Source organism: Magnolia sinica, chromosome 15 (assembly GCF_029962835.1).
Source record: "Magnolia sinica isolate HGM2019 chromosome 15, MsV1, whole genome shotgun sequence".
Classification (NCBI taxonomy): Eukaryota; Viridiplantae; Streptophyta; class Magnoliopsida; order Magnoliales; family Magnoliaceae; genus Magnolia; species Magnolia sinica.
This window is the reverse complement of record NC_080587.1, coordinates 36,904,163-36,976,251: the sequence shown is the minus strand read 5'-3', so window position 1 is coordinate 36,976,251 and position 72,089 is coordinate 36,904,163. Positions and strand designations below refer to the sequence as shown.

General features: G+C 39.8%; 1 long non-coding RNA gene across 1 annotated transcript; it reads left to right on the top strand.

Moving 5' to 3' along the window:
* Positions 1 to 22,208: 22,208 nt before the first annotated feature.
* LOC131227535 (uncharacterized) lies at positions 22,209 to 23,108 on the top strand. Its single transcript, XR_009162342.1, has 3 exons — positions 22,209 to 22,369; positions 22,473 to 22,540; positions 23,086 to 23,108. It is a non-coding gene; the product is annotated as an uncharacterized LOC131227535 (long non-coding RNA).
* The last annotated feature ends 48,981 nt before the right edge of the window (positions 23,109 to 72,089 follow it).

The following is a 72,089-nucleotide window of genomic DNA, read 5'->3' as shown; positions in this document are numbered from 1 at the left end:
AATGTATTATTGTCATTATTACTATTAGGATTATTAAAATTAATAATATTAGCCAATTAGTAGGATATTCATGTTAGAACTAGTTAGTATAAACAAGATTTCAACTATCGTATAATTGTTCTAATTATCGCTATTAAAATATTATCATTAATGGTAGGTTAAAATATTTACTATTATCATAACGGTTATTATTATCATACCTAACATTGATAGTGGTTTTTCATTTCTCAATATTACTAACGTCGCGGTTAACCATACAACAATTAGTGCTCAATCCTATGATCCAAGTCTAGGACTGAACACTAGGGTGAAAACCTAGATCTACATCAAATGCATTGTGCACTAACATTAGCTATTATAAACAAATTACTATTAACGATATTAGTGTAGTATCCATCACCTAAAGATATTATCATAAAGACAAAATAGATTGCACTATTACATTGTGATGCTTAAGATTACCATGGTCACAAATATTGGTTACATAACTAAAAATTATAACCAACCATATCATGACATGGTGTTTGAGCTACACACATGTCCTAGTCCAACTCTTAGAACTAAACTCTAGGATAAAACCCTAATTCCACATTAAAACCCTAAAAGATGACCCTGGGCTATGATCTTCAACCCTAGGTAGTAATTAGAACTGAGGCCTCATTGTACAAGTTCATGATTTGTGGTAGGATACAATTCTAAAGGCGCAAGCTCTTAGTGACACTAGAAGGCGATTCAACGCATAAGGTGATGATTCTTCCCCTTGAGCTTTCCATCTTCTCGTTAGCTTAAGTTATAGTTTTTATTTAAATTCATAATTGATATCTCCCTTTATAATCACATGTGTTAGCTGGTGAAAATTGAATTGTTGTATTATATGCTTTATGATTATCCTGTATAACTGTTCATGCTTGTGGATTGCTTATGGAACTTAAACTGGTACATTAGTGGAAAATTCCCACATATAAATGCACACCCATACTTGGGATGTAACTTGACTAGTTGTGATCGTCATGGACCTTCGACTTGGTGATTATTGAGTGGTGGTCTAGATGGATCATTGATGTGGGCCTACCATCTAGGGTTGTTATGCCCAATGGTTTTTAAGGATGGTCTTTATCGTATGGTTTTGATATCGGCCCTATGTGGCATATTTTGATACTCGCCCTACGTGGTTTTGTTTTGGTATTTACTCTAGATGGGTTCGATGTTTTACATTGTCCAACCATGCGATGGTAAGCCCCATATATTGTAATATGATTGGCCACTAGTCGACGGGGTACCATTAAACATCCTAAGGTGGTAGTCTCATGGGGCGGGGATGGTAGTCATGGGATACTATGCCCGAGCTGTCGACCTACGCTGGGCCATGTGCTCCCCGTAGTGACCTTTGAGCTTACCTAAATTGGCTGATTATAAATGGACTAATAATGACTTGGCTAATCATGCATACATGACATATTTCGATGACTTGGATCACTCTGCCCTGTGATTATGCTGAATGTTGTGCTTATGACCAGTCATTCGATGATGATATTGACTCGGATTATCATGCCCTGCGATTACGCTGAATGTTGCGCTAATGACCAGTCTTATCCCTGGGTGACGACCCCAATGTCCATCCGGATGTTTTTCCAGGGACATTGCCCGTCCGGATGTTTTATCCGGGGCACAGACCGTCTGGATGTTTTACCCAGGTCGATCATACATTCATACATCTATGCATGTAATAAGACTGCATTTACTCTGTTTTTGTTGTCTGTATGTTTTATACTATTTCTTATCTAATGCGGCGATATGTAATCTTGAGGGAAATTTATACTGAGTTGGCCACTCATCCATCAAATATAAAACCGTACAGGTAGTACAGGTGGCTTAAGTGATTTGCATGTTCAGACTTGATAAGGAGCAGGGTACGATCACCAGGAATGCATGACTGCATTTTCCTGGAGGAGTTGTGTGATCTTGTGGCTTATATTTATATGCTTTCTGTTATTCTTCATGTATTAAATTCTTGTAATCTTGTACTTGTTAAATTTAGAGATATTGGTTTGTATAAGTCATTATGGGCAGCACTTGTATATTCTAAATGAAATTTGAAATTTTCCTTTATGCTTGCTTGTCCATTCTGCGCTTATCTGCTTACTCTGACTCTGATAAAAGAAAAATATTATATCTAACCATCCTTTAAAGTTAACACTCGGATTTTTGGGACATGGTTCATATACTCGGGTCCTAAAAAGTCGGGGCGTTACAAAAGTACGGGGTGTTACAAAGTGGGAATGTAAAGACTCAGAATGTTAGACTCCCTAGAGAATTGTTTAGATAATCTTAGAACCTAAGAATGAACTTATGCCCCTTTAAGCATTTTAGGTTTAGTCGTTTAAACTTAGAAACAAGAACTTTAGTTCCCTTGTAAACTACAACATAGTTGTCTGAACTTAGAAATTAACTATGCAAATACCCATTATGATGTACGTAAGGCTACATAAGGACATTCCTTATACTTGACTTCCAGATGAAATTTTTTTCTAAAAATCTAGAAGATGAACTCCCCTAAAAGTTTATAGTTAGGAATAACATTGTCACTTAGACTTCGTAGGAAATTCCTTACCTACCACATCGTACATTATATCGAACATGAACACTCTTTGAACTTTGAGAATCATACTATGAACGTAATTTGAACTCCCTAATGCATCTCTTTACTTATAAATAGTATTTCCTACAAATTTTAGCACGTAAAATTTATTAAAAGTGAAGTTATAGAATTTTGGTAAGTTTCCAACCCTAGATTGAGTGTATCAGGATTAGATTGGGATCCTAGATGGATTTAATAAATTTTCAAGCTTGGATTTCATGTAAGAAATCTTGGCCTGAAATCTTGGGTAGTGCACTAGATAATTAGAGTGTGCAGTGAGAGTGTAATGGGCCACATAGACTTATCATTTACGAGGATATAAGATTACATGATATTCTCCAAGAGTCCAAAATAATCGGGATCATGAGTTGATGGAACCATATTTAAGCGAAGTTTACATGGTTTGGCTCAAGTTCTAAGTCCTAGCAAATCTCAACGATCTCAATGCCTTAATCAAGCAAAGGATCGAGATTTAATAGAGTTATGAATTGATACTAAAATCCTCTGTTCTGCGCAAGCAGATGATCGATGTATCGAGCTCAAACCCACTACGACCATCTATTCGTGTCACCTAGAACATTGAAAGTAGGAAATTGTATTGTACTTTGGACAATAGGGAACTATCATTAGAAGTAAAGGAAGATAAAGAGAAAGATACAATATTACTGTTAGTTTCCACGTAGATGAACTTGTAATCTTAGTGAATACTATAGGAAATCCTATTGTTGGTAGGAATTTAAATAATTTTCTAGATTGGGTTAATATTGGAATGATTTCCAACCCTTAGTGTAACTTAAATACCTTAGTTGGTTTGCTAGACTAAAGACTTAAGAGTTTTGACAAAATTTAGATATAACCTGTCAGAAACCAAGTTGTGATGGCACACTTGGATATATTCGAGATAGAAAATATCAATATGATAATATTTTTTTAATATTAATAAGTTAGATGTACATTATGGAATCTTGCGGGCGAGATTCTTCTTTAAGGGGGGTAGATTGTCAGAACCCCAGTCCTAGTAGTTGGTTGTGGACACCTATGCATACAAATATTCTTCATGGCAAAAGTAGTGAATCCTTAGATGCATGGAAAAATGGATTGTAGGAAATGGATGTTGAATTTCAGGGGCGAAATTCTCTTTAAGGGGGGTAGATTGTAACACCTCGTACTTTTTAGTACTCAAGTGTTACCGTGTCACCCAACTTAGTATGAATACTAACCTAGCTTACTTGAACATTTACCCTTGTTCTAAGCTAAATCCAGCTATCGAAAGCAATCCCCATCCATGTGTCAAACTATCCATTTGATTAGTTCTTAGAAATGTCCATCACGACTTTAGAGACACCTACTTTAGGACTTCAATCACTCAGACAGGTCAATCAAACCGTTCATTTTAATATCGGGGCTTGTATCATCCTATCCACCGTCCATCATTCTCACAACATCCCTAAAGCAATCTGCCACTTGATCGCACTAATCAAACAACCAAAGTGTTAAATCAAATGTCAAAGTCCACCTGAATGGCTCACAGGACTGCTAAGACTGTCGATAAGTGATTTTGAATTAATTCGATCACCGATTTACAGAAAGAAACGTCATAGTTTAAGCGTATAAATGTATTTGCTCGAAATAACATAATCTAATGGTTGAATGGAGTTATACACCCTAGTTTATGAACTGAGTGACTTAAGAATCACGTGGGATCGTTCATATTAACGTCTGAAGCGGATCTGACCGTTAAGTTGCTAGTAAACGTCAATAAAACCCCTAAAAATCAAATAGCGAGGCCCACCTAAGTTTTAGATTAGCCCTGTCCTTGGGCCCACGGCCAAAGTGAGAGAACTAAGGGAATGGACGGAGTGGATCTCCTAATACAGTCTTATGGGCCCAAATTTGGGCAGTGCATGTGCAAAGTTCACATGCACTCTCTGTGCACCAATCCGGGGAGCCCGGTCAAAAGCGGGCTGACATGCAATTTCTCTAAAAAGATCTCTCTCTCTCTCTCTCTCTCTCTGATTTTTGACAGCGGACGAATGGACATCCGTTCCATTGATCATGGCCCACCTACACTGGCCATCTAAACAATCCAAACCATCCATGTGACTTAGGCAGTGGGCTCGACTAAAACCCAACTGTTATATCAGGTTTTTTGGTACGTGTGGACACACGATTCTCGACACAAGGAGAGCCTACAAATACACCATTTTTGAAAACGGAAACTGTTTTAATGCTAGCTTGGAAATCCGTGTGCCCTCCTCACCCTCGATCTCGGTCGTTTAATCCCGAGAAATCTCAACCATTTATACCTTGTCATTAGGGCTTTGCAAAGGATAGCTTAAAAAAAGATCCAAAATCAGCCACCACCTTCAACATCCGAACCCACCACCTAAACCTGCTCCAAGCTTCTTTCCTCCCATCCTCCGAGCTTCCCTGGGCCTACCCACACCATCCACAACGATCGGATCAGAAGAAGATGCAATAGGTGTGAATTTGCCATTGACACCACTTCATCTTCCTCGACGAAATCGAACCCAACTGTGGCCCTTTTGCTAGTTGTTTTTGGGTATGCCTGGGATGTAAGGAATGGAGGAGAAGCATGGAAAAAGAAAGAGAAACTAGAGAGAAAGAAGAAGCAAAGGTGTCATTGCAACAAATTAGACTTTTTGCAATGATTTTTTTAGCGACGAGTCTAATTTCATTGGGAAATGCAATTTTTTTCAACGACATTTCAAGTCGTTGCAAAAAATAGATTATTTACAATGAAGTTTAAATCGTCGCTAATAGTTAACCGTTTTGCAACGAGCTTCAATTATCGTCGCAAAACTTGTCGCAAAAAGTTTTTGTATGAATTTTTTACAATGATCTTAACCAGTCCTCACTAATAGCCACTTTTTGTAACAATTTAGGTGTCTTCATAAAAAATAAATAAATTTACGACGATACAAAAGTTGTCGCAAATAGTAGCTTTTGCAACGACTAGTTCAACTCATTGCGAAAAATACTGAATTATACTTTTTGTGATGAATGTAATTTCATTACGAAACGTTAAATTATTTGCAATAACATTGTAAATCATCGCAAATAGTCAACGTTTTTCTGACGAGCTATAATTATTGTCGCTAAAACGTTCCCACCAATTTCTTCCGGAAAAATTACATGGTGGGAAAGACATTTCGCCACGTGTTTCTATCATCATCGCTAATGTCCACTTTATGCGATGAATTAAGTGTCGTGGCAAAATATTATTTTTCGCAACGACACGAAAGTCGCTACGAATAGTCTGTTTTAGCGACGACTAGGTTAACTCATTGCGACAAATACAAACTGAAACTTTTTACAACGAATGTGGTTTCATTGCAAAATATTAGAGTATTTGCAACAACATTATAAATCATCGCAAATTTTCAATATTTTTGTGATGAGCTATAATTATCGTCGCTAAAACGTTTTCCACTAATTTCTCTCGAGAAAATTACATGGTGGGAAAGACGTTTCGCCCCGCGTTTATATCGTCATCGCTAATGTCTATTTTATGCGACAAATTGAGTATCGTGGCAAAATATTATTTATTACAACGATACAAAAGTCGCGACAAATAGTTTGTTTTAGCCACGGCTAGGTTAACTCGTTGTGACAAATACCAACTGAAATTTTTTGTGACGAATGTAGTTTCATGGCGAAATACTAGAGTATTTGTAACAACATTGTAAATCATTGCAAATAGTGAATGTTTTTGCGATGAGCTATAATTATCATCGCTAAAACGTTTCCTACTAATTTCTCCCGGGAAAATTACATAGCGGGAAAACGTTTCGCCATGCGTTTCTATAGTCATCGCTAATGTCCACTTTATGCGACGAATTGAGTGTTGTGATAAAATATTAGTTTTTGCAACGACACGAAAGTGACTCTAAATAGTCTATTTTAGCGACGACTAGGTTAACTCGTTACGACAAATACCAACTGAAACTTTTTGCGATGAATGTAGTTTCTTAGCGAAATATTAGAGTATTTGTAATAACATTGTAAATCATCGCAAATAGTCAATATTTTTGCGACGAGCTATAATTATCATCCCTAAAATGTTTTCTACCAATTTCTCCCAGAAAAATTACATGGCGGGAAAGACGTTTCGCCACGCGTTTCCATAGTCATTGCTAACGTCCACTTTATGCGACGAATTGAGTGTCGTGGCAAAACATTATTTTTTGCCACAACACGAAAGTCACTGCAAATAGTCTGTTTTAGCGACGACCAGGTTAACTCGTTGCGATAAATACAAACTGAAACTTTTTACAACGAAAGTAATTTTATTGTAAAATATTAGAGTATTTGCAACAACATTGTAAATTATAGTAAATAGTTGACGTTTTTGCAACGATCTATAATTATTGTAGCTAAAACGTTTCCCAACCAATTTCTCCCGAAAAAATTACATAGCGGGAAAGACATTCGCCATGCGTTTCTATGGTCATCGCTAATGTCCACTTTATGCGATGAATTGAGTGTCGTGGCAAAATATTATTTTTTACCACGACATGAAAGTCGCTACAAATAGTCTATTTTAGTGACGACCGGGTTAACTCGTTGCGACAAATACAAACTGAAACTTTATGCGACGAACGCAGTTTTATTGTAAAATGTTAGAGTATTTGCAACAACATTATAAATCATCGCAAATAGTCAACGTTTTTGCAATGCGCTATAATTATCGTCGCTAAAACGTTTCCCACCAATTTCTCCCGAAAAAATTACATGGTGGGAAAGATGTTTCGCCACGCGTTTCATTACGAAAGGGTAGAGTATTTGCAATAACATCATAAATTATCTGCCTGTGTACTCTTATGAATAGTTTTCCCCCATTTATCTTTATGCTCATTAAATAAATAGTGGAAACCAATGTGTATTGCCTCATTAGAGTATTTGCAACAATATTTTAAATCATCTCAAATAGTCGACGTTTTTACGACGAGATAACGTTTTCCACAAATTTCTCCCGAGGAAATTGTAGTGGGAAAGACATTTCGCCATGAGTTTCTATCGTCGTTGCTAATGTCCACTTTGAGCGACGAATTGAGTGGCATGATAAAACATTATTTTTTACAACGACACAAAAGTCGCTGCAAATAGTTTATTTTAATGACGACCAGGTTAACTCGTTGCAACAAATACCAACTAAATATTTTTACGACGAATGTAGTTTCATTGCGAAAGGGTAGAGTATTTGCAATAACATCTTAAATTATCTGCATGTATACCTTTATGAATATTTTTCTTCATCTATCTGTGTGCTCATCAATTAAACAGTGGAAACCAACGTATATTGCCTCATTAAGTTCCTGATCGATGATCGAACAGTGTACATTATTGATGATCGGTCGATCGACTTCCTAATCAACAAATCGGATGACATGAAGTGTTGTTGAACATCTGATGAACCTCCAATTAATGATTGAATGGTACAAACCAACATAAATCTTGTTATCAATTTTCCTATTGATGATAGAATGGTGCACATCGACAATCGCTTGATCGACCTCCAATCAACAATCGAACGATATATAGAAAGTATTGTTGACCATCCGATCAACCTCCAATCCTTTATCGGATGGTGGAAATAATCGTGCATCACTTCATTAAGTCTCCAATCAACAATCGAATGTTGCACATCACACAAGATCAACCTCCCAATCAATGATCGTATAATACAAAGTGCTTTTAACCATTAAATCAACCTCCAATTATCAATTGAAATGGTCGGATGTTGGATGGATGGATGTTTGGATGACTGGATATAAAGATGGATGGAATGGTTTGATAGATGGATTTGATGATTTTATGAGATGAATGGATGGTTTAATGGGGGATGCAATGGTTGGATGGGGGATGAGATGAATGAGGCTCCGATGGGCCACTAAGGGGCCAACAAGATGTATGAATTCTATCCGCACTGCCTGTCTTTGCACGACACGTATCTATACACTAGCTGCAGGCTACAACTTACAGCCCGTAAGCTGTGCAAATCGGATTGCTTACTGAGTTACTCAGTAGTCAGTACGCTCTCATCGTACTGAGTAAGCTCATTTGGAACCACCTTGAATGTATGTAGTCTATCCATGGCGTCCATCTGTTTTTCCATCTAATTTAAAGGGTTGATCCCAAAAATGAAGCATATCCAATGATCAAGTGGATCATACCACTTGAAACAGTGGAGATAATGATTTCCACCGTTGAAACCTTTTTAGGGGCCTGAGACTTATACCCTAGCGACCGCACCGTCGCCGCGGTTCCGACGCTGCGTATTACGTGCCAAGACGATACTCGAGGCAGGAGATGTGGGCCTGCGTTCAGTGCGAGGGAAACGCCGCGCGTTGCAATCCCAAGAGAATGTCCCATCAATCGCATCAAGTGTCAAGTACTCCATCCCATCATGTCAAGTACAAACACCCATCCCCAAGCAACCCCTAAAGTCAACACACACTCTCTCTCCACCCATCAAGTACACCTATCCATCACTCACATCTCTCACCTATCACCTCTCTCTCTCTTCCTCATTTCTCTCTCTCATTTTCTCCCAAGCTCCATGAGAGCAACTCACGTTCAAGCTTTCCTCTATTTTTCCACCCACTATGAAGCTTTATACCCCATCATCCAACCTCTAAAATCCAATCTCAACCATTGATTCTTTCTCCTTGGAGCTAGATTGCCCTAGTGCGGAAGAAGGAGGAGTAGTTTTGAAGGTGGGTGCTTTTATTTATTGATTTTTATGATTTGAGGCCCACATTTGATGGGACCCATTTGATGAATACATTGTGAGAAAGGGAGGGCCCATAGTAGTGGCGTCCCTCCCCTCCATCATGTTTCTCCCTCTCTCTTTCTATCTCCCTTTCATTCATATGGTATTGATGGGGTGCGTGGCCCACCTAATGGGTCCAACTGAAATCCAGGCCATCCAGATGTTTTTAAGGCATCCAATTGGTAGAGCCCACCTCACTGTCCTATGATGGGCAGGTCTGGACGAAGGAACTATGGAAATCAGCTTTACCCAAAGCTTGTGGGTTCCACATGTGTGGACCCAACTTGATGTACGTGTGATATCCACGCCGTCAATCCATCTTGCTGTCCAGATGGTGGGAACCCACTGTGATATACTTTTTATTCATGCGCACTGTGCATCCAGGGAGCCAATGTGATGTATATATTTTATACATTCACACTGTCCACACACACATAGATCCGACTTTGATGTATGTACCTGATCCACACCGCCCACCCTTTTTCCCAGCTCTTTTTAGCGTTGAGCCGAAAAATGAAGCCAATCCAAAGCTTTGGTGGGCCATACTATAGAAAATAGCGGTTTTAGTTGATTTATACGGTTAAGGCCCGCTGTGATGTTTCTATACGTCAAAAAAATACTGTATATGGGACTCGTTAGATTTACTACGAGCCGGGGGGACCAATGGTTGGCGTGGATTTTACTGATGTGGGCCCCACCGATGAAATATTCCTGGTAAAAAAAAAACGAAAGAGGAAAGCAAGATGCTGTTGCTGTCAGCGTCCTGGCAGAGTGAGACGGTGGGCCCCACCATAGGCCCCACTGTAATGCATGTTGAACATCTACACTGTGCGTTTGATGGGTCCCCTTTAATCAGCTAGTCATCCAAGAAAAAAATCATCCGTTCACGGCACTTAGGTGGCCCACATCATCTTAAATCATGTGAAGACATGCTTAGCATATGAACGCACTTGCTGTGAGGGCCACTGTGATGTTTGGGTCTTATCCACACCGTCCAGATGGCTGGACGGTGGGACCCAGCATTGATGTATTTATTTTATATCCACGCTGTCTATCAGGTGGACCATTGTAGAAATCAGTGGAGATTGAACGTCCACCATTAAAGCCATTTTTTTTTGGGGCACAGAAGTTGGGGACCATATGAAATTTGTTTTTCCTTTTAGTTCAGGTCTCCCTGACCATCTGTACAGAAGTGATGGAAAATAAACCTTATGGTGGGCCCCACGTGGGACCCACCTGTTAAATGGAAACTGATTGGCTGGTGTACGCTTGAACCCCCCTTTCAAAAAAAAACAAAGATATAAATAATATAATATAATACATAATACATGATATAAATGCTATATACGAGGATATATAATATATGATATATATATCTAGTGGGCCCATGTGGGACCCACCTGCTGAGTGAAACGGGCTGGCTGGTTTTCCACGCACCAGCCACCTAGCTGTGTATTGACGCAGCAGCTCCATGGGACCCACCTCTGATGTATTTGTCCCTCCCCACCGTCCGTCTGGTGTGGGTCCCACGCAGCAGGTAGCTGCCGCTGGCGTCCGTAGACTCCACTCACTGCACGTGTGCAGTGTCCAAACCGTCCATTTGCTAGGCCCGTCTGCCGTGCTGCTGTAGTTACATCAGCAAGATTCGGTGGGACCCACCTTAATGTATGTATTATGTAGCCGTTATCCATCTGGACGGGCTGTGTGGCTCCCCAACCGTGATGTATCTATTTGTTTACATTCACACTGCCCGTCCATCTGGACCATCGATCACACCATGATATATACGTTTCATATGAGCCGTCCATACGGTGGGACCCACCTTACGTATGGGATGTACATCTGGTCCGTTCATTAAATGGGCGCCCCCTGTGACTACCATGATTTATGCATTTTATCCCTACACCCTATCCACGTGGGATTCCCTGATGTATGTGTCTTTCTGTACATGGGCTAGGACGTGGGGCCCATATGATGTATATTTGTACCATCCATCCCCAATAAATGGGACCCACCTTAGTGTATATATTCTGTATCCACCGTCCGTCCAGATTGCTGGACGGTGGACTCCACTTTGATGTATATGTTTTATACTATCCGTCCATCTGCCCCAGGACAGTAGCAACCCACTTCATGTATATTCACGCCGTCCATCTGTTTTCTGAGGTGGAACCCCTCTTAATGAATGTATTGTATTTTAGCATCGTCTATCTGGACGTGTTGTGGGGCCAACTGCGATGTATATGTTTGACCTGCACCATCCAGCTTGCTGGACGGTGGGCCCACCTACTGTGTATTTGAAGGGCCCACCATGTTGTATGTATTTCATATATGTCGTCCACTTATGTGGCCCACCTTGATGTGTATAGGAGGCACACTGTCCATTTGTTGGGGCCCATTTGATATGTGCAAGGCCCACCTTGATGTGTTGTATATGAGGTTCGTTGGCACGGCCCATTGATGTGGCCCACTTGATGTATTTAAGGCCCATGTGCAGGGCCCGCCTATTGTGTATTTATGGCCCATTTAGCGAGGCCCATTGTGATATAATTCCGGCGCATATGATGAGGCCCATTGTGATGTATTTTCGACCCAGATGGCGAGGCTCGATGAGAGGTGTGAGAGGCTCATGCGATGTGGCCACTTGATGTGTATATGGCCCTTATGTGAGGCCACGAGCCCACTATATGTTTGGCTCTATGTGGGCCACCCCTTGAGAGCGATGATGGTTAAATGTCCACATTGTGACCTTCCCTATAGGCCGATCCCGATTGTCAAGGCCGATCCCGATTTGTATAGGCTGATTCCGATCGTCGAGGTCGAGTATCAAGGCCGATTCTGATTTGTCGAAGCCGATTGTATAGACCGATTCTGATTGCCGTGACCGATTGCCGAGTCCGATTGGCATGATCGATTTGTCGATTCTGATTATCGATCGATCTCGATTGACGTGACCGATTTGCCGATTTTGATTATCGATCGATCCTGATTGACGTGACCGATTTGCCGATTTTGATTATCGATCGATTCCGATTGTCGTGACCGATTGCTGATTCTGATTATCGATTGATTTTGATTGTTGTGACTGATTGTCGATTTCGCTTGACGTGACCGATTTATCAATTCTAATTATCGGTCGATTCTAATTATCGATCGATCCAGATTGATGTGACCGATTTGCCGATTCTAATTATCGATCGATTCCGATTGACGTGACCGATTTGCCAATTCTGATTATCAATCGATCCCGATTGTCGATGTCGATTATTGACACCGATTATGAGTATGTGACAGCATGACATCATGATATATGCCCATACACATCATCTGCATGTATGTTATGAGATGTGATCGACCATTGCATATGTCATTGGACAGGTTGTTATGAGACTCCCAGATAGGCGGAGGTTATCTCATATGAGTGCATGGTATGCGTAGGAGTGATGCATGATTGGATTGTATGACTCATGCATCTTTCATTGTGATCATTGTACGCCCTAGCAACATCAGGGTCGTAGCCTCCACAGGTATTTCGTGGATGGCCAGATGGGACACCGGAAATCTATTCTACATGGGGTGCTATAGATATCCCTGGGTGAAAGTCCCTAAACCCTCTTGGTTCCAGAGGTTGCTCCAACGTCTAGACCGAGTGGATGCATGAGCGCATGAGGGCCGTATACCATTAGGCCGCGTCCCCACTGTGTCGTGGTGGTTGGAAGGGGTACGGCCTTACGCCCGAGAGGAGGGGGCATTGCTGGGCTGAGTCCAGCTCGAGGAATGGGTCCCTATCGATGAGGTCCTGGCCAGCAGATAGTGAGGTCTCTTCCACTCACCGTGTTGCGCGCGTGGCGGCAAACTGGTTTGGAGTGTAATAGACTTCAGTGATGGAGTAATCGTATCGATATGTGGACTTATTGAACAGAATTGTATATTCATTCATTCATTCATTCACTATCCACTGTGGTTTGTGCGAACTATTTGTTATGTGTACCTTCACATAGCAAGGATTTCGGTTGGCGCGCGAACCTGAGACCAGGAGTTTACCACATTGAGTCTGACTATCTAAATTTAGGTATGGGACTGGTTTGGATAGAAGTCCCTTGTGGTGGACCCCGTAGCCTGCGATACTATGTACTATCATCCCGACTTCACAATCCAGCATGGTCATTTCATTCGCACCGCATATCACATTGCATCCGCAGTACTTAGCATTTTGGGTTACTATGTTTTTACATTTATATGGCCTAGACGGACTTAGCAGGATTTACATATTGCATTGTACTCTCGACATCTGATATTTGGCTCTCTTTGACTCTCATTTGCATAGTTAATTCGTATTGCGTATTCTAATATTGTATGACGTATGGACTTGTCAGTATTTCCACTTACTTTATTATCTTATGATTCCTGATCTTGTCAGTATTTCTGTTTATTCTGATAATTCCTGATCTTATCAATATTTCTGCTTATCCCGACATTGTACGATTTATGGATTACCAGTATTTTCGGTGTTGTATGACTATGGCATTGTATTGAATACTTGGCACTTACCTTGTGCACACACTTACACCATCCTCTAAGCTTTCTATAAGCTTATGCACGATAGATGCGGCAGGTGATGTTGGATTGCAAGGTGTTGAGCTTGGAGCGCGGTGGTCTTCTCGGTGCTTTGATTTCGATTTATGTATTTCCCTTTCAATATTGTACTCAATGATTATATTAGTGGATATGTGATGATGATGTTACCTTTGTGAATTAGGTAATCTTGTGGTTATGCTTATTACGAGTGAAATCGAATTGCACACTGAGTTACTTGGAATGCTTTTATTGTACTAAGTAAACTCTACTGGACCTACTGTGGATGTATGTAGTCTATCCATGGCGTCCATCTGTTTTTCCATCTAATTTAAAGGGTTGATCCCAAAAATGAAGCATATCCAATGATCAAGTGGATCATACCACTTGAAACAGTGGAGATAATGATTTCCACCGTTGAAACCTTTTTAGGCCCACAGTGATGTTTATTTGTCATCCAACCTGTTCATAACATCATAAATACATGGATGAAGAGAAAACACAAATATAAGCTTGATCTAAAACTTCTGTGGCCCTTAAGAATTTTTCAACGGTAGATGTTCAATTCAACTGTTTACTATGGTGTGATCCATTTGAATATTGGATATCTCTAATTTTTGGGCTCAAGACCTGAAATTATTTTGTAAAATGAATGAACAAAGTGAATAAAATACATAAATCATAGTGGACCCTACAAACTTCACTTCGTACACATAAGTGTAGCGAGTTGCTCACTATGCAATCCGCTTCCAAGCTGCTGACCTATGTTGACGACTTGACGTGCACATCACAAAATTTCTCAGTGGGCTCTTATCGTACTGAGTAAACTCTGTTAGGGCCCACCATGAATGCATGTGGTTTATCCACGCTGTCCATTTGTTTTTCCAGATCATTTTAGTGGTTGAACCCAAAATTAATGCATATCCAAAGCTCAAGTGGACTATACCACAGGAAAAAGTGGCAGTATTGATTTTTACCACTGATAAATTTATAAGGCCCCAATGATGTTTATTTTTCATCCAACATGTTCATAAGATAAATATATTTGATAAATATTCATAAGAATAACTCCGGATTAGATCGGATCGATCCAGATCGGATCCATTCAGTTCAGATCGGTCTGGATTAACCACGATCCGAACTCGATTCGATGAACGGTTGGATCTGACTGATCCAACTTGAACAACACCGATCTAGGCTTTCGGATCGGTTCAGATCGGGTCGGATCCGCTGGATCAGGTCGGTTTGTGCCCGGCTTTAATTAACATGTCAAATGTACCAATGCATGTCCTACGCTACATGGCATTTCTTGTTCCAATATGTCACATGTGTCATCATCCATCTTTATTAGTTCCGAATATGTTACATGTGCTAATGATGCTAATGAGCATAAGTACTACATCTAACTTTAAGTGCTCAAATGTTAAATTTGCGATGCATATCTTACTCGGCATGTGCCACCATAAAACTTCAAGCAACTTACACGTAAAATGTAGGTAGCAATTTGGCTTCATGTACCCACACATGACACTATGACATGTCCGCTATTATTCATTTCCAAGCATTTTACATTAGATGAACAAAAAAATTTATAACGGATACGATTATAAGATGGACATCCAAAAAAAAACCATTCAAGATATCCGATTTCAAATGTTGCTAATTTGATGATCTGATTGACCTGATGTACTTTATAAGCTTATAACTATGATGAAGTACACATAAGTTGGATGGTTAGATGTTATATACATTCTATGTGGCCTAACCAGTCTTGAACTTCACTACTTTTTAAATAAAAAATAAAGGTAAAATAAAGATTCCTCGGAAATTTATGGTAAAAAATCCTTCATTTTCAGGGCTTTATTTGATTCTAGATCTTGCTTGAATAATCTGACTTAAATTAGACTGACTAAATTATGGAGCCCAATTTACTAAGTTATAGAACAATTCGAGCCTCTAATCCACAACCACTTGTTTGGTGAAACAAGACCGTTGGATATTTTTTCATTTTTAGCAGTCTAATCAATAATGTCCACCTATCTAACAATCAATAATTAACCATGAGTAGTGTTTTTTTCTTCTTCTTTGAGTACACCTAAGCTTGTACCCCAAATCTAGACAGTTTAATTTGAATTATTTTTATGACATTACAAAGAGAATGAGATGGATCTAAATTTCAAGTGGACCCACTATAGAAAACCATGGGAGCCGTCACACCCACCGTTGAAACATTTATAAGGCCCACAGTTATGTATTTTTAAGATCCATCATATTCATAAGTTAACATAAAGATAGATGAAGTGAAAACAAAAATATCAACTTTATCGGAAACTACTGTGGCCCTCATTCTCTTTGTGATTTCATAAATAAATCTTTAAAAATGGTTGGACGGTATGGATACAACACATGCATCATGATAAGGTCCAAGTGCTTGGTGATGTCACTTCAGTAGCGAGTTGGCTACTAACCTAGTCAGTATCCAATCCGTGCTCATATATATGATAGAGAGGGGAAACGGATTGGCTACTCCCCCTTGCCACTGGCCAATGGCTGGCGGTCGGTACTCCGTGAGCTCATTATGATGTACTTGTTTCATTCATACCGTCCATCGATTTTTCCAGATAATTTTATACCATAAGACCAAAAATGAGGTATATCCCAATCTCAACTGGAGCACATTAAAGGAAATAGAGTTGAATGAGCGTGGACCATTAAAAACCTTCTGCGGGCCATAAAAGTTTTGGACCAAGCCGATCTTTGGTTTTTCCCCTCACCTGGTCCTCTATGACCTAATCAACATATTGGATGTCAAATAAACAGTACAGTGGGCCTTAGGAGGATTTTAATGGTGGATATCTAATCACCATTGTTTTCCCGTGGTGTGGTCCACCTGAGATTTATATCCCTCTAATTTTTTGTATAAAATTTTAAAATAATCTATAAAAATGGATGAAACACGTGCATCATAAAAATATTTTCATGTTGTGTGGTCTTCTTACAGCTTCAATCGGACTCATTTTTTGGAATCAACCCTTAAAATAATATTTAAAGTTATTGGACGGAACGGATAAATAACATACATCACGGTGGGCCCCACGATCTTAAAACCCACGGTCTTAAAGGGCCGTCCGTCACACGCCCCTCCCCCAAATTGAAAATTCAGTCCGCCTTTTCTCCCGCCCGCGTCGACCTTTCCTTTGCTTTCTCTCCATCTCCCAGGCTCCCTCACCCTCTCTCTCTCTCTCTCGCACTCAACCTCTCCCTTTCCCTCGCCCTCTCTCGATCTCCCGCTCTCCCTAACCCTCTCCCTGTCTCTTGGCCGCATTCCTCTCTCTCTGTTTCCCAACTTCCTTCTCTCTCTCTCTCTCTCTCTCTCTCTCTCTCTCTCTCTCTCGCTAGCGTTTTCATAACCCCCTTTGGCCGCAAGAAGGAGAAGAAGAAGGAGAAGGAGGAGGAGAAGAAGAACAGTTAGTCTCTCTCTCTCTCTCTCTCTCTCTCTCTCTCTCTCTCTCTCTCTCTCTTTCTGAAATCTGTTGCGTTTGGATGCGCCATTGAATCGCAGTTTCCTCATTGTATTCACTGGATTTGTGTTAGATTAGTCTTTTACCATATGTATTTTATGTTGAATCGCTGGCATTTGGGGGTTAGCATCATTAATCGATTTTTTGGAATCATCAAAAACCAGAAATAATCCTGATTTTATAAGAATATGAATGGAAACTGATCATGACGCTAGTGTAGGGTGTTTCAGAAGATCTCTGACCTATGCGATCAGAAGGTCTATGGGTATCCACATAAGTCCTACCTCAAGCCATATTTGAAAGCAGATTGATGATTCAGATTATGAGACCATGCAGCAACAGGGACCTGGGTCTTGGTTGGGTCAATCTAATGATTCAAGTGACGACCCGAGAGACGTGAAGGCTAGGCTCAAGGTATGGGCACAAGCGGTGGCACTCGCTTCAGCCAATCGCCTCAATACCTGATTAGTTTTGTATTGCAAATGTTTCGGGTTTTGAATTTTCGTGGGGGACTGAATCCTCTTCAACCCTGTTTAAAACATCTAAGTCGTAGGGCCCACAATGTTGTATATGTAAAATCCACGCTGCATCGGTTTCTATCCTCAATGTTGGGCGTTAATGCTACAAATCATCTAGATCCCCAGCTCATGAGGGCCACACCACATTGAATGATGTAGATGGGATGCTAACCATAGGTTTGTCTGTGAGGTCACCATGTTGTATACCTTTCTACCCATTATCAAATGTAAGGAGCCAGGATAAAGAGAAGATACAAAGTCAGCCTGTTAAAAAAAAAAAAAAAAAACTCAGTGAGGCTGCAGTGTGTGAACTTAGCGGTTTTGGGAGCAATTTTACATTGTTCCCGGTGGTGTGGCCCATATGAGATTTTTATGGGCTTATCTTCTATATGTGTACAGTCCAAATAATGGTGGTTTTCACCTTATGAATGGACTGGATTTTTGCATAGACAACATGATGGACGCCAAAGAGTGAAAACAGGTGTTCTAGACAATTCCAGTTCTTTTCTTGGTCTCAAAAACATGAATTTTGAGATTGGATCAAGAAATCTACCTTGTTATTTCCTACCTGTAAATAGCATATGCTAGATGAAAAATATGAAAGAGGAGATTTCACTTTTACCACGACTTCCAAATATGAAGGGTGAAAGTAGGCCAGGACGGATTTGGCCTGGCCTGTGTTCTGCCAGGTTCGGGCTGGATTTGAGATATGGCCAAAGGCCCATTTACTAGGCTTCGGCATCTCCTTAAAGGGACCATCCATCTCAACACCTGGAGAATAAGCTATCCACTAAATGCAACATTGCTTGTTAGAATCAGAGCCGAGCCTCTGATCCACTTATCTTTAATATGCCATGGCCCACCATTAAAATTTTTACTATGAATATTGATTAAAGGGCTTCTAACAAAGCCCTTGAATAAGTAGCCCTTCCACAATGTAAAAATTAGGGCACCACCAATGCATTAACGTGCCAAAGAGCTTAACCCGTCCTCTGACACTCCTCATTTGCAGCTTTTCCATTCTGAGACAGCAATACCAAAGAATCATTGGTTGTTAAGTTCTCAACAATTAGCATAAGAGCTGTTATTATAATAAAAAACGCCTTACCTGAGTTCAACTGCCAAAAGAAATGTTAAACCTGGAATGACATTACTTGGAGCACTGGTGAACATAGCAATTGAAAGAACAACATGCAAGACCTCTCCTACAATCAAGGAAGCTATCCTACAATTCTACACATTCATATCTGATGGAATGGAGGTCTGGTACCTAGCTGCAGAAACCTTGTAGTTGGGCACAAGTCCTTTTTCGTAAGCATTTACACTTGCTAGCATTTACAAACAGACACCTATCGTCCTAGATACTGTTTTCTGTTGCTCCTGTATCTAGTTGCATGAATTCTATTCAGAGAATCCATAGGGCCTCATGTATGAGCCAGGTTTGATATAAACAGTTTTCTGGGCCCTATTAGTTTTCATTTAGCTAAGGGCCTCGTGTATAAGATTTCTCCAGTAACAGTAATAACATTTGATGTTGTATGTTGTTTTGTGTGTGTGTTTATTTATTTTATAACAATTTTCAATGATGATTAGTAATTGAGAAGTTGAAATTGTTATAGCTTTATTAACCTCTATGGTTAGTTGTTCTGAGGCAGATATATGACTTCTTCACTGCAGGTTTAAAAGTAGGGTTGATTCAAGTGAGAGGCTTGCAGATATTTGCATCTGATAGCTTTCTTGAACTGACAGAGTATACTCGGGAAGAAATTCTTGGAAGAAACTGCCGGTACAGATTTTTTGCATGTCTTTGGTTTCTCTTTACAACAGTATCTGACTCCCAGCCCCAGTAAAACTGTCTTGAATAATTTTTTACCAATAGTAGAAATTATAGGGTCTATTCCTCTTTTTATCCCCAAACTAAATCCCGAGCATTGATAAGACCATATAGTTTTATTAGTAGTTATGTAAAGATAATCATGTGTAAGGTTTATAGGGAAGCTTATTATTGTCTGATCATATTGCTGGTCTTATGAAATTAGAATTAACCTCCTACTGCCTGAGTTTAATGATTCGAGGGAAGGGGTTTGCATAGTTGGGGCTTCTTTGCATTTTTTTAGAGGCAAGGATTTGAATCCTTTTAGGTTTCTGACATGGTCTATGATGTGGGCCCAAGGATCTATGTCACATTAGGTCCCCTTTCTTGTGTGAAGGGGCACAGCTTGCTCCCTGCAAAAATGAAGTGCATTTTGGAACCTAAAGGATTTAAATCCTTTTGAATCTCCAACTCCGGATGCTCCAGTCCACGTGCAAAAACCGTAAAATGGCATTGTTGAAAGATTAAAACAAATGTAGTTAGAATGGTTTCCCTCAATTTCAGATGATTTTGTACTGATCCCACAGAATGGATAAAAAGGTTCAACTGATGCATAACATCTGAATTTACAATCTACCATTTTCATTGCTGCTGTTTATAGAGAGGCCCAAAAGGAAGCATATAGACCATGAAATCCTCCACTTTTTATCTTCCATGAGTCGCTTACTTTATATGGTTTCAAGATTTTGAGGATGGTGAGAAGATATGGTTTTCACAAGCTTACAACTTCAACCAACTGTTCTCAACAATGTAAGGTACCCTTTAGATGCTCAACAGCCCTATAATAAAAACCATCGTTCAGAGGGACTTCGTTATATCTTCGTGTCAAGCTGAACGTAGGCACGAAGAAGCCTGATGCTTGTCAGGATCATTGCAAGGGTTCAAAATAGTTAGCCACTTCACTACATCTACAACCAGTGCACCCAACATGCATTTGAATGTGACTCTGAGCAATTCATTGAAATATTTTTATCAGTTTGGAATGAGCAATGGCCATGATAAAATTATGCATCAGTAACCATAACAGTCATTCAATGAGGTTCGCCCATCGCCCAATTGTCCTGCATGAATTCAATGTGATTGGTCACATATATTAAACAAGCGCATAGTCATCAAAATCCTACTATTTACTATTTAGGATTTGAGTTGAATCTTAAGCAAACTATTTGAATCTCACCTTGAATCCCTTTTTATATGAATGTTGTGATTCTATAATTTAAATCTTAGAATTTACAATTCAAATTATACTTATTCTTTTCTATTTTAAGCTTCACTTGGCGTTCATTTTATGTTTTTAAATTACTGGGGGCATTTTAAGAATCATTTAGAAAAGGTAAATTACTTTATTTTGTTCATAATAAAAGATTAAACAGTATATACTCTCTTTAACATTAAATCATGAACCTTTTTTTTTTCAACTTCTTAACTATTGACCTATATTTAATCATGGAATGAATGAATGATGGTTAGAAATCAAAGTATCTTTTCTTGTTGTTGTCAGTCCATAGAATCAAATGCCACTTTTCCAACATGATTCGTAATTCAATTAAAGGTATAAAGAACATAAATTATTAACTGATTCGCATAAGTTTTTCTTGGGGAGTTTCGTGAAAGACAAAAATAAAGGAAAGGTAAGAATCCTTTAACACTATCATTTGGAAAGAGAAAAGGATATACGCCAAGGGATTGATTTAGCCACAACACTAGAGTGCATTGAAATTTTTTTGGTGATAACAGATCCTAGACTTACTGATAACCCCATAGTTAGACATTCACTTCCATAATGTGGATTGCATCTTGACGTGTGGCAGACCATATTTTAGCTTTCTATTCCTCATGTTCTCCTTCATGATTCTTGAATCATTCTTTATAGTAAGCAAAATTTTGTTTCCTCTCTGGGGCTGCTACAGCTACATCCCAAATAATTAACTGTTCTTTCCTTTGGCTGTTTCAACATTCCGTTTAGGAAAAAGGAAAAGTTTTAAAGAGAAATATCTGGGAACTCACTCTTTTCCCAAAACAGAGGGTTTCAATTGTTTGTAAGCCTCGCATTTCGTTGGCTTTCTAACCTTAGAGCAACTAAATGGAATAAAAGTGGCTGGAGATTAATTTTAAAAAAATCTAGAAAAATTGTGTTGAAACAGTCTAGCTGAATTGGAATGAAACGGACAAACCAAGCTGAAACTGGCAGTAGTACGGTTCAAGTTATGGAGAGGTGTAGTTTTAGTCTAAAAATACTCGAGCTTTCATTGAAACAAAAAAGAAGGAATTATACTTAATTTGATGTTTCATTTCTTGGCATATAGCTCAAAGAGGACTGCTGTGATAAGGGCATCTGATGATTTTTGGCTGAGAGTCCCAGCGTCACATACAATCCATATTGCATCTGTTGCCTACAACACCTTATTCCTTGGAGAATTCATGCAGCCTGATTGGGATATGTTTCATGTAAGCTACCATAATCCTGTTTCCTGATAGCTTTATCTTTCAACATTTGTTGAGTTTTTGGGAAATCATGATTGGTTATTTGGTGATTGATGTCATTCATCAGAGCATTCACCCGATGGCTGAATACCATGGAGCAGCTCGTGCGGTCGGAGGATGTGCCATTTATGTTAGGTATTAATTTCACTGCATTAAACTGTATAGCTTAGCTACCTCAAGCAAACAGAATAGCTTAGCCACTTCATGGCACTCGATTGAATCTAATTGCAAATTTCTACAATAATTCAATTCAATGAAGTGAAAATGTCCCAAGTGCAGCAAGCCCTGCTCTGTTAACAATATGGGCGAATGAAACCCAATCTTAGTCTCAAGACTCAGATGAGTCCCATATGACTCGTCCGAGTCGACTCAGACCCCCATCTCAAGCGAGTCACTACTCAAACTCAAGACCATACCAGTCGGTATAAGTCGCTGAGTCCTTTAACCATACCCCAAAACTGAAATCATGACCGTTTAAGGTTCCACATGAAGAAACACATGAAATTGCATTTGCGGATTGGTCATCATCATGACTGATGCTGATCCCACATTTTTATTGGGTAACATCTGTCATATGTAATGATCAATTCAAATTTGATTGAGAATCCAAATACACCCTTCTTGCATATGCTTTTCCAGCCACTGAAACATTCGCTCATGTTAAAAGCCATTCCATGCAGTGACAAACCCGGAGACCATGACAACATTTTTGTACTCTGTATAAAAGAATTTAGAAGCAGTCCTAAGACTAACTCTCAAGCTCATTGTAAAATGCAAGCCATTGGTTGTATCTAATTGTGGTGCTTAAAGTCTAACTTCGTGAACAAAACATGCAAATTATAACCTGTGATTTTAGCATTGCAGGTTGCTGGTAATGAGAATGGCGTCACTGCATTTCAGATGGACATAAAGGTCAAGACAGATCAAATCAACAGAACTTAGTTTCTTTAGGAGATGCTTTGTTTCTTGTGCATTGGAAAGACAAGTTTTTGAATGTTAAGTTTTTTGTCATGTTGATTCAGGTTTTTTGTCATGTTGATTCAAGTTTTTATTTTTATTTTGTTGTTGAAGCATGTATGTTTCTGGATCTGTTCAAATATTTGTACATTTAGTTTTCCTAGCTTGATTCTATTGATGTATATGTTGTATATCCATGCTGTTCATCTGTTTTGCCACACAAGTAGGGATTGAATTCCCACCATAAAAAACTTCTTGGGGTCCATGAAAGTTTGGATCAAGCTGCTATTTGTGTTTTCCCTTCGTCCTAGTCTGTGTGAACTTATCAACAAGTTGGATGGCAAATAAACATTACTGTGGATCTAGGAAGTTTTTAATGGTGGGTGTTCAATCACCACTGTTTTTCTGTTGTGTGGTCCACCTGGGATTTGTATCTGCCTCAATTTTTGGACCATGCTCTACAAAGAGATGGTGAAACAGATGTATGACGTGGATATACACCACATACATCAAGGTGGGCCCCACGGTCAAGGCCTCACCAACGAAGCTGTTACCCCAACCTCACCTAATCCATGTCCATGTCACATGTGCAGTAATGACATGGGACATGGTACCTCCCATGCATCCAATGGCACTGGATCTGGTCCCTTTCTAGTTACTTTGAGTGTGTATTTCACACAATTTTGCTTTGTGCACTATATCTTGACTCATGTGTTTATTGTCTCATTTGAAATTTCTGTTATCTGCAGAGTTTTTCAATGGTAGTGGGTCCGAATGGAAGTGGTAAAAGCAACGTCATAAATGCAATGCTCTTTGTATTTGGGAAACGAGCTAAGCAGGTAAGCTCCATTTATATGTGGGAATATAATTAGGGTCGACATTGTTGGTTCATCTAGTGCTTAGAAACCTGTCGAATGGACTGGTTTGACGAGTTTTAGAATCTGATAAGACTTCACATTGTTGACTTGGTTTGAGTCAAGGAGGTAACTTGATATTTTACTTTGACACAGGTCAGTTATCATCCAATGATTGTTGGATGCTACTGTGAAGGTAGAGGATGGAAATTTTTGGGAGACAGTAATTTGAAAAGAAAATTTTGGGTTGTTCAATCCTAGCTTGATCCTGATGGTCTTCTAACTCTCGAGTTTGATTGAATGAAGGATTGTAATTAATTCATTATTGAATGAATGAATGAATGAATGAATGATTTTATTATTATTATTTTTAAATGTAGGCAATAACTACGGATATTGACCGTAGTTGGTAATCTAACAACCGTATGGCTACGGATCCAGCACTACTTTTAGCTACAAATACTATCCGTAGCCATAGGTGCGTTTGGCTCTAGAAATTATTGCTACGAATTATATCTGTAGCTATTATAATATATAGCTACGGATTAAATCCGTAGCCATAGGTTTTAGACCTATGACTATGGCACCTACGACTACGGTCGTGCTACAGATTAAAATTGTAGCCATGGGTCTTTAGCTACGGCTTTTATCCGTAGCCTTTGCTTAGTTTTTTGGTAATGTCTTTATTCGCAACCACTTTTATATATAGCAACGTTTTATGATATGCAATGGCGACGTGTAAACTCGTTACAAAAAGCTTTATTTAACAAAACTGTATTACGTCGTCACAAATAATTATTATTTGCAATAAAATTGGCGACAAGCAACACTCATCGCAAAAAACTTTTCGTAACAAATTTGGGTTTGTTAGTGACGACAAGGACTCGTTGGAACACGTCTTTATTCGCAACGAGTCTCATATTTAGCGAGGTTTTATGATATGTAATGGCGATATGTAAACTCGTTGCAAATAAGCTTTATTTAGCGGCAATGTATTTAGTCGTTGCAAATAATTATTATTTGCAACAAAATTGGCGACAAGCAACACTCGCTATAAAAATTTTTTTGTGACAAATTTGGGTTTGTTAGCGATGACGAAGACTCGTTGCAACATGTCTTTATTCGCGATAAGTATTATATTTAGCGACGTTTTACGATATGCAATGGCGACGTGTCAACTCATTGCTAATAAGCTTTATTTAGCAACGATGTATTAAGTTGTCACAAATAGTTATTATTTGCAACAAAATTGGTAATAAGCAACACTCGCTGTAAAAATTTTTTTGTTGTAAATTTGAGTTTATTAGCGACGATGAGGGCTCGTTGCAACACGTCTTTATTTGTGACGAGTCTTATATTTAGTGACATTTTACCATATGCAATGACGATGTGTCAACTCATCGCTAATTAACTATATTTTGCGACAAGTTATTAGGTCGTCGCAAATAGTTGAGTTATTGGTGACGAGTTACCGTTTTCGTCGCTAAATAGAATTAGTGACGTTGTATTTGCATCAAATGTGGCGACGAGCAACACTCGTCGCTAAAAGTTTTTAGCGACGAGTTGACTTGTCGCGAAAATATTGAATTGTTGTAGTGTGTGAAGCTATTGCACCGCACCATCACGACCTGACTTGTCCGAGCTATGGGTTGGGCTTGGCAAGTCGGGGCTGAGTCCAAGCTCGCTCCAGCCATCTTAAAAAGGAGAAAAAGAGAGGAAGTTAGAGAAGGAGAGAGGGAGTGCTAGCGTAGGTTGCATTGCACTGCTATCGGGACGACTGGACTCGATACGCTGAGTCCGAGTCAGGTCTAAGTGGGTTTAACGATCCTTGCTGGTGTGCTGGTTCGAGTGTTGGTGGGCATTCCAGCGTAATAGGAGAAGAAGAGAGAAAGAGAGATATGAAGAGAAGAAGAGAGAAGAGAGAGAGGGGTTGTTTCTGTCGAGTTGGGAAGACTCGACCCATTGAGTCCGAGTTGGGTTTGGTATGGCTGTTGCTGGACATTTCCAGCGGAGAAGGAAGGAAGAAAAAAAAGGGGTAGAAGAAGAAGATGAAAGAGCATTGATGACTGTCGTGTTGAGCTGAGTCAACTTAGATGGCGAGCTGAGTTGAACGCCGTGGGCCTTGTTAGGTTTATGATTGAGTGGCTATAGTTCAACGACCTTGTTGAACTAAGCAAGAGAGAGAAGACAAGTAACAGGAAGAAAGAGAGAAGGAAAAAAAAAGAATGAAAAAAAAGGAAGGAGAAAGTGAGATTTAGGGGTGATTGCTGAGTCGAATCGGCAAACCAACCGGGTCACTGATCAGGACTGATTCGGTCCAACAGACCAACAAATGACCATGGAGATCCAAAGCCACCTGGGTGACTTGCTAAGTTGGGTTCGAGTTGGGATCGAATATGGCTTTTAGTCGAATTGAGTCAACAAAGGTGAGAATTTTCATTTCTTTTCATCAATCAGATTCATCATTAGTTACTTTTGTTATTAATAATATTGTTATTATTTCCTACATGTTGTAACGATTAATGTTATTTTAATGCTATTGACTAGAAATTTTAATCAATATTACAATGTATTAATTCGTGTTATTGTTATGATTATCATCAATTAAAATTCTACCATTAATTATCATCATAATGATTATTATTACTAAATTCTACTATTAATTATCATCATAATGATTATTATTACTATGTTAGCCAATATAAATTTATAACACTAATACTAATAGTTATCTTGTAATTATTAAGTTTACATTGTAATTAATGGTACACTAAGTAGAACTCAAATCCTAGAATCTAATTTTAGGACTAAAATTAAGGATGAAACCCTAATCATACGTCAAACCCTAAGAATAATTAATTCAAACCCTAGGTTAAGACCTTAACCCAAAATAATGTGTAAACTTGGATCTAACCGTACAACTTTACGATTTATGATAGGATTTGATTCTAAGGGAACGCACCTCCTTGCAATGACGTAGGCGGTTCAAAACATAAGGTGATGATTTCTTCCCCTTAAGCTTTCCATTTCCAAATTAGTTTAAGTTGTAGTCTTTATTAAGAATCAAAATTGTTATCTCATAGGATGTGGCCTCTTACACTAGTATGGATTCTTAAGACATGATTTATACCTGATTTATGGTTGATAATTGTGAACCATAATTGCATATGATAGTTACTTACATGATAACTCTCATTTTAATTGATAGTTTGCATCATGACCTATTGTGATTATTATGCGTAACTTATGACTGTCATGCCATAACTGTATGCTTTCTCATGGATTGTTGTGAGTTGCTTATGAATCCCTATTCACTACACTTACTAGTGGGTAATCCCTCTTGTGTATGTGAACCCATACTTAGGATGTAACAAGATGGAGCGTGGTAAATGGACCCTCGATTTAGAGGTTATATGGAACATGGAACATTAATGTGAGATTCACCATCTGTAGGTCATATGGCTTGAGTGGCTTAGTAATGATCTCTTTAACCGCTTTGATTTAACCTTACCCGACCCTTCGCAGTCTCGATTTAATGTTCCGAGCATTCTTTTACTGCTGTAATTTAATATCTGTCCTAGATTTTAATAATTGCCTTGTGAGCCTTCGATGTCCTATACCCATGCAATGGAAATCCCTACTTATTGAATTTTATTGGTGTTGAGGGTCAAATATTGCATATTGGACCCCGTCTATTACTTGGTTTTATGAACATGATAATGTTTAATGTTCTATTTTAATCATGTTTGTGTTGCAAGGTGAATTCAATAGCTTGGATTGAGAAGGATGTTAAAAGCATAAATTTAACACTCAAGAATCACCAAAGCCAAGATTGGATCTGATGAAACCAAGAATGAAGAATACATATACTGAAGATCCAAGAAAATTAAGTCAAGAATGAAGAAAATCGGAGTTTTGAAGTGAAATTTGGCCATCTTCGATTAGTCCTAGCTCCGGCTCGACCAGTCCTGCGTACGCTCGACTAGTCCTGGCCTCGGCTCGACCAGTCTTGACTATGCACAACCAGTCTTGGACTTTGCTCAATCGGTCGAAGGTGTCTTAACTTGAACTCCATCGAGTAAAACCTCAAAATTCCCGTCCTGCTCGACCGGTCGAGGACGGCCCACGACCAGTCGAGGGTTACACAAAACTTGCGTGGACTGCATAAGTTTGAGACGGTTTTCAGAAATTTTCACTCGTGTGAAAGTCTAAGGCCTAAAACTATAAATAGGGGTCCCTAGGGCATCGCTAGGCATCATTCGGGGTTTGTGGAGTGGAGCAAAAGCGTGGAGAAGCCATCGCCAAGAGTTTTTCTTTCCTTATTTGTTTTTATGCTTTTCTTAAGAGTTTCTAGTTTAATCATGTCTATGGTTGGTTAAATCTCTTAGCTAGGGCTAAGAGGTGAAGCTTGTAGTGTGATTGAGATGTTTTCTTTGTTTTAATTCATGTTTTATTGAACTCTCTTGGATTCTTGTTTGATTATGAAGGAATACTTTCCATTTTTAATGGTTTGTTGTGACTCAAATTACAATGAATCTATGATAGCTTTAAGTATGTTCTTTTCATGCATTGAGATTGTGAATTTAGGAAATCCTATTGTTCACCATTGTCCCTTGGGCATGGTCGGATGATGGAATCCTCCCTAACTTTCACAAATCTCTCATATTGGTTTTGGGATTGGTAAATCCTGTTGTTTGCCTTGTCTCCTGGGCATGGTTTTGTGCCGGAATCACTTCCAGTTCTCGCACCTCTCATCCATTGAGAACTAGGTTAAAGGAAGTTCAGATTTGATTTTACTGAGATATCTTCTAATTGGATAGGATGAGACTCTGATTCCAATCGTGTGACTTGAATCAAGTATAGATCTCCCTGATCACAACAAGTGGATCCCTGGAAACCCTAGTTTCTCACCTTTGAATTTCTTAAGTTTTTCATTAAATTTCTTACAATTACTCTCAAATATTCCAGATTTAGGTTTCCATCTTTTTCTAGTTTTCTTCTAGTTGCTTTCAGAAAACACACGAGATTAGTCCCTGTGGATTCGACCGTGGTCTCACCGCAATTATTACTACATCGCAATCCTACACTTGGGGTTGTGAACAAGTTTTTGGCGTCATTGCCGGAGATTAACGGTTGCGTTTTTCTGAGATTAGATAGTTTTAGAATTAGGTTAAGATTAGGGTTTTTCTATTTTCTATTTTTTAGATTAGGGTTTGTTTTCTGTTTTTAAAAACTTTCTAATTCTAGAATTTTTTTTATTTTTAAAAACTAACTTACTTTCTAATTCTAAGTTTAGAACTTTCCTAATCAGTTTTTGGAAATTTTCTATTTTCTGTTTTTAGAAACTTTCCTTTTTCATTTTTAGAAACTAGTTTACTTTCTATTTTTATTTTTAGGAACTTTCTAATTTTAAAAATTGACTTGTTTTGTTTTGTTTTACAGGATTTTAATTAGGAACTTCTAATTTGGTAACTTCTTTCCAATTTCTCTCTCTTTCTATTTCTAGACTTCTATTTTCTTTATTTCTTTTAGGTTTAGGTTAGAATTAACACTCGACGTCTTTTGAGTGAAGGAGGATTGGTTGATGGGTTATCTATCCATCACAGGATTAGACACCACTCAAGATTCTCAGAGTTAATTGAGGTTATGGCTGTAAATCAACCTGTCAATCAACTGGGAAGACAGTCTCAACCTCGGGTTGAGGAAGTCCAGGATGAGAATGAGGTGTATCAAGCACCCCCGCCTCGTACTTTGTGAGATTATTTACAACCGGCAGGGGTGAGCACACCCTCATGCATGGTTTTTCCAGAAAATACGGGACATATGGATATCAAGCCAGGGGTAATCCAACTCCTTCCAAAATTCCATGGACTAGAATTTGAAAGTCCATATTTGCACTTGAAAGAGTTTGATGAGATCATAGGCACTTTATATTTTCCAAACGTGTTTGAGGACATGGTCAGACTGAAACTCTTTCCCTTTTTTTTTGAAAGAGAAAGCTAAGACATGGTTGCATTCACTACGTTCTAAATCTATTGGTACATGGAATGACATGATAAGGGAGTTTATAAAGAAATTTTTTTTCCACATCATAAAACGAACATCCTTAGTCAATCATGAACTTTACACAAAAGGAGGATGAAACATTCTTCCGATGTTGGGAGTGGTTCAAGGATCTTATCAGTTCATGCCCACAATATGGTTTCGAAACATGGCGCATTACACACTTTTTCTATAATGGACTGACATCTTCCATGCACCAATTGGTTGAGACAATGTGCAATGGGAAATTCATGAATAAAAATGTCAATGATGTGTGAGACTACTTGGATAGACTTGTTGAAAACGCACAATCATGGGATACTTACCCAAAATCAAGCACCACTTCTAGGCCCACTCAATCAAAGGAGAGGGGCGGATTATACCTTTTGAAAGAGGATGATGATATTAATGCTAAAGTGTCTAATCTCATAAGGAAATTTGAGGTCATGGAACTAAAGAAGGATAAGGTTAAGAAAATTGTTTGCGGTATTTGTGCTTGAAACGTTTACACAACTGAAAATTGTCTAACAATACCTGCCTTTCAAGGGATGTTGAATGAGCAATCCAATGCCATGAATAATTACTAAAGACCTTTCAATGGACCTACCTCCAATACATATAATCCTAATCGGAGAAATCATCCAAACTTCAGTTGGAGGAATGGACAAACTACTATCCCTCAAGGTTTCTTTAATCAAATTCCAAATCAAGTGAAACCTCAAGAGGATCCGGTTCACAAAAATATTCAAGACCAAGAACTACTCAACCAGGATATCGGATTAGAATTGGGAACGCTTGCGTCATCTATTTAAAGGATAGAGTCACACTTAACAATTAGAGGAAAGGGGATACTTCATGCTCAACCTCTCCCCAATCCCAAACCGCAATATGAGATAAGTGATCCAATCTCTTCAAATCAGATGGAGCAAGCTAAATCTATCACTACTCTTAGGAGTGGGAAGATCATTGACAAAACTATTCTGGTTAAGGGCTGAAAAGCCTAAGGACCCGGAAGAGGACAACAATGATAGACCTAGCATTGCTCCACAAGAAATAGAACTGAAACTTCAAGGCAAGCGGGTTGCCTCATTCCCTCAACAGTTGGTTGCACCAAAATCTCTCTCTAACTCTCAGAACATTCTAGAAGTGTTGAAACAAGTGAAGGTCAATATTCCTTTACTAGATGCGGTTAAACAAATACCTTCATATGCCAAATTTCTAAAAGACTTGTGTACGACCAAAAGACGGCAAAATATTTAAAAGAAAATCTTTTTAACTAAAAAAGTGAGTGTCATCCTAAAGCAAGATGTGCCACCGAAATACAAACCGTCGCTTATATAATTGGGAACTACTGGATTGAGCATGCACTTTTTGACCTAGGGGCGAGTGTAAATCTAATTCCTTACTCGATCTACAAACAACTAGGTTTGGGTGAATTGAAACCCACCCGAACTACATTACAACTTGCTGATCGCTCAGTTCGTGTACCGAGAGGGATAATCGAGGATGTGTTGGTACAGGTTGACAGATTCTATTACCCGGTAGATTTTATCATCCTGGATACTTAACCCATCATGGACATGAGCACTTAAATTCCCGTCATTCTTGGTTGTCCATTCCTTGCCACTTTAAACACAATCATTAATTGCAGGAATGAAATCATGAGTATGTCATTCGGGAATATGATATTGGAATTGAATATTTTTTGCAATATAGGCAAACAGTTAGAGGATGAAGATGATTTCCAAGATATTAACTTGATTGATTCTTTCGTGGAAGATAGAACACTTCTGACCTTATCCTCTGACCCTCTAGAGACATGCTTGGCCCACTCCCATGATTTATATGATGATATTATTAGGGAGATGGGTGTCATGCTTGATGATGTGCTGGTAATTGAAGTTAACCAGTGGAGGCCACAATTTGAAAAATTGCCCCAAACTGACACAATGCCTCTATCGTCTGACTTTAAGGCACCGAAGCTTAACCTAAAACCTTTGCCCTCTGATTTGAAATATGTCTATTTAGGTCAAGATGAGACATACCTGGTGGTGATTTCTTCCCACCTTGAGCAAGAATAGGAGAGCATGCTCATCTCTACTCTCATTAAGCACAAAGGAGCCCTTGGATAGTCGATTGCGGACCTCAAGAGAATTGACGTTTTGATTTGTACTCACCATATTCATCTAGAGGATAATGTGAAGACCTCACAACAACCACAATGTAGACTAAATCCAAACATGAAGGAAGTGGTTAAGGCTGAGGTTCTTACACCATTGGATGTGGGTATCATATACCCTATATCCGATAGTCAATGGGTGAGTCCAACTCAGGTGGTTCCTAAGAAGTCTGGAATCACCATCGTAGCCAATGCCAATAATAAACTCATGCCAACTAGAGTTACTATTGGTTGGAGAATGTGGATAGACTACTAAAAGTTGAATACCGTCACAAGGAAGGACCACTTTTCTTTGCCCTTCATTGATCAAATTTTGAAAAGGTTAGCTGCTCATTCCTATTACTGTTTCCTTGACGGATATTCGGGATATAATCAGATTGAGATGACCCTTGAAGATCAAGAAAAGACCACGTTCACATGCCCTTTTGGCACCTTTGCTTATCGAAGGATGCCATTTGGACTGTGTAATGCCCCCTCCACTTTTCAGTGATGTATAATGAGAATTTTTTCTGACATGGTGGGGCAATATCTAGAGGTCTTCATAGACGACTTCTCTGTCTTTTGTCCATCTTTTAGTGATTGCTTAAAGAATCTTAAATGTGTGCTGAAAAGATGTGAAGAAAAGAATTTGGTACTTAATTGGGAGAAGTGTCATTTCATGGTTCGTAAGGAAATTGTCAAGAATTTGGTACTCAATTGGGAGAAGTGTCATTTCATGGTTCGTTAAGGGAATTGTCCTTAGACATATCATCTCGTCCAAGGGAATTGAAGTAGATAAGATAAAAATTGATCTTATTTCTAACCTACCTCCACCCAAGAACATACGAGACGTGCGATCCTTCCTAGCACATGCCGATTTTTATAGGGGATTTATAAAGGACTTTAGTCATCTCTCTCGTCCTTTATATAATCTACTTCAAAAGGATGCACCATTTGAGTGGACTGAGTAATGCTAGGAAGCTTTTACGAAGCTCAAAGGCATGTTAACCACTGCACCTATCATGCAACCACCCGATTGGAGCCTTCCTTTTGAACTTATGTGTGACGCGTCTGACTATGCTCTTGGGGCGGTCCTAGGCCAGAGAAAAGACAAGAAGCCCTATGTTATACACTACGCAAGTAAAACCTTAAATCCTGCCTAAAGGAATTATTCAATTACGGAGAAGGAACTCTTAGCCGTAGTGTTCGCTTTGGACAAATAAAAGGGAGTAGAGAGTTCGATTTGGAAATAAAAGATTAAAAGGGAGTAGAAAACGTAGTGGTTGAGCATCTTTCCCACCTTGATCTCTCTGATTCCCTTGAGACGACACATATAAATGACATGTTCCCTGATGAACAATTATTCAAAGTCTCTAATTCACCTTGGTTTGCTAATATTGTTAATTATCTTGCTACAAGTTTCACAATGACACATTGGACTGCGTAAGATAAGAAAAAATTCTTCGCTGAGGTTCATAAGTTCTTCTGGGATGATCTATATTTGTTTAAATATTGCCCAGACTAAATCTTAAGGAGATGTGTGCCAGACAATGAACACTAAAGTGTCATCTCCTTCTATCACTCTTAGGCCTATGGTGGTCACTTTTTTGCTAAAAAGATCATGGCCAAGATTCTGCAGTGTGGCTTTTACTGGCACACTATGTTCAGGGACACTCATGAGTTTTGCAAAGCTTGTGAGTGTTATCAGAAGTTGGGAGCATTATCCCATCGAAATATGATGCCTCTGAACCCCATTCTGATCATTGAAGCATTTGATTGTTGGGGCATTGATTTCATAGGACCATTCTGTAAGTGCTACGGTTTTATGCTCCCTTGGTTGTTAAATTTTGTGGTGCCAAAACATCAATCTTTGTCTTGTGCAATCTATGTCTTATGTAGGTCATTGGTATATATGATCAAGACATTGCATCACCTCTCTAAACACGTTGCTTTAAGTCAAGAACGAAGATTTACTTTAAACCATTTTAAGAAATACAAGTACAAGCTACAACGAAAGAAGTGATCTTGTTCAAAGAGTCAAGTTAGTGTACAACTCAAAATAAAGTGTAATTCAAGCTCTAGAAGATCTCAAGTTCAATGCTACATCAAGTATAGAGATCCCAAGTTTTACAATCTTCAAAGTTCAACTATCTTATGAAGATTCAATGTCCATTCTTCACATTTAAGGTATGAATGACCTTAGATTGACCTTAGGGTAGGTCATTTTGTATACATAATTTAAATTGAATCTTTTTATAAGTGTTTGGACTGTTCTAAAACTAGTCCTGGACCTTGTTCGACTAGTCCTAAAACTGCCTCGACCAGTCTAAGAAATTCCAAGACCAGTCCTAGGTTTGTTGCAATTTTTCAGAATTTTTTGGTTGAGTTACGACCAATCCTAGACTCTGCTCGACTGGTCGTGTGAACAGTGTACGATTCGTTCACGACCAGTCCAGCATATACGACTCCAACTCCATCAACCATTCCTGGTTTCTCACGACCAGTCGTGGGTATGTCACGACCAGTTGTGGAGGGCTCACGACCAGTCATGGACACCCTACGACTAGTCGTGGAACGGTCTGATCTGATCGCGCTCAAAATTTTAAAATGCTGTTGGCCCTACGACCAGTCGTAGTGTCCACAAGACTTGTCGTAGATGCGATTTCTGAAACTATAAATAAACGACGAATTTCAGAGTTTCAGAACTCAATTCAAGTAAAATCATGGCATCACTCTGAGATAAGTTTGTGTTTATTTTAAGCTAATTTGTGCATATTTAATATTCTCTTTTGTTAGCTTTATTGATTTGATTTTGTTTCTATGTTCCAATTTGAATTGAAAAGAGGAATTGTGATATTCCTTCTTCTTGGAATCAAAATTAAATATAGGTAGCCCAACTGGTTTAATTTAAAATCAATCTAGAACCTAGAACCATTTCTTAAGTGAGTATTGGACATTGAACTTCTATTTAAACTTCTACTCTGACTTGGTTCTTTCGGGCTACAACAAAAGGAGAAATCCAGGTATTTTACTTTATTGTAAATTTCATTATTTTGGTTTTATTTGAGATTAAGCCAGAAAAATCTCAATCTATTGGTTATCTGAGGAGAGCCAGAAAACTTAGAAGTGGGGTTTTTTGAATTATGTAAGCTCATTTAAAAGACACAATTGTGAAGGTTTTAGGTGAACCTGAGAAACCTATTTTCATAGTGAACGCTAATATTTACTGAGTGAGGATATTAGGAGTGGAGTAGTAAGCTGTGTGGCTGTTGTTTAACAGTTTGTGAACACACAGGCGAACCACTATAACTCTTTGTGTTTTGTGGATGTGTGATTTATTTTCTATCTTTTATCATTCAAAGTTTGTGGGATGTATGTGTGGATGTGAATGTTGTAATATTTACATTTCAAGCATTGTGGGGAATGTTGTAATAGTTTAATATTTCTATTCCTTGCTATTTATTTATTCCTCTTCAGTTTGAGTTTTTGATACAAAGAACTTTCTAGAAATAAAGTTGTCCTGCCATAAACCCTTGGTTTTTATTGTGTAAGGTTGTCCTTAGAACAACATTTGTATCAATCTCTCAATACTTGATTATTGAGGTTGCTTTTCATTTCTGCATAGTGAATTGATTTCCTTTATTTGGCTATCATATTCTTTTATTCCGCTGTTAAAGCTTAAATTTGGCATACTCCTATTCACCCCCCCTCTAGGACATATAGCTTGGCCTTTTCACATTCCCCTAATCTTTTGAAAATTTATATATTTTGCTCGTCGTAGACTATGTCACTAAATGGGTCGAAACGATTCCGTGTCGGAACAATAACCATCAAATGATCATTAAATTCTTAAAAGAGAACATCCTTTCCCGGTTCAGAATGCCTTGAGCCATCATTAGTGATGTGGGCTCACATTTTTGTAATAGGCCATTTACGAATTTAATGAAGAAATATGGCATCTCCTATAAAGTGAGCACTCCATACCACCCACAAACAAGTGGGCAAGCTGAGATTTTTAATAAGAAAATTAAACATTTCTTGGAAAAGACGGTTAACCTTGATCGTAAAGATTGGTCAATCTGATCTACCGATGCCTTTATCGTACTGCATTTAAGACCTCTATTGGAATGTCTTCCTTTAGACTTGTCTATGAGAAGGCTTGCCACTTGCCTATAGAGTTGGAATATAGAGCCTAGTGGGCGATCAAAATTTAAATTTCAATCTGGATAACGTTGGCTCGCTACGCAAACTTCAGTTAAATGAACTCAAAGAAATCCGGAATGATGTGTACGAGAATGCGAGAATTTACAAGGACAGGATGAAGGTGTTTCTTGGTAAACAAATTCTTCAGAAATCATTCACACTAAGCTAGAAGGTCCTTTTGTATAATTCTCGGTTACTTCTTTTTACGGGTAAACTCCGATCTCGTTGAATTGGCCCTTTCACTGTTATTAATGCTTATGCTCATGGGGTTGTCAAGATTCAGAATCTAAACAATGGCAATGATTTTAAAGTGAATGGACATCGATTAAAACCATTTGTTGAGAAATTTAATTTAAAGGACATGTTCATATCTCTGAATGATCCTGTTTATCAGGATTGATCTCCTAGTTTGACAGAGGTGTAGTTAGGTTTATTACTTTCTTTCGTTTTAGGATAGTTTGCTTCTGCTGTTCTAGGATAGTTTGCTTTCGCCATTTTAGGATAGTTTGTTTTTGGTTGATAACTCTTGTGCTAACTACCTTCATGCTGAGATCCTTTGGAAAAAGCCTCAAAGTTTCTTCATCAGGTACTATCTTTCCATCACCTCTCCTTCAATTATATTGTCCCTTTTGCAAATCATGCTTATTTCTTCTACATTGAGGACGATGTAGATTTTAGGTTAGGGGTGGGAGATTAGGTAACCTAATCAGTGTTTTCTTAGTTTTAAGTAAATTTTACAAAAATTTTGAAAATTTTTCAATGCTTATATGTTTGGAAAGCGATAAGTTGTGTATTTAAGACTGTTTTGAGTATGATGATAAGATAGAAATTGAATTTTGACTTATTGGAGTTGGAGCAACTAGGTAACTTATCACTTATGGCTCTTACGTTTAACCGATTAAGAGTAAGTTCGAATATTATGTTATTCAAATTGTTTTCTATGAATAGTACAAGATTTCTTGATTGTTAGTATGATGATCATTGAAAGATATTAAGAACCAAGTCTGGAGAATTTTATCCACCTTAAAAGAAGAAAGAACCAATTAAAAAAAATTGGAGATCGACAAAGAGGTCATAAAGAATAAAGAATGACAACATATTTGAGAGGAATGAAAAATATCTTTGAAAAGGATGTAATGTCTAAAGAAGATGAATAAATATAAATGATCGTCGATATAAAATCAAAAACTGGAAAAAGAAGGAAATTGGGATAAGTTCGGAATCAGTACTTGTGTTTTTAACCAATCTTGAAGTGATGAGCATGGCTAACATTATGAAAAGATAGTATTTTCACTGAACTTTGAAAAACTTGATATGTGAACTATGCTCTGACCTAATGGATAAAGGACTTATTTAATTGATTGCTTATGTGATTCGGCTCTATGTTTTCAAAATCTCACTTTCTCATCTTGAGTCTACTCATTCATACTTGATTACAAAAAATATTATTTTTTGAAAAAGGTTTGAATATTGCGTATTAAAGTTCATTTTTTACATACTTTGCTCGAGACTAGCAAAATGCTGGTTGGAATTGTGTTAAGAGTCAAATATTGCATATTGGACCCCATCTATTGCTTGGTTTTATGAACATGATAATGCTTAATGTTCTATTTTAATCATGTTTGTGTTGCAAGGTGAATTTAAGAGCTTGGATTGAAAAGGTTGGATTGAAAAGGATGTTAAAAGCATAATTTAACACTCAAGAATCACCAAAGTCAAGATTGGATTTGATGAAACTAAGAATGAAGAATGCACATACTGAAGATCGAAGAAAATTAAGTCAAGAATGAAGAAAATTGGAGTTTTGAAGTGAAATTCGGCCATCTTCGACTAGTCCTGGCTCCGGCTTGACCAGTCTTGTGTACGCTCGACTAGTCCTAGCCTCGGCTCGACCAGTCCTGACTATGCATGACCAGTCCTGGACTCTGCTCGACTGGTCGAAGGTGTCTCGACTTGAACTCCAGCAAGTAACACCTCAAAATTCCCATCCTGCTCGACTGGTCAAGGACGGCCCACGACCGGTCGAGGGTTACGTAAAACTTGCACGGACTGCGTAAGTTTGAGACGGTTTCCAGAAATTTCCACTCAGTGCGAAAGTCTAAGGCCTAAAACTATAAATAGGGGTCCCTAGGGCATCCTTAGGCATCATCTAGGATTTATGGAGTGGAGCAAAAGCGTGGAGAAGCCATCGCCAAGAGTTTTTCTTCCATTTTCTTAGTTGTTTTTATGCTTTTCTTAAGAGTTTCTAGTTCAATCATGTCTATGGTTGGTTAAACCTCTTAACTAGGGCTAAGAGGTGAAGTTTATAGTGTGACTAGGATGTTTTCTTTGTTTTGATTCATGTTTTATTAAACTCTCTTGGATTCTAATATGAATATGAAGGAATACTTTCAGTTTTTAATGGTTTGTTTTGACTCCAGTTACAATGGATCTGCGATAGCTTTGAGTATGTTCTTTTCATGTATTGAGCTTGTGAATTTAGAAAATCTTGTTGTTCACCATCGTCCCTTAAGCATGGTCGGATGATGGAATCCTCTCTAACTTTCACAAATCTCTCAGATTGGTTTTGGGATTGGTAAATCCTGTTATTTGCCTTGTCTCCTTGGTATGGTTTTGTGACAGAATCACTTCCAGTTTTCGCACCTCTCATCCATTGAGAACTAGGTCAAAAGAAGTTCAGATTTGATTTTACTGAGATATCTTCCAATTGGATAGGATGGGACTCCGATTCCAATTGTGTGACTTGAATCAAGCATAAATCTCCCTAATCACTATAAGTGGATCCTTGGAAACCCTAGTTTCCCACCTTTGAATTTCTTAAGTTTTTCACTAAATTTCTCATAATTACTCTCAAATATTTTAGATTTAGGTTTTCATCTTTTTCTAGTTCTTCTTCTAGTTGCTTTCAGAAAACACACGAGATTAGTCCCTGTGGATTCGACCTCGGTCTCACCGAGATTATTACTACATCGCGACCCTATACTTGGGTTATGAACAATTGGGCACTGGTTGACATGTATCCATTAAACATCCTAAGACGGGAGAATCTCATGAGGTGGGGATGGTGGTCATGAGACACTATGCCCAAGCTGTCGGCTTATGTTAGGTGATGAGCCCCCCATATGACCAATGAGTTACTCAAACCGGCTGATTGTTATTGGAATAATAATGGTTTGGTTAATCGCACATTCATAGAATATTGGCGATGACGGGTGACTAATTCTGGATGTTGTAGCACGTGCCCTTAGGTTTAGTGGGGTATCGTTTCGCTAGCTCCCAGACCATGGATTATCGACCTACGTACAAGATGTACGATGACTTGGTCACTATGGTGTACGAGATATGCTACGCTGGTAACCAATCTTTGGTATGGGTGACAAGTTCAAGTCCGATTGGATGAGCATCCCCAAGTCGATGTGCATTCATGCATCCATGCATTTAAATAAGACTGCATCATGTACTATTTTGATTGCCTTGTTGTTTTTAACTATGCTTAGTTAAGGTGGCGGTGTGTAATCTTGAGGGAAAGCACACTGAGTTGGCTACTCATCCATCAAATATATAACCGTATAGGTAGTATAGGTGGCGTAAATAATATGCATGTTCAGACTTGATGGAGAGCAGGGTATAGGTGCCAGGGTTGCATGGCCGTGTTTGCCAAGAGAAGTTGTGCGCTCTTGCGGCTCACGTTTAAATGCATTTTAATATTTCTCATGTATGAAATTATGTGAATCTTGTATTTGTTAATTTAGAGACATTGGTTTGTATAAGTCATTATAGGTAACATCTTGTATATTCTAAATGTAAATGCAAATTTTTCTTTATGCTGATTTGTCCATTCTACGCTAAACTATTAACTCTGAAAGATATAGAAAAATATATATATAGAATTTGGCTCTGTATAGGTTAACACTCGGGTTTTTTTGGGAAACGAGTCATATACTCGGGTCCTGAAAACATGGGGCATTATAGTCACTTATCCCTATTCAGAACTCACTTACGTATGAATTTCCTAGGACTCGAAATATGTTCGAGAGGGGGAATGACTTTCCTAGACGTATCCCCCTTAGGTGCATATCTAATAGGGGATCTATATTCAGTAGATGATTTTCTTCTTTATTTCCTACCCTTATGGTTGTTGCCCTGACTAAGGATTTTCCTAGTATATTAAGTTAATAGGAAAATTTGTTTCATCAACACCCTCATATGGTTGTTCATTTTCCGAGGGGATGTGAGCTTCTTCTTCTTTTTCAGTGATTGTCTAAGAGGACTCTTCTTAGAATATGTCATTTTCTCAGTCCAAAGAAATTTATCAATTTTTATTGATTTGGCATTGAAACCTCATGTGGCCTATGTCTCCACAAGAGATAGTTTAGATTTACTTCTTGGGGCTATAGAGTCCTTTTAGATTACCATCGAGATAAAGGTTGTAACATGAATATTTCTGTTGTATCTAAGACCTCTATTCTCCCCAAAAGGCTTACCCATACTAAAGGATTTACTTATTAGTTCATTTCTTTGGGTAATCTTAGTTTTCCCTTCATTGGTAGACATAATTTAAAATATCATTATTAAATGTTACTTTAGACCGATAAGTTCCCAAAGAGCAACCCGCTCAGATATCAATTAAAATTATGTGGAATAGTCTACCACGATGAGATGGGTGATTAGGACCAATTTAAAATTCTTGCATAATAAACTAATTTATTAATTAAACTAACAAGACAAATTAACACTAAAGCTTCCAAGTCGAAGTGGTTCCGATCTCATAAACTACAAAAAATATGCCAATTAAGTAACTAGTCTATATAGATAGTGTACTTGTCTATGCTTTACAAGTTAAGTGCCTAACATATAATCCAATTCAAGTATTCATATAGTGTAACTAAATAATCACATAAGCATGAATAGAATTGTGTTCAATTGACATTCACAAACATAAGCACATATAGCAGACGTATGCTCCTTGAGTGTACTGGTATTCACTATCTTAGGAGTTTTCAATAGGTTCACTCCTAACATTTACAAGTATACACTCTCACCGGAGGCCTACACAAGGTCTTACAAACGCACACTCCCGTTGGAGGCCTACACCAAGGCTTACACACGTACTCAGCCATGTGGGTGGCTCCTGTAAGAGAGTTTAGTTGGTTTTTTATCAACTAACCAACAACCACAAGCGGTCCTAATCCAAGAATCTATGTACACTCCTGTTGAAGGCTCCCCATGGAGACTAACATGTACAGTGTTTGGTGAATTTAGCCCTACATAAAAGTCTAAGTCTTACACAAGGACTTATTTGAATTTGAGTCACAAACTCTTACACTCAATCCTATACAAGGAAAGAGTATATGGACTCTAAAAATGACAACCTTGTTGGATTGAGCTCTATTTATGCGTTGTCTTGAGATGCTTCTTCCATGTTTTCTTGTGCTTGAATTAACTTCTCAATTACTCCCCCGATTGTCGATGCCGATGCTTCAACTACTACGATCAACCGCCTTGAATATAATGCCCCGATGAGATGACCAAGTGTAACGCCTCGTGTTTTTAGGACCCGAGTATATGACCCGTTTCCCAAAAACCCAAGTGTTAACCTACAAAGAGCTAAATTCCATATATATATATTATTCTTATTATTCGGAGTTAGTAGTTAGCATAGTATGGACAAATCAAATGTAAAGAAAAGTTGCATGATCATTCAAATATACAAGAAACTATTCATAATGACTTATACAACCAATGTCTCTGAAATTAACAATTTCGAAATGAAATATATTACATGTGAAACAAAATAAATTACAACAATCTTGGGATGTAAAATCCTGGAGTAATCCTTAGCAAATACAATCATGCGCCCTTGTCAATTATAGCCTGCTCCTCATCAATAAGAACATGAATACCATCTGGGCCACCTGCGCTACCTGTACAGTTATATATTTGTTGGATGAGTGGCCAACTCAGTGTGAATTCCCCTCAAGATTACACACCACCACATTAGGTAAGCATAGTTATGAAAACATAACAAAATAATACATGATGAAGTCTTATTATATGCATGGATATGTGAATGCAGTCATCGCCTTAGGGATGTCATCCATGTGGACAGTGGGCTTGTTACTCATGTAATCATTGACCTGGGAATAATCATCCAGCCAGATAAAATACGCACATCAAGTATAATAGCGATAAATGCTGGTCTGTGCCATGTATGCATGATTAGCCAAGCCATTATTAGTCTAGTTATAATTAGCCAACTTAAATAAGCTCAAGGTCACTACGGGGGCTCGTCACCAGCATAGGCCGATAACTCGGGCATAGGTCCCATACCACCATCCTTGTCTCATGAGATTATCACCTTAGGATGTTTAATGGAAACCCGTCGACTAGTAGTCAATCATATTACAGTATATGGGGCTTACCATCACATGGTTACACAAAATAAAATGTCGAACCCATATAAGGCAAATACAAAAACAAAACCACATAGGACGAATATCAAAACTAAGCCGTATAAAGTTAATATAAAAAATATACGATAAAATGCCATCCTTAAAAACCACATGGACCCAGCAACCCATGGATGTAGGCCCACATCAATATCCAATTTAACCCATCATTCAAGTAACCACTAGATCGAAAGCCCATTATAAACACTATCAGTCAAGTTACATTCCAAGTGTGGGTGTACATTTATAGGTGGGGGTTTCCCATGGATGTACCAGTTTAAGTTCCATAAGTAATCCACGAATAACCCATAAACATGAAATAAATATGCATGATTATTAATAAGAATGTAATATAGCAATTCAATTCCAACAATTAACGCATGTGATTATAACATGAAGGTATCAATTATTAATCGAAATTAAAATGAAAACTATCCCTTAAGCTAATGGGAAAATGAAAAGCTTAAGGGGAAGAATCATCACCTTATACTTTGAATCGCTAACTGATGTTGTTTGGAAGTGCGTGCACCCTCAGAGTTGAATCCTACCATGGATTGTGAAGTTGTACGTGAGATCAGGTTTCTACAAAGTATTTATGGTCAAAGTTAATATGACCTAGGGTTTGGATTACTTGTTTTTAGGGTTCTAATGTAGGGTTAGGGTTTTATCTTAAAGTTTAGTTTGATGCTTAGGTTCTAGGATTTGAATCCCAAGTTATTATTAATATTGTTATCGTATAATGGATTAAATAATATTCATAATAGGAGTACTAATCCATCGCTATTATTAATGATGGTCCCTAAGTTCATATTTAAATGAATTGACCTTATCTAATTTTCTTATAATGACTAATAATCTAATAATATAAGTGATAATAATAAAATCTTCATTGTCGATAATATAATAAGGACTAATGCTAATAATTATATTAATAAGTATTATACTAATTCCATAAGGAAAATGATAAATATTTTCTAATGATAAAGTTATAATAGACACTATGATCTACCATGAATTATGACATTCTACAATTAGGTCCAGACTTTAACTTACTATTTACGTTTTAAGTATAGATCTGGGGTTTAGATGAATTCGGTCTAGGATAAATTATAGGATTTAGTATGCCAATCGATGTACGATTATTCACAATACTAATAATATTAATAATCGCAGACTGCCATTGATACTAGCGATCATTATTAGCTATCATGACAACTTTAATCCTTATGATGATATTATGATATACTAATAATGGTAACATTGAGATCAGTGATAGATGAAATACTACTATTTATCAATTGCAACTTTGCTTGTAATAACTAGTTTTAACATAGGTTATCCATCATTGGTTAATCATATCTAAGGTTAGCAAACCTTAATAATAAGAGTGTATCAATTATATTAATACAATGAGACATGTCTAGTTTAGAAAGAAAACATTGACTCATTGAGTTGACTCAGTTGAGTTGGAAAGGTTACCTGATGACGATGCCTAGCACTAGGATTGGGACTGGGAGCCCCAACTTCGTCGATCTGTTGACTGAGTACAATCCCAGAATACCACAAGGTTCGGGTCAGCCCCGACTCGGTGAGTCGACTTGGCAACGCCCTCGCTCCCCTACTTCTTCCTTCTCTCTCTCTCTTTCTATCTTCTTTCTCTCTTCTTCTTTGTTTTCTTTTCTCCTTTTTGGCTAGAACTCCATCAGTGTTTGGACCAATCCTAAACCTAGATCAACTCAACTGGACTTGGTGGGCTTCAACCGAGTTAACTCGGCAGCAACCATCCAGCTAGCACCCTCTCTCTTTCTCTCTCTTCTTCTGCTTTCCTCTCCCTCTGATTTCTCCCTCTATCTACCTTGGGATGAGTTGGACTGAACTAGGCCTGACCTTACCCAAACCAGCTCGAACTTGACGAGTCGAGCTTCCTCGACTCGACCGGAACAACCCCTCTCTCTTCTCTCACAATCTCTTCCTTTCTTTTATTATTTTTTTCTTCTTTTCTTGTTGGACTCCTAGACCAGCTCCGAATACATCAGAGCATGGGTCATTGAATCGACAAGCTCGGACAGGCCCCGAACCGAGTTCAAACTCGCTTGTAATAGAAATGTTGTAGCCACAATCCCCTGCTCTCCCCCTCTATATTTCTTTTCTCTTCTTTCCCTTCCTTTTCTCCTCTGAAATGCCCCAGCAACTAGTCATCAGGCTCGGCCTAACTCATGCTCGGTGCGGCTAAATGGCAAGGAAGATGGCATGCCAATAATGGCGTCCATGAAGCTCCATGTAAGTTTCGACGGTGGGTTCAAACGGTGAGGAAGACGGCTGAGTTTTTGGAGGTGCGGCTGTAAATGCGTGAAATCGTGGCATGGTGTTTAGTTCCTTTATTGTAAGCCCTGGATCTCCTGGAGCCATTAGATCGAAGATATACGGTCTGGATATGTTCTAGCTTAAGCTGTTTCAAATACCATGGGTAGGGGAAAACCAGTCGTGGTTTTGTTTGCAATGCCTAAACCACTCGCATTGGACGAAGGAGATCCTCTTAAACAGACGGCCGAGATCAACTGAAGACCCCTCACATGGATCGTGGTAGCTAGTCTGCAAGGACGATTTCCACTTTTGGAAAGTTTGTTTGCACACAACTTCTCTTCGCCAATGTTTGTGTGCATAGACGGTCGTATCTACAAGCAGGACCCACTGGGTTTTGGTCAGCAGAAAAGTCCACATTAGATGGACAGTTTAGATCATGAAAATAGGTAATGGAGGTGGGCCGCTGATCAAAGTCACGGACGCCTGTCCGTTTGAATTGAAAGCTGGAGGGAAAGAAGGGAGAATCCCCCCTTTTCAAGTAAGCTCGGGTCAGCGAGCATTGACCGAGCTCCCCAGACCCATGAGCAGCGAGTGCATGCATCCCACGTGCACACGTGCACTAATGTGGGGTCCATCGTGATGATTTTGATGGATCTGTCCCGTCCATCAAATTGTGGGTCCTATTAGGACATCTGACTAAGGATGGGATAGATCCAAGGTATAAGTGAGCCATACGAGTTGATTCCTAACTCTAACGGTGACTTTTCTTTGATCCAATGGTCGGATCATCCTGAGATTGAACGGCAACGGCTAAAAGGCCATAATGGGTTATTCCACCATAGATTACTAACCCATTTACTAATATTAATATTAATTTTATTATTACCATCTACTACTATCATTATTTTATAAAATTACATTAATACAAGTAATAATGTAATTTGTTATATATATAATTTATATTATTATAGATTGTTAATTATATGAATATTAGTGAAAAGAAATAAGGATTAACACATATTATTTGTGTGTTATTTGTATAGTTATATATGTTTTAGGTTTTAAATTTTTATATAAAATCTTAAATTGTTGGAAATATGTTATTTATTATAAATTTACTAATTTACGTAATATAAATTTTTATGATTGAAATTCATATAAATAGTGTCACAAGTGTATAATTATAATATAGATTATAATTATATATCATTTTAATATGAAATTTTTTCAAGGTATATAGGGTTATCATACATAAAGTACATGTGCATCACATAGTGTCACATTGGACATTATCAAATTTGATTTTCGCATCGCATTCATCATATAACACACACACACACACACACACACACACACACACACACACACACACACACATATATTTGATAATTATTATATTTTACACATTCCCAACATATGACCAATTCGATGATCGGATAATTCCATGATTGATCCTAAGTGTATCCAATGTTTCCCAATATTTTCATTGATTGTTTCTAAGTGTCCCCATGCTAACATGGATGGACCCTAACCGTTCCTTTTAAAGTTGAGTGGTTATATCGTGTAGGCAAGCGTCGAATCATCCTACAGGAAGCTACTAGCTTGACGAATGGTGGATCTTGTGATCCATAGATTTAAATCTACAATGGTTGGGATGGATCTGTTTATCAATGAAATTAGAATCCTAAGGGTAGGTTTTCTGATGTCGTGATGGTCCGTCTCGAGGAATAATGGATAGATAGACTGATATATGGATGGGAACCGTTTTTCAACTCCACTCTCAGCTCAATAGGCAATTCGATGAAAATACAAGTTAGGGCGTGTTTGTTAACACTGATTTATTTCACTTAACGTGGAATTGAGAAAATATTCCGTGTTTAGTGGTGTTTGTTAATGCATTGTTAACGCGGAAGAAGGAAAGCGCTAAGTAGTTTTTCAGTGAATTCTTTCCGCGATAGGAGTCTGGCTTAATGGTGAACGAGGAATGCGCTCAGTGAATTTTTTTTTTAAAAATTGCTTCCAAAATTACCCATTTTCAAGTCACTACAAAAATGTTTTCCCTTTAAATTGTTTGCGTAATACAAAATCATCTTTTAACATGTAAAACTTCTTTATGCCCCATCATGATTTATGTGTTTGATCCACACTGTCCATCAACTTTTTCATATCAACTAAGGTGTGAGCCAAAAAAAGAGGCAAGTCCAAGGATTAATTGGACCACAATGTAGGGATTAAACATCCACCATTGAGATGGAGAAGTTTCGGATAAGCTGATATCTGTGTTTTCACTTCATCCATGTCTACATGACCTAATGAATAGGTTGGATGGTAAAAAAACATCACATCGACCCTTAAAAAGGTTTCAATGGTGGATGTCATTATTACTGCAGCATCCTTTGGTGTGGTTCACTAGAGCCATGGACTACTTAATTTTTAGGATCATATATTAAAATAATATGAGAAAAATGATAAACGGCTTAGATAAAACACTTACATCATGGTGGGCCCCACAGAGCCCTGACGGTAATCCGTCTGGGCGGGGAAGGACGCAATCCGCGTTTGAAGCGGATGGGCAAGGACGAAGCCTATCCACAAGGCCTGCACTTGTGGTTGGCGCTTTCTTCGTTGGTACACCTTGAATGCACCTGTGTCCGCATCACATCCATTTTCTAAGTTCATTTTGAGACATGTTGCCAAAAATGAACCGTATCCAAAGCTAAAGTGAGCCGTATTAAAAGAAAATGTGGTTCCTACCATTGAAACCTTCCTGGGTTCAACAGTGATGTTTAGATGCCATCCATACCATTAATAGCTTCATTCCTATTGGGATAAAATGAAAAAAAAAAAAATATTAGTATGAATCAAAACTTCTATGGCCCCACGAATATTTCAACTGTATACGTTTAATTATCACGTTTTCAGCTCACTTGAGCTTTGGATGCAGGTTATTTTTGGCAACATGTCCTAAAATAAACTCACAAAAAAGATGGACGGGAAGGATTTTTCACAAACATCACAGTGGGCCCCACCTGGGTTCCCAGCGCAGGAACTTCGCAAGAAATCCGCGTCCGGCGGGGACAGGATTCGGGAGCAGATTGGCTGGTGTATTAACATCAGCAAGTTATGTGGGTCCCATCATAACATATTTGTTATATCCAAACCGTCCATCCGCTTTGCGAGCTCAACGTAAGGCTTGAGCCGAAAAATAAGATAGATCTAAAGATAAACTGGACCACACTACAAAAAGCAATGGGGGATTGAACGTCTACCATTGAAACCCTTTTGGGGTCATAGAAGTTTCAAATCAATATGAAATTTATTTATTTTTCCTCTTCATCCAGATATTTTTGATCTTATGAATAGATTAGATGGAAAATAAACGTTATAATGGGCCTTGCAAATTTTTTAAAGGTGAAAATCATTATCCCACTATTATTTTCTAAGCTCGTTGAGCTCTGAGTTGCATGAATGGTTTAAAGGAGGTTAAAGTTGGTGGGGAGAATCTGCATCTATTGTAGTACCACTTCACGTTTATTTTTTTCAAACAGGAGATAGGGGCAAATGTGTCAAATTAACATATTTTAGACATTTCAGATGTTTGTTAATAAACAAATTATTTAAAATTCAGTACTTAATTTTCAGACTTCAACCATAATTACCAAACAAGTTTTTTGACTTCAGATTTCAGATTCAGGCTTTAGACTTCAGATTCAGCTTCAGATTTCAGATTCAGGCTTTAGACTTCAGATTAGCTCTACCAACAAACACCTTACATGCGATGCTCCAATGAGGTGACCAAGGTGGTGGGATGATGATGGAATCTCCTACAACTAAAAAGATAGTTGTTTTCCAAGGGGGGATTCACCTAGATGGGTGTTCTAGAGGGATTTAGACAAGGATTTGACTATAGGTTCATGTCTAATCTCTAGAACAAGGTGGATGTCAAGTTCATCTTCATAATTGAGGTTGGAATCCTCATTAGAGTGTTAAGGCTGAAGAAGGAAGACTTGAATCTCATTGGTTTAAAGGATTAGGATGGAGGATATGAGTGGGGAATCACCTAGTCTTCTAACAGATTTTTTGGTGCAGTAGATTTCGATGTGCAACAACTATAAAATAGATGATCCTAACTTATATAGGTAAACCATGTTAATCATCCCTTACCTTTAACACCAAAATTGAAAAATGATAAGGCTAAAAGAGGTGCGGGTTGTTGTAAAATAAATAGACCAAACAACTGCCATCGAGCGACCTTCAATCGATCGATTGATCAATCGGTCAATCCCAATCGATCGGGCTCTTATCCGATCTCATTTTCTGAACTACTTGTCTTCTTTCCATCTCTCTTTTACCATGTTCAATTGAGGCTCATAAGGCTATGGGATGATCAAACAAGGTTTACTTATAAAAGTTAGGATCATCTAGATGTTAAGGTTATTTTAGGTCTAAGGTTATGGTCACTAAGGCACTTCAATTTACTTGTTCTTCACTTCCTTTATGCTCCATGGTCTTCTTCGTCTTCTATCTTCAACTTTTAAGGGCTCAACCGACTCACCGACATACTAACTCATGTGATTGACATATAGGTGCACAAATCAATGCACTAACAATGTCTAATGACCTCATAAAATTAATGGTTTTATAATGCAAAATTATAATTATTACATAGATCAATTGTTTATCCACTATGGTAAACAGGGACATTGTGGGTCACACCATGTACAAAAGTTGAATGTATGATGAAATGCATGGATGAATGGATGGATCTATGCATGTTGAACGAATGCAAGTGTACATATATGTGTGCATAAAAAGGCGTATAAAATCCCAAGTCATTACACATAGTGTGCATGCTTATGCATTTCATTTGTCAAACATCACCAAAGGCATCATAGGTTATATATGTTAGTGCACTTATTTGTGCACCTTGTTTGTCAATCATGTGCGTCGTATGTTAGGGAGTCAATTGAGCCATTGGAAGCTAAATATCGAAAGACACATGAAGACTAGAGCATCAAGTGAAAAACATGTTTATAAGGTGCCTTGGTGACCCTAATCTTGACCCAAAACAATCCTTGAACTTCTAGATGATCCTTGCCTTAATAGAAAAACCTTATTTGATCATCCATTAGCCTTATGAGCATGATTGAACGTGATAACATCTATCCCAAATCAACCGAACTGAGTCTATGGTGGCCAAACCCTAGGCGGTGGTCACTAAATTTCCATTTGCAGAGACAATCTCAAGAAACATAGATTCATGATATCCTGAACAGGAATACAAGCACAAAAGAACAATAATCTATCATAGATATTACTCAGGCATTTAACCAAACACTTGGTGTGCTCAACATGCAATTTCATATTTTCACATAAACAAGCTTATATGGATAATAACTGCATACCAATAAGCATTCATGTAATCAAATTGACACATATATCATATGAATCATGACAATCCATCGCTATTATTACTGATGGTCCCTAAGTTCATATTTAAATGAATTGACCTTATCTAATTTTCTTATAATGACTAATAATCTAATAATATAAGTGATAATAATAAAATCTTCATTGTCGATAATATAATAAGGATATGAAGATTTTTTTTTTTTTTTTAAACATAGCCTTCTTACTTAATTTTAACAAAACCCAAAATTATCCTAAGAAAACCCCAAATTAGATCCTAATTTCTGCAAAGTAATGATACTTTACCTTTGATTACTGTTAAGCATCGATCAATCAAAAAAAGAGGTAGTTGAATCAACAAATCTGACAAAAGCCTCCAACTCAAAACTTAAAAACCCAAAAATCTTGTTTTCTAACCCATTTGAGACGAATTTCCTATTTTCTCTGAAAGCAAACTGAGGAGTGTCACATAACTCACACTCCTTGGTCTCAATCTAAGTTGAACAATTCGTGGTATGATATCGAACATTTGATCCAGGCGAAAGGTCAAGTTCACTAAGACAAACGTATTCCTATAGTTTCACAATTGTTGGCCCACCAACGAACAGTTCAGATCTCTTTTGAGCATTTCAGCCACCTTTAGGGCGATTTTGGGAATAGGATTTCATAAATCTTGATACTAGGTTTTTAACAAACATTAATAGGCATAAGATATAGTTTACAAGGTGCATTTATTTTCTACCTAAGGGAATTTAATCGAATTAGTCCAATTCTTTATGTCATAAGGGTAGTTTTGTCAGTTCGGGCCATTTACTTAAGGAAATCAATATATGATCCATCAGTTAGATAGATTTTTCAGTGAATCTTCATTCCAATTCAATTACCTAGAGTAACGTCCCGGGAAAATCCATACAAAGACCTGAGTACAACCTCAGGCAGAACAGCTCAAAGACCGCTTCCTGTCATATAATTTACACGGGATTTAGTTAAGTACTAAATGATTGGTGGATTAAGCTTGGGCCACCATTTTCACAAATGAGAAGGCCTAGAATCAAGAGTACCGCTGGCTCAATGCCACTTAAAGACCTAGGAGAAATCCCAAGGGCCTGTCGCTCTCGGGAGTACGTTGAAACTCAGTAACGGACCTAAACCGCACGTCGAGGGTCCGATGACCGTGAAATTATAGGACTATGTCCGTCCTGCTGGGCTTGACAACCATCGCTGGAAGCAAGCCTAGATAGTATCCAGAAACGCCCAACTTGAGCCGTGAGTTAAGAGCGTGAGAAACGCGAATACTCTTAGAAAATGAACTAAAACTTAAGTGAATTGGGCCGTTCGCTCTCACCCAAAGTTGAAGAATTCGGACCATTAGTTTGTGACCAAACTTCACCCATGGGGAAAGGAAATTTCCCTGCACCTATTCGTATAATCATGGCCCCGATTGGACACGTACGACTGTCGATCTGAGACAGGCTCTCCACGGTCGATCAACTTATCCGATCGCACCGAAATCATGTCCTAGCATAGATCCATTGTCAGGGAGCGTACCCTATGATGTAGATGGGTTATGGGCCTCCCTATGAGCCCTATTCGTTAGAAACAGCCGCCCATAGGATATAAATAAAGTATAAAGTGGCCCTGGGGCCATTTGCATCACATCTGGGGCTATAAATAGCCCTCATTTCACTCTCTCCCTCTTATACACGAATTTTGCAAACCCTAGGGGAGAGAGAAGAGAAAAGAGAGAAAGAGAAAGAGAAAACTTGGGGAGATCGCTGCAACCGTGGGAAATCTTCTCCCACCCATCCACGTGCCTAATCACCGCCTCCTTTCGCTGCCCAAACCTCTTTCGATTATGATTTTGGGTAAGAAATACCAACCCTAATATTGAGGTAGAGCTCCAAGATAGTTTTTCATCAGCCTAGCTAACCAGTTTCATCGTTTAGGTACCCGACGTTTCATTTTTGGAAACGTAGAATTTGGACCAAGTCGGAGTCGAGCATACTAACGAAAGGTGCGGACTATAAATGCTTAGGTTGCGGTTTATCAATGCTTTCATGACAGCTAATGATTTATGTCTGTTTTGATTGCTACCGTATTGTCTTAAATGCGTTGATTTCTGTATGAGATATACTTATGAACTGTGATAAATAAATCATGCACCCTATGTGTTTGTTGAAATGTTTAAATGAACAATAGAAAGTGATTAGTGCTTGCTATGATTTCTAATCTAGGATTCATCATTGTCATATGCATATAGATCTCTTTGTACAAAGAATTGATCAAACATATGTTGTAACTAACGTAGTCTATGTGTTTGATAAATTGTCTTAATGAGAAAATTGTTGACGATTTGTATTTACTACGAGTATTAAGATAGGATTTTGATTATCTTATGCATATGTATAATTTCCTCTATGAAATCAATTGATAAATGCATGTTGTATTAGCATAGTCTATGTGTTTGATGAAATGCCCACACGAGAAATCCACATGGATTGTTTGTTGAATGCTGGGATAAGTATTGCACGTGATTGCCGCATTTGAGTAGGATTGAGGCTACAAATGTAGCACAGGCATTCGGTAAAAGTCCTTGTTTGGGTGGCCAATTTAGTCTTGCCACCTTGGGTAAACTCGATGAATATAGGTCGCACGACGATTGTCGACAGTGGCTAGGCCACAAGGGGTGCTTATGCACTCCATGTCGATTAAGTCAGCGTGCGCCCGTACCAATCGAGCTTGCCTAATGAACCGATTGACCTAGTATGTGTTTACCATGTATAGAGGCGACTGCTTGAATCTAAGGTACCCCTCACCAATGCAAAGATCCACTTTAACCATGGCACCATGATCCGCTAAGACTCATGAGCCGGGCACAGTGGTATGGGATGCCGTGTCCAAGTTGTCGGCATACACTGGGGTGACGAGCCTCCCTGTAGTGACCAATGAGCAACTAAGACTTGTGAGTCGGGTATGGTGGTATGGGACATCGTGTTCGTGTTGTCGGCCTACATTGGGGTGATAAGCCTCCCCGTAGTGACCGCGAGCACAACTTTTAAAACTTGCCTATCGTATGCATTTAACTAACAGTGACAAACCTAGATGGATCCAAAACATAGGAGTAGGACCACTGCAGTTGTCCAATGCCAAATGTTTGATTTGGGTCAACGATATAAAGGAGGTACCCTAACTTTCCAAACTTACTGTATGAATGAGCTTAATTAATTACTTGGCTAACACGACCATGCATCTCACTGCAATAATTAGGATGTGCCAAAAAGGCGTTAGAGTTACACCGTTTGAGGAAGTGTTGTCATATGCGAAATAGGCTATCGGAGTCGTGTGTGAGGGAGCATTGATGTGAGGGCATGCATTATTACTTGCACCCCATTCCTGCATTAAAAAAGAGTAGTCAAGAAGTGATTGTTATGATTGCTTTATCATCACTGCTTTAATTGACTTAATAACATGTGTAACTTTTGCCTTATAGAACCACTGAGTTGATCATCCACTCCCACTCTGGGATGGTGTTTTAAAACACTAACCAGACGTTGATTTAGATGCAGGTACAGATGATGTCGATGCTCTGGAGCAGGACTTTTTGGATGAGGTGGAGGAATTCTCCTACTTCCAACTCTCGAGCGGGTCGATGTAGACCACAAACCATTGCGCAAGGGACACTGGGCATCAGGGCTTAGTTGAACACATTTACACTACCACTTTTTGTACATTTTGAAACTATACACGTATATGTTTAACCCAGTTCCGTACTCATTCTCTGGAAGAAATTTTATGAAACATCTGCATACATACATAGACATGTTTTAGAATTTCGCACTGGCCTAATTTCATTAAATCCGGAGTATAATGTGTTGATTAGTATAATCCCATGCATGCTTAATTCATGAAAATGAAAGAAACCTGAATATCATCATCCATAAGACATAAGTGATGTTCGGAATCTCGGGAATAGAGCTTTGGTTGGCCCTTGAAATTTAGGGCGTTACACTTGGTTTGATCAGCAATGGTTTCCTCAGATCATGGACTATGATTTATAAATCACAAGGTTTCGTATCCGATCACGGTGATTAGATGACATCAGTGGCTTTCTAAGGGTATCAAATCAAATTTGTATAGTTAGATTTTTGTATCTAAAGATTCTACAAAGTCTCAAGGGAGACAGGATTCCAGGGTTTAAGTTTTAGATACACATTTCCTAAGTCTCTGAGTCCTTACATCATGTATACACACATCCGTTTGTCTATTAAATCAAGAAAATTTTTGAAGACGCTTGAGAACATCTAAGGCTCGAGATCTAGAAATTCGAGTCATTACATCCACTTTATTGGCCCCTGTTGGACCTCATAGGTAAACCCAAAGCCGACCAATCAATATTGTGACCCATACACATCCTCATGTTTAAGGATTAACCATCTTTTTTGCATAATCAAGTCCTGATCTCACGATCATAGTTTAGGCTAATGAGTGTAACGACCCTCAATTTTTATCATAAATTTCAAACTGAAAATGGGGTCAAGCACCTCGTGATTACTAACTGACACAACTAGATAAAAAATAATAGTCCAAACTAATACCAATCAACCCACATCAGGGTAAATCTCCAAGTACTACCCTTTACAAGAATAAAAAAGGACTGATCTTCAGTCTAAGGCGATTCATAAACCCTGTAAGATGAACAAACTACTCAGAGCTCATCCACAATCAATCAGGACCTACCAAAACTCCAACCTTAGGCGTTCAATGACCTTGCAAGACGAATGGACGGTGTGGATTGGCCGAGATCATGACGTGGACTCAACATCTGATCTGTGCATGTGCCGTGCACAAAATCTACATATCGAGTCAAAGGAGCTTTAACCTGATAGAAATCGAAAATCAGAAAAATTTCAAAACTCCTCCCGCCCGACGCACATTCAAAACTGGCCATTTGTTTGACGATGCAAACGATCATCCACCCGAATCCAGTAGCTAAATCCAAACCGTCCACCTGATAGATAGGGTCCCATCGACCCTAACCATGCTTATATCCATGATTGAAAGCCACCTGCACCAGCTTAGTCAACAAACGATTAGTCATTGCAAAAGGAAGGCGTTAACGGGGAGGGTAGATCTACGTCTGCCGCTCCTCTGGCAAATCCGACCGTTGGAAATCATCGGATGGAAGCCATGTGCGCAGAGAAATCCTCGTTAGCCCTATTGTTTTCCAAAATTACACCCTTACCTATCAAAAAGTGGAAAGAATCTTTCCACTTATACCAACAACCCATCTCGTCCGATCATTGGCCTCTAAAAGCTTCTCTCAAGCCATCCAGGAAGTTGAGATGAGGGCGGTCCGGGAAAATCTCGTAAGCCGAGATATCGGCGAGTCATAGCCATGTCTCAAACTGACCCCACTGTTAATCAATGTATCATCAACGTCCCATCCATGATGTAATGGACCCCACAAGCCTCCTGAGGATGATCCAATCCATTTAGATGCCTCCAATCCTTGGATCGACCATCAGTTGCAAAATCACTAAGACCAGTGGGTCATCTTCTCCAATCTGGCCGGTTAACCCACATCCTATAAGTCTAAACCTTTCACACATCCAAACCGTTCATCATGTGGCCCACCCCATTTAAAGTCTATAAGAAACAATCCTATAGGCCCATGTATGAGATCTAATGTATAGGGAGACCCTAATGGCAAGCCATTCTCAGCTAACTCGTGTTATCTTCGCGCTAATTTTAGTGATTAGCTGTGGATATTTCCAGAAACAGAAAGGCCATAAATAGCCGTGTGTTAGGGCGAATCCCAAGGAAAAGAAAAGGAAAGGAAATAGAAAGAGAGACAGAGAGAGATAGTGTCCAGGCGCCGCTGGAGTGAGTTATAGGCTTGGTAGCAACTCAACTTAGCCCAAGTCGTTCAATGTCTGAGAGAAAGCTAAGAGAGAGGAAGGAGATAGTAAGAGAAATAGGGAAAGAAGGAGAGAGGAGTAGAGAAATAAGGAGAGATCGGCTACTGTGCGAGTTGTATGCCCTGTAACAACTTGACTCAGTTGCCATAGAGAGAGAGTTTGAGTCAGATTTCGACTCAGTTGTAGGAGAAGGTCTATTGCAGAATACTGCTGGTGCATACCCAACTCGCCCACACCAACCTAGTCATCTTTGCACTAACCTGCTATTCCAGATGCACCTGTCCTCGCTATTAGGTAAATCAGCCATCTCTACGCCTTCAGTTCAGTAGAATTTCAGAGGCCACTCGCTAATCTGGTTGTTGGTCATCAACTCGGACTGATAAGCAATCCGATTTCCGTGTAAATTCATCGGTAGGGCATCCCAACTTCAATAATACCACCCCACTCCGACCGAGTTTACAGCAGTAAGGCAAACCGAGTAACGTATCTGACTCCCTGTTTGTTGATTTTAGAAGGACTCTGAGGAAGTCGTGTAAGGAAGAAATGATCCCCTGTTTCACCCCACTGATTGAATCCGTCATTTGGTCGACTCAGAGATATTTTGAAAATAACGGACTGACTTAATGAATCGACCTAGGTGAGCTACTAAACCCAAAAAAACTCAACTCTCCCTACTCCGGTTTCACCCAATCCCCACTTAACTATATCTATGACTAATTCTCATCCTAATTAGGTTCTAGATCGGACTCTAAATTGGTCTCCAATGCATGACTCAGCCAAACACCGAGTCGTGAAGGTCCTGATCTGACTCGGACCCAATTTGAGATTAAAATTCGAGCTCTACTGCATAGTCAGGTAAAACCATTTCCAGTGCGGGTATCATAATAAAACCCCATCATCTAATGAAACTTTTATCCTTAACGTGTTAGTGAGTTAACTCTGTAGATGCCCAATTGAATCAACTCAGTAATAACTCTCTGAAATGTGCAACCAGGAAATATCCGTGGTTGTCTACTTTGAAGAACGTTTCTACCTCCTCTCATATCAAATCAAGTGAGTGATTGGTAGAACTTTTAAAACAAACCATCCATACGTAATGTAGAATAGAGATTTATTAACTATTACTTTGATGTCAAGACTTATAGGCCCACGAGCATATAAACAAAACAAGAAGATATTCACCCAAGGTGAGGGATATCCCACATGGCTTCATTATTTCATTGAATTCTAAGATAGTTGCATAAAGATATTTTAATTGCGCAAATAGTAGTTGTGTTTCTTTAATTTTGAATTGATATGAATAATCATGTGGGAACATCTTAAAATTGTGTTACTCCAATCTACCTCATAAGAGTTATAGCACATTCATTATGCCACATTTGAAATTACTTAAGTACATGTATATTTCTACTAGTTGCATTAAATTTAAGAATTCTTGCTCCCATTCCAATGATAAGTTTGCTCCATGGATTAGATTTGTTATAACTTGATACTAATGAAGTTTTAGAATAACACCAATAGTAAGTAGCCCTTTAATTTCCATATGGATGTGATGAACATGAGTTAGTACATTAAATTCCATTACTCAAGCCCCATAGTTGATAACTATGTAGTTAGAATTTAGCATTACATTCTCTATGATATTTTAGTAATGGCTTGATTTTGGGCATAGTCCTACTAGTAATGACAAGGGTCATGATATTTCATTTCATCCTATTTTACAAATTAAAGTTATGTATGGGATGTTATCTTTCATGAGAAATGTTGAATAAACTTGTTACCAATTTAACATGCTTGAATGTCATAATTGTAGGCCCTCCTTTGGACCTAGAAAAAAGTAAATGGATTTATATTGAGCTCATGTGTGGATGGTTGATATCCTATTAAAGGATCATGTGCTTTGACCATGTTTATGAAAGCATTCTTGTTAGTCCTATGAAGTGTACATGAGTATCATGGTGCATAACATACATGCATGACATATGAGCTTTTCCGAGTGCTCAATGTAAGCTACACTCTATTCGATTTGCTGTAAGTCCTACCACTTCAGTTAAACTCCCAGAGCATGTGCATTTGTGCCACTTTGGGCGCTCTTTTTATACATGGTCTTTTCCAAGTGGTTAGTTCACCTTGGGCGTACCTTTGTGTACTTTTTCGGGTGACTAATTCTCCTTAGGCGATTTATATATCTATGGTCTTTTTTAGGTGGTTAGTTTTCCTTGGGCGTATCTTTGTGTACTTTTTCGGGTGGCTAGTTCTCCTTAGGCGCCCCTTATTTTGACAGCTAGATGAACATCCCTAGATCTGTGACTTGAGCTTACATTCATACCTTCATTCATTTACATTTAAGTTCATATTACCCTCAATATAATTGATTATGTGTGGTTTAAACTTTTTTGGAATGATATGGTACGCTTGAATCCTTGCGGGAAATTCCCACTGAGTTTTTACTCACCCAATCGAGTGGTTGCCCCAAATAGATATAAGTATGATGGAGAAAGGTGGCGCCTATGATTGGACCCCTGGCGCAGCTGATGAGAAGTATGGAGAGGAGGAACCGTATGCTGATATGGTTGAGCTGTTGGAGCTCAACTGATAACAAAGGATCTATGTACTTTCATGTTTCAAACATTATTTCCTTTTGCTTTAGTTTGAGAACTGGAATTTTTTTAAAAATCCCCTGCTGTGGGATCTCGCTTTACTCCTTTATTTCCACACATGTATGTTGAACTCTTTTTATTAGTTTATACAGTAGTTATATTTCGATGTTATGAAATGAGTTAGTAATTAGATGAATGATAGTTTCATTTATGATGTAACCCTCGAGTTCTCGTACTGGAGCGATCATCCTCGAGTTATGAGAATCAGGGTGTTACAATGGGCCCTTAGACTGTTGACTTGATCTCGATCCATTGATGTAAGTAACCAAATGTCCAAACCTGTATCCTTGTTCATGACACACTCACACTTCTGTGCAGGTTAAGGGTAAGGTGTCATGCTCCAAACTCGGAAACCAGGCTCATAAAGTTCCTGATCACCGAATCCGACGCCAACAGTCTCTATAGTACCCCATTCTCGACTCCCGACACCTATATACCAAGTTCTGATCCTGAGATCCTACAAGGAGGATTTTCAATATGAATTTGTTTCATAATAAGTATAACCGTAAGCATAACCCACAAACAACAAACAACAAACAACAACATCATCACAAATCTACTAAGATAAAAAACTTTGATCACAATGTGTAAGGGAAATACAATATCGATAATCAAAAGCTCCAGAAGCTCTGTGGCACGCTCCTGCTCCTACTCAGGTATGGTCTAGCGTTACCTACACGCATCAATAGTGCATAAGCTTTTAAAAAGCTTAGAGGGTGGTGAAAGTGTGTGCACAGTATAAGCATGCTCAGAATGTAATGTCGGAGTAATGCGGAATATACTGGTAAGTCCATGAATGCAATCAGTTGTACCAAGGCTATGTGATGCAAGACATGAATGCTATCTATCATATCAAGACCATGTGATGTAAGGCATGAATGATGTCGGCCATACCAAGGCCATGCGATGTGAGATGCAAGTCAAGCATACCAATCCTCATCCAAATCCACATCAATGCAGCTCATCACTGGAGCATCAAATATCAGTACAGTTCTCATTTTGGATAATCACCGAGGTTTAGTACACTCCAAATGGCACTGTCCCTTCCCCAGGCGTGCAGTCCAAGTGAGCTAAGAAACCTCACAATCCGCCTGGTCAATAGTTTGCTACTACCTATCTAGCACGTCGATAGCGAACCCATTTACGAGCTGGTCAGACTCAGCCTAATAATTGCCCCCTACCCTCGGGTGGGTAAGGCCACACCCCCTTCCAACCGACCACGACACAGTGAGAGACACAGCCTCTTAGTATTCGATCCTCATGCGCTCGTGTATCCACTCAGTCTCGACGTTGGAGTCATCCTCTGGTACTATCGAGTTAAAAAATTTTCATCCAGGGATATTTATGGCGCCCCGATGCTAGTAAGAGTATTTTCAGTGTACAATCCTACCATCCACAATACGCCTGTGGAGGCTATGACCCTGATGTCATTAGGGCACATAGAAATCATATAACACAAATGCGAGATGCATGAATCATACTATCCAGTCATGCAACAATCCTGCGCGTACCGCGCGCTCATGTGGGGCAACTCCGCCTACTAGGGAGTCCCGTAAATGATCTGCCCAATGACATATGCTATGATCACTCACTCATCATATCAAACATACATATGATGCGCATGGGCATGAATCATGGAGCTATACCAAGCATACGCGTATGATGATGATGTACTCTCCTTATATCAAGGTGGGCTTAACAACTATAGGGGCCCAACAGTTTGGGTTAGCCAACTAAAAGAAGATGAGAATGGGCCTAACAATGGGCCTCAGGATGGGTTATAATGCAGACATTTAACCATCATTGCTCCTAAGGCATGACCCATCATAAACATCATTACATATATCATGGTGGAATCACACATCACATCGGTCCTCATATACATCGCTTTAGGCCTAACACAGGGGCCTCACATACATCGCATTGGGCCTTGCTCATGGACCTCACATGCATCACATTGGACCTCATACAAGGGCCTCATATACATCGCATTGGGCCACATCCCATGGGCCTCAAATATATCATAATGGACCACGTCCCATGGGCTTCGAATACATCACAATGGGCCACATCCATGGGCCTCTCATACATCATATTGGGCCTCATCATATGGGCCTCACATACATCATATTGGGCCTCACCAAATGAGCCACAAATACATCATATTGGGGTGGGCCTTGCACATTCCAAATGGGCCCACCAGATGAACAACATGCGTGTACAACACCTACATCAAGTGGGCCGTGTCAATGGGCTTCATATACATCAAGTGGGACCCATCGTCCTAACTGGACTAACTGCACCATTCATCTATATTTAGAGCATTTTAGAGCATTACCTAAAAAAATGAATCATATCAAAAGATCATCTGGACCATACCACAAATAGTAGTGGAGATAATGATTTTCACTATTAACAATTCACAGGGCCCACCATAACATTTATTTTCCATTCAATCGGTTCATAAGGTCACAAAGACCTGAATTAGAGGAAAACAAATTTCATATTGATCCAAAACTTCAGTGAACCCAAATGGTTTCAATGGTAGACGATCAATCCTTCACTAACTTTTGCAATGTGGTCCATCTGATAGATAGATCTGTCTTATGTTTAGTCTTAAGCCTTAAGACGAGCTCGTCCAACAGTTGGGCGGTTGGATCTAACACATAACTCATGATCAGGCCCACACTTGCTGACGTCACTACAACAACTATATAGCTGGTGTGACCCAACAGATGGACGGTTTGGATGTATCTGCGGGACCCACAAAACTTACTGACGCCAGTCCAGCAGCTATAGCTGCTGGTGGTCCCCATAAATGGACGGTGGGATATAACACATACCTTATGATCGATCCACAGATGGACGGTTTGGATACAACAGATACATCACAGAGGAGTCTTGTAGTGGGACGGCTTGGATAAAACCCATACCTCATGGTGGGGTCCACACGTGTGGCCCACCAGCAAAATGGACGGACGGTATGGATATAACCATTCCTCATGGTGGGACCACAACACTTGTTGACATCAACAGCAGCCATGTGCTGCTGGTTTGAGGTATTCCAGCCAATACGCTTCCTAGCAGGTGGGTCCCAAGTGGGGCCCACCATAGTATTATATATTATAATATATATGTATTATTATATTATTATTTTTTTATTTTTATTTTTGAAGTACACCAGCGTCCAGCGTCCAGGCCTAGACGGACGGCTGGATGTACACATTCATCATGGTGTAGTCCCACCGTCCTTGATGGACGGTGAGGCAAAACACATACATCAGGGTGGTGCCACGTCAGTGTAGCCCCCCCGTTTTGGGATCAGGCTGATATTTGTAGTTTCCCTTCATCCATGCCAGGTCAGTCCAGGCAGGGGGCCTCCCCGCTGGACAATCTGTCTAGCAGCAAGGCGGGCCCCGCCCACTGGACAGATGGCGTGGATAATACATCAAGGTGGGTCCATGTGGTGGCCCACCAGCTTTGTATATAAGCTGATATTTGTGGTTTTTCCTTCATTAAGGCCTATCCAAATGTATAGGTGGCAAGGTGGGCCTCACAAGTGGACTGTGGTGTGGTCCACTAAATGGACATTATGGATAAATATGTAAATCATCAGGTGGGCCATCAACAATGAAGGAGAGAGATAGAAAGATAGAGAGAGGGAAAGAGAGAGGAAGAGAGAGGAAGAGTGATGGCAGGACCCCGCCATTATGGGCCCCTCTTTGCTTACAACACATACATGAAAATGGGTCCCATCAGAAGTGGGCCTTACATCAAAATCAAGATCTAATGCTATGAACACCCACCAATTTCACTCCTTGGCTCGTTGGAATGCTAAGCTCCTAAGTTCTCTCTTTGATGGTGGATGATGAAGATTGAAGGGTTGGATGGTGAGATGAGTGGGTAGAAAGTAGGCCTTCTCTTTTCTTTCCTTAGAATTTTCTCTCTTGTTGCTTGGGATGGTAGAGAATGGAATGAGATGGTGAGAGAAAGTGATGGGATGAAAGGGATGGAATGGATGGGAGAGAGAATGGTGTGGTGTAAAAAAGGGATGGGTGGAGAGAGGAAGAGTTGACTTATGGGGGGTGAGGTGGCATGGGGTATGTGTTGCTTGTCTTTATTGATAAGAAAGGGATGGGAGAGGCATGGGTTGTAGAGATTTTCTTGGGATTCGCAACACGCGGCGTTTTCTTCAAAATAAACACAGGCCCACAACTCCTGGCCTGGGTATCACATCGGTGCGCAAGATGCGGCGTTGGAACGACAGCGACGGCGCGGTCGGTAGGGTACAAGTCTCGGGTCGAGTCGACTCAAAGATACGGGATGCAACTTAGGGTTGCGCAAAAATACTGGCTATAGGTCGCGGGTTGCTGGAATTCGACCAGGAGTAACGCGAGATCCTAAGGAATGGTACGGATTAGGATACGGGCGTTACAGCTCTCCCTTCCTAATAAAAATTTTGTCATCGAAATTTATACTAATAACATAATTTGACAAGACTCATAAGGAAATTGGAAACATAACATCATTATATAAAAATCGGTGACAGCATACAAGATACAATATATAATCAATCATAAAAAAAATGGGGATAGTGCTCTCGAATCTCAGCCTCGTGCTCCCAAGACGCCTTATCAAAAGAATGGTGACCCCACTACACCTTCACCAAGTGAATGACCTTGGTCTGAAGAACCTGCTCCTTTCGATCAAGGATACGAACCGGCTGCTAAATATAGGAAGTGTCATGTCCCAAACTCGAAAATCGGATTCATAGGAATCCCGATTGCCGAATCCGGTGCCGACAGCCTTCGTAGTGCCCCATTCTTGGCTCCCAGCACCCGTATGCCAGGTTCTGATCCTAGGACCCTACAAGGAGGATTTTCCAACGTGCATTTGTCTCGTAAGAGGCATAACCACAAGTTTACCTAAATCATAAAGGCAACATCATCATCACATATCTACTAATATAAACATTTGAATACAATGCTGAAAGGGAAATACATATGTTAAAATCAAAACTCCAGAAGTCAGCTGCATGTTCTAAGCTCCACGCTGCTGCAACCTAACATTACCTGCACGCATCTATCGTGCATAAGCTTATAGAAAGCTTAGAGGGTGGTTTAAGTGTGTGCACAAGGTAAGTGACAAGTATTCAATACAATGCCATAATCATACAATATCAAAAATACTGGCAAAACCATGAATCATACGATATCAGAGTAAGCGAAAATACTGACAAGCTCATAAATCATACAATATCAGAAAATTGGCAAGTTCATAAATCATACGATATCAGAGTAATGCGAAAACATACTGATAGGTTCATAAATACATCAGCCTTATCCAGGCTATGCGATGCAGAAATATAATAAAAATAATATCATATACTGATGAAGCAATGTAGATTAGCTATGCAATGTGGAGACAACAAGTCAAATATCAGATGTCAATGATGCAATGTAATATGCAAATCCTGATGAGTCCATGAATACCATCAGTCGTATCTAGGCCGTATAAATGTAGAAACATAGTAACCCAAAATGCCATATGCTGTGGATGTAATACGATATGAGGTGCGAATGGAATGACCATACTGGAGTGTGAAGTCGGGATGATAGTATGTAATATCGCAGGTTATGGGGTCCATCACAAGGGACTTCTATCCAAACCAGTCCCATACCTAAATTTGGATAGTCAGATTCAATGTCGTAAACTCCTGATCTCAGGTTAGTCGCGCGCCCCAACTGAAATCCTGGTCATTGCGAAGATACACGTAACAAATAGTTGCGCACCACCAGCCCGAGTGGATAGTGAATGAATGAATGAGTATGTAACTCCTGCTCCACAAATCAGTACTATTCATCTATTGGATCATCACCGGGGTCTAGTACACTTTACATGCAAATTGTTGCCCACTGACGTGCGACCATGCAAGTGGAAGAGACCTCACTATCCGCCTTGCCAGTAGTCAGCCAATATCTACCCAGCACGTCGATAGCGGACCCATTCACGAGCTGGTCAAACTCAGCCTAGCTATACCTCTACGCTCGGGCGGGTAAGGCCACACCCCCTCCCAACCGACCATGACACAGTGGGAGACGCGGCCTCCTGGTATTCAGCACTTGAGTGCTCATGTATCCACTCAGTCTCGACGTTGGGGCGTCTCCTGGACTCGGAGGTTTAGGGACTTTCACCCACAGATATCCAAAGTGCCCAGATGCTCGAACCAAACATTTTCGGTGTCCCATCTGGCCATCCACGACATGCCTGTGGAGGTCACAGCCTCGATATCGCTAGGGTGTAAAGTAATCACAATCACACAATACAAGATGCATGAGTCATACAATCAAATCATGCATCAATCCTGCGCATACCGTGAGCTCATGTGAGATAACCTCCGCTTATCAGGGAGTCTCATACAACTTGCCCAATGACACATGCAATGGTCAACCATATCTCATAACAAACATGCAGATGATGCGTATGGGCATGTGTCATGATGCTATGTTGTCACATACTCATAATCGGTATCAATAACCGTCATCGACAATCGCCTCGACAATGTGGACATTTAACCAACATTGCCCCCAAGGAATGACCCATATAGAGCCTAACATACAATGGACTCATAGCCTCACACAAGGGCCAAATATACAACACCATAGGCCTCATTCAGGAGCTTAATACACATCACAATGGGATCCATCGCTTGGCCCTCAAATGGATCACAATGGGCCTCATCACCTAGGCCTCATATACATCACAGTGGACTTTAAACACGGGCTGAATACACATCACAATGGACCTCAAATACGGGCCGCATATACATTTCATTAGGCCTCAAACACGGGCCGCATATACATCATATAGGTCTCGTCAATCGGTCTCGGCAATCGAAATCGACCTCAACAATCGGGATCGACACTCGGAATCGACCTTTATACTTGGCCTCGACAATCAGAATCGGCCTATACAATTGGCCTCAATAATCGGAATCGACCTCGATACTCGGCCTCAATAATCGGAATTGGCAATCGGCCACGACAATCGGAATCGGCAATCGGTCACGATAATTGGCCTCGATCGATAATTGGTCAATCGGCCACGACAATCAGAATCGGCAATCGGCCATGACAATCAAAATCGGCAATCAGCCACGTCAATCGACAATCGGCCACGATAATCGGCCTCGAAATTAGAATCGGCAATCGGACATGATAATCGGCCACGACAATCAGAATCAGCAATCGGCCATAATAATCGTCATCGATAATCAACCTCGACGCAAGGCGGGGTCCATAGATGGACGGCCGATGATGGATCAATTAAAAATCAATGGGGCTAAAGCGTTTGGGTTAACCCACGAGAGAATGATGAGGAAGGGCCTAACAAGGCCTAAGGGAAGGTCATAATGTGGACATTAAATCATCATTGCCCATCAATGTGCCCGTTTAACCAACATTGCTCCCAAGGAATGACGCTCTTAGGGCCAATCAGATAGGGGCCCACGGCCTAGCACAAGGGCCTAATATACATCAAATGGGCTGAATCAATCAAATGGGCCGACTCAATCAAATGGGCCGACTCCATCAATGGGCCGAATCAAGTGGGACGATCAAATGGGCCGATACAAATAGGCTGAATCAAATGGGCCAAGTCGAATGGGCCGAGTCAAATGGGTCGATTCAAATGCACCATTCATCCATTGTTAGAGATCATTTTAGAGCATAAAGAAAATAAAAAGGAATCATATCCAAAGGATCACCGGGACCATACCACAAATGGCAGTGGTGATAATGATTCACACTGTTAAATATTTAGAGGGCCCACCATAGCATTTATTTCCCATTAAGGCTGCTCATAAGGTCACAAAGACCTGGATTTAGAGGAAAAATAAATATCATATTGGTTCAAAACTTTTGTAATCCCAAATAGGAGTTTTAGCGGTGGGTGTTCAATCCACTGCTTTCTCTGTAGTGTGGTCCACCTGATAATTGGATCAGTCTTACTTTTTAGTCTCAAGCCTTAATACTAGCTCACCAAATGGATGGACGGTTTGGCCATAATGCATACATCAGCGGGCCCCACGCTGGGGAACAGATAGATGGCGTGGATACTGTCAATCTATGACCGTGGGCATGCAGTTGCTGCTGCACGTGCAGCAGCATACGTGTGGGGCCCACCGTCCTGTGGTGGACGGTGTGGATACAACACATACGTGTGCGTTCCACGTGAGAGTGGCCCACATAACATCTGTTTTAAATAATAATATATAATATGATAGTATATATATTATGTATATATACATTACATGTAGACCCACCGTCTAGACCCATCTGGACGGTGCAGTATACACGTGTTAAAAGTGGGTCCCATGTGGAAGTGGCCCGCCCGATATATACACCATCCAAACCGTTCGTCAGGTGGGTCCCACGTGAGAGGGTTGCCCACCATAACATGTATATATATTAGTATAATATTAAAGTATTATATATATTAACATCCATCCCACCGTCCAGCAGCAGGGACGCTGGACGGTCTGGATTCTCAATCCCATGCTATCAAGGTGGGACCACGTGGTGGCCCACCAGCTGTTTATTATAATATATATATATATATATATATATATATATATATACAAAAAAAAGAGGGCGGTGTTTCCTTTTCCAGGCTTCACATTTGCATGCGGTCCAGCAGCCTCTGCTGCTGGACGCTCCATGGTTGGACGTCCATCAAGGTGGGGTCCACATACACGTGACCCAAGATCTATATATGTCAAGGTGGCCCCATATTTAGGTACTGAATGGCGTGGCTTCACACGTGTACTATGGTGGCCCATGGATGCTAGATCAAATATATGAACCATACATCACAATGGGGGCCACGAAACTTGGAAATAAGAGAGAGAGAAGGAGAGAGAGAGAGAGAGGGAGAGAGAGAGATCGTGATGAAGAGGAGAGACCCCGCCACTATGGGCCCTCCATTTCTTACATTGCATACTCCAAACGGGTCCCATCACATGTGGTCCCAAAAAAATGAGATTTAACGGTGCATCACCCAACTTTCATTCTTCTTCCTCCTAGCGCTCCAAGGCTCCTAAGAAGCTCCCTCAATGGTAGAGATGATGATCTAAGGGTTGGATTTGGTGTTAGAAAGGTAGGCCACACCTAGCTCTTTCTCATGGAGAGCTTGGACGTTGGATCTCTCCTTGGGTGCTTGGGATGGAGTGAGAAATCAAAGAGAAGATGGGTTGTTGTAAGGAAGATGGGATGGAGGGTATGATTTCTTTTGACTTTTGGTAAGAAGGGAATGGTTAGGTATGGGTGAGTGATGGCTTGTGATGGAATGTACTTGACTTATGATTGATGTGATTGATGGGACATATCATGGAGATTCTCTTGTAATTCACAACATGCGGCGTTTCCTCAAACTGAACGCGGGCCCACATCTCCTACCCTGGGTATCACCTCGGCGCGTGAGAGCAGCGTTGGAACCGCGGCGATGGCGCAATCGCTGTGGTACAAGTTTTGAGTCGGGTCGACTCCGATATACAGGACTCGACATAGGATTGCTCAAATTCGACCAGAAGGACCGTGGAAGCCTACGGAATGGTACGGTCTAGGATACGGGCATGACAGGAAGTATCCTCAAAGACTTCAAGAGGCTATCAATCAAGCACGGGAATGGTGTCTGACCCACACTTTCACAGCATAGAAACATGGAAAACGTTGTGGATGCCAAACAACTCTGATGGTAAGGCAAGCCTATAGGCCAATGCGCCCAGTGATCTCGAAAGGTCCAATAAACCTTGGGGCGAGCTTGCCCTTTACTCCAAATTGAACTACACCCTTCATGGGCGAGACCTTGCGACACACTCTGTCCCTAATGGCAAACTCCAAGGGATGACGCTAGCGATCAACAGAACTCTTGTGACGGCTCTGAGCTGTGCTCATCCTCTGCCTGATGATATCGATAGTCTCTGACGTCTACTGCACAAGCTCATGACCTAGGAGACGTCGCTCTCCAACTTCGGCCCAACAACTCGGTGATCTGCATGGTCTGCCATATAGTGCCTCAAAGGGAGCCATGCCAATGGTCGCCTGATAGCTGTTGTTGTAGGCGAACTCAGCCAATTGCAGATGCTCATCTTAGCTACCCCCAAAGTCAATCACGTAAGCCCTAAGCATATCCTCAAGGATCTAGTTAACCCTCTCGGTCTGTTCATTGGTCTGTGGATCATACGCGACAATGAGCTGCAAAACAGACCCCATCGCTCTTTGATAGCTCCTCTAAAACTGAGACGTGAATCTCGGGTCTCGGTTAGAAACAATCGAGACTGGAATGCCATACAGTCTCACAATCTCCTCGATGAATAATATGAAAAGCTGGTCAAAAGGCCAAGACGCAGGAATCGTGAGAAAATGTGTTGACTTTATCAGGTAATCCACGACAACCCAGATGGCGTCATGACCGCACTGAGTCCTCGGCAAGCTTATAATAAAATCTGTCGACACGTGATCCCACTTCCACGTCGGGACGCTCAATGGCTGCAATGGACCAGGGGGTCTCTGATGATCAGCCTTGACATGCTGGCATGTGTCGCACTTGACCATAAAACTGGCAATCTGGCACTTCATCCCCGCCCAAAAATATTATCGCCTCATATTACATCTTCGTCGAGCTAGGGTGGATAGAAAACCGTGATCAATATGCCTTGGGTATAAGATCTCTGCGTAACTCTGAAATATCTAGGACACATAATTGGCCTTTGAAGCAAAGTTCACCATCAGAACCAATTTTTCAATCTGACTGACTCTCAGATGTCACCTCTGTCCTATAACTCCGCAATAACTCATCTGTCTGTTAAGCCTCGATCACCTTTGTGACAAGAAAGGGTTGAATCGACAAGCTCAATAACTGCACGATAGAAGACTGCAGACCGATGTCGAAGTCATATGCTGCCACATTCTCAAGCATCTTCTACTCATGAATCATCATATGTGCCACCAGGACTCGTAGCTGACGGTTGAGGGCATCCGCCACTACGTTTGCCTTGCCTAGGTGGTATTAGAGATCAAAATCATAGTCCTTCAAGAATTCCATTCAACGTCTCTGCCTCATATTCAGCTCGGACTAAGAGAATAGATACTTCAAGCTTTTATCATCAGGGATAGTGCCTCCACACCTTCAATGTGCAGACGACTCTGCCAGCTCCAAATCATGCGTGGGGTAGTTCAGCACATGGACCTTAAGCTGGCGAGACGCATAAGCCATTGGCCTCCCGTACTACATTAGGACAACACCTAAACCCACATGCTAAGCATCGGTAAATACAATAAATCCTTCACTCCCAGAGGGAAGAGTGAGGATAGAAGCGGATGTGACGTAGTCCTTCAGCTTCATAAATGCTTGCTCACAGGCGTCACTCCACACAAACTCTGCGGCCTTCCAAGTCAACCTGGTCAATGGGGCTGTAATACGAGAGAAGCCCTCAATGAAACACCGGTAGTAGCCCGCCAAACTAAGGAAACTATGAATCTCGGAGGCGTTCATGGGCTAGCCCCACTGATGCACTACATTTATCTTCGAGGGGTCCACTGCGACACCCTCCCTCGTCACCACATTACCGAGGAACTTCACTTCCTCCTGCCAAAACTCACACTTTTCTGACTTCGCATACATGTGGTGGGCAAAGAGGGTCTGCAATGCAATCTCCATATGCTGCACATGCTCCTCATGGGTCCTCGAATATATTAGAATGTCATCAATGAACACCACAACAAACTGATTGAGATACAGACGGAAGACCTCGTTCATCAATTGCATGAATACCGTGGGCGCATTGGTCAGTCCGAAGAACATGACCTGAAAGTCAAAATGACCATAGCGCGTCCTGAAAGCCGTATTCAGGATATCCTCCTCTCTGACCCAAATCTGATGATAACCAGAACGCAGGTCAATCTTCGAAAAGAACTGTGCACCTTGCATTTGATCAAATAAATCATCTATCCTCGGGAGCAGATACTTGTTCTTGATCGTGACCCAGTTCAGCTTGTGGTAATCTACGCAGAGCGTCAACGAGCCATCCTTCTTCCTGACGGAGAGTAATGACGCTCTCCACGGTGATCTGCTTGGATAGATGAAGCCTAACTCTCACAACTCATCCAACTGCCGCTGCAGCTCTCGCAACTCCATCAATGCCATACGATATGAGGCCTTCGAGATAGGCACGGTACCAGACACAAGATCATTCTAGAACTTAATATGCCGGCGCGACCACAATCACGAAATCTCCTAAAACACACAAGGAAAACCATAAATGATCGGCAGCTGGTCGATACACAAGGCAATAGGATCCTCAACGGCGCAGGACATCAAGCAAGACAACGATTCTCTTTTGGGCTCGGCAATGAATTGGAACTGTTGAAGCTTGATATACAGAATATGACTGTCCTCGCAGAGCAGTTCAAGATGGCGTGGTACTCGGCAAGCTAATCAATACCCAGGATAATGTTGAAATCTAACATGGGTAGCACAAATAAGTCGGCAGGCAAGAAAATCTCTCCAGCTAACAAGAGGCAAGACGAACAGAAGCAGCCTAACATAGTAGTCTTCCCTAAGGGTGTCGATACTGTCAACCCCTCACTATTAGACTCTACCAGTAATCCAGACGATCAGTAAAAATCCTAAGACATGAACGAGTGCAAAGCACCAGAATCAAACAAAACTC